Source organism: Hypanus sabinus, assembly GCF_030144855.1.
Source record: "Hypanus sabinus isolate sHypSab1 chromosome 24 unlocalized genomic scaffold, sHypSab1.hap1 SUPER_24_unloc_4, whole genome shotgun sequence".
Lineage (NCBI taxonomy): Eukaryota > Metazoa > Chordata > Chondrichthyes > Myliobatiformes > Dasyatidae > Hypanus > Hypanus sabinus.
In genome coordinates, this window is record NW_026778947.1 from 1,149,137 (window position 1) to 1,221,225 (window position 72,089).

A 72,089-nucleotide genomic window follows, 5' to 3' on the forward strand; every position below is an offset into this window, starting at 1 on the left:
CACAGAACGGCTCTCCCTCCTCACCGTCCCTCCCACAGAAAGACACTCCCTCCTCACCGTCCCTCCCACAGAACGGCTCTCCCTCCTCACCGCCCCTCCCACAGAACGACACTCCCTCCTCACCACCCCCTCCCACAGAGCGGCGCTCCCTCCTCACCGACCCTCCCACAGAACGGCTCTCCCTCCTCACCGCCCCTCCCACAGAACGGCTCTCCCTCCTCACCGCCCCTCCCACAGATCATCATCACTCCCTCCTCACCGCCCCTCCCACAGTGCGGCTCTCCCTCCTCACCGCCCCTCCCACAGAACGGCTCTCCCTCCTCACCGACCCTCCCACAGTGCCACTCCCTCCTCACCGACCCTCCCACAGAACGGCTCTCCCTCCTCACCGACCCTCCCACAGTGCCACTCCCTCCTCACCGACCCTCCCACAGAACGGCTCTCCCTCCTCACCGCCCCTCCCACAGCACGGCTCTCCCTCCTCACCGACCCTCCCACAGTGCGGCACCCCCTCCTCACCGACCCTCCCACAGTGCCACTCCCTCCTCACCGTCCCTCCCACAGATCATCATCACTCCCTCCTCACCGCCCCTCCCACAGCACGGCTCTCCCTCCTCACCGCCCCTCCCACAGAACAGCTCTCCCTCCTCACCGCCCCTCCCACAGAACGGCTCTCCCTCCTCACCGCCCCTCCCACAGAACGGCTCTCCCTCATCACGGACCCTCACAGTGCCACTCCCTCCTCACCGTCCCTCCCACAGAACGGCTCTCCCTCCTCACCGTCCCTCCCACAGAACGGCTCTCCCTCCTCACCGCCCCTCCCACAGAACGGCTCTCCCTCCTCACCGCCCCTCCCACAGAACGGCTCTCCCTCCTCACCGACACTCCCACAGAACGGCTCTCCCTCCTCACCGACCCTCCCACAGTGCCACTCCCTCCTCACCGCCCCTCCCACAGTGCGGCTCTCCCTCCTCACCGCCCCTCCCACAGAACGGCTCTCCCTCCTCACCGCCCCTCCCACAGTGCGGCTCTCCCTCCTCACCGCCCCTCCCACAGAACGGCTCTCCCTCCTCACCGCCCCTCCCACAGTGCGGCTCTCCCTCCTCACCGCCCCTCCCACAGAACGGCTCTCCCTCCTCACCGCCCCTCCCACAGCACGGCTCTCCCTCCTCACCGCCCCTCCCACAGAACGGCTCTCCCTCCTCACCGACCCTCCCACAGAACGGCTCTCCCTCCTCACCGACCCTCCCACAGTGCCACTCCCTCCTCACCGCCCCTCCCACAGTGCGGCTCTCCCTCCGCCCCTCCCACAGAACGGCTCTCCCTCCTCACCGCCCCTCCCACAGTGCGGCTCTCCCTCCTCACCGCCCCTCCCACAGAACGGCTCTCCCTCCTCACCGCCCCTCCCACAGAACGGCTCTCCCTCCTCACCGACCCTCCCACAGTGCCACTCCCTCCTCACCGCCCCTCCCACAGTGCGGCTCTCCCTCCTCACCGCCCCTCCCACAGAACGGCTCTCCCTCCTCACCGCCCCTCCCACAGTGCGGCTCTCCCTCCTCACCGACCCTCCCACAGTGCCACTCCCTCCTCACCGCCCCTCCCACAGTGCGGCTCTCCCTCCTCACCGCCCCTCCCACAGAACGGCTCTCCCTCCTCACCGTCCCTCCCACAGAACGGCTCTCCCTCCTCACCGACCCTCCCACAGTGCGGCTCTCCCTCCTCACCGTCCCTCCCACAGTGCGGCTCTCCCTCCTCACCGTCCCTCCCACAGTGCGGCTCTCCCTCCTCACCGTCCCTCCCACAGAGCGGCTCTCCCTCCTCACCGACCCTCCCACAGTGCCACTCCCTCCTCACCGTCCCTCCCACAGTGCGGCTCTCCCTCTTCACCGTCCCTCCCACAGTGCGGCTCTCCCTCTTCACCGTCCCTCCCACAGTGCGGCACCCCCTCCTCACCGACCCTCCCACAGTGCCACTCCCTCCTCACCGTCCCTCCCACAGTACGGCTCTCCCTCCTCACCGTCCCTCCCACAGTACGGCTCTCCCTCCTCACCGTCCCTCCCACAGTGCGGCTCTCCCTCCTCACCGTCCCTCCCACAGTGCGGCTCTCCCTCCTCACCGACCCTCCCACAGTGCCACTCCCTCCTCACCGTCCCTCCCACAGTGCGGCTCTCCCTCCTCACCGTCCCTCCCACAGTGCGGCACCCCCTCCTCACCGACCCTCCCACAGTGCGGCTCTCCCTCCTCACCGTCCCTCCCACAGTGCGGCTCTCCCTCCTCACCGTCCCTCCCACAGTGCGGCACCCCCTCCTCACCGACCCTCCCACAGTGCCACTCCCTCCTCACCGTCCCTCCCACAGTACGGCTCTCCCTCCTCACCGTCCCTCCCACAGTACGGCTCTCCCTCCTCACCGTCCCTCCCACAGTACGGCTCTCCCTCCTCACCGTCCCTCCCACAGTGCGGCTCTCCCTCCTCACCGTCCCTCCCACAGTGCGGCACTCCCTCCTCACCGTCCCTCCCACAGTGCGGCTCTCCCTCCTCACCGTCCCTCCCACAGTGCGGCACCCCCTCCTCACCGACCCTCCCACAGTGCCACTCCCTCCTCACCGTCCCTCCCACAGTACGGCTCTCCCTCCTCACCGTCCCTCCCACAGTACGGCTCTCCCTCCTCACCGTCCCTCCCACAGTACGGCTCTCCCTCCTCACCGTCCCTCCCACAGTACGGCTCTCCCTCCTCACCGTCCCTCCCACAGTGCGGCTCTCCCTCCTCACCGTCCCTCCCACAGTGCGGCACTCCCTCCTCACCGTCCCTCCCACAGTACGGCTCTCCCTCCTCACCGTCCCTCCCACAGTACGGCTCTCCCTCCTCACCGTCCCTCCCACAGTGCGGCACTCCCTCCTCACCGTCCCTCCCACAGTGCGGCACTCCCTCCTCACCGTCCCTCCCACAGTACAGCTCTCCCTCCTCACCGTCTCTCCCACAGTACGGCTCTCCCTCCTCACCGACCCTCCCACAGAACGGCACCCCCTCCTCACCGACCCTCCCACAGTGCCACTCCCTCCTCACCGTCCCTCCCACAGTATGGCTCTCCCTCCTCACCGTCCCTCCCACAGAACGGCTCTCCCTCCTCACCGTCCCTCCCAGTGCGGCACTCCCTCCTCACCGACCCTCTCACAGAACGACACTCCCTCCTCACCGCCCCTCCCACAGCACGGCTCTCCCTCCTCACCGTCCCTCCCACAGAACGGCTCTCCCTCCTCACCGACCCTCCCACAGAACGGCTCTCCCTCCTCACCGTCCCTCCCACAGAACGACACTCCCTCCTCACCGCCCCTCCCACAGCACGGCTCTCCCTCCTCACCGTCCCTCCCACAGTGCCACTCCCTCCTCACCGTCCCTCCCACAGTGCCACTCCCTCCTCACCGTCCCTCCCACTGTGCCACTCCCTCCTCACCGTCCCTCCCACTGTGCCACTCCCTCCTCACCGTCCCTCCCACAGTACGGCTCTCCCTCCTCACCATCCCTCCCACAGTACGGCTCTCCCTCCTCAGCGACCCTCCCACAGAACGGCTCTCCCTCCTCACCGACCCTCCCACAGAATGGTAGTCCCTCCTCACCACCCATCCCACAGTGCGGTAGACCCTCCTCACCACCCATCCCACAGTGCGGTAGTCCCTCCTCACCGACCCTCCCACGGAACGGCACCCCCTCTTCAGCGCCAAAGGAACAATTTAAGCTTTTGTGAGAAAGGAGTACGGGGTTGGGACAGGACGCCGAGTGGAATGGTGAGAGGGGACAGGCTGTGTACTTGCTTCGATTGTGGCTGTGCATTTCAAAGTATGAAGGTCAGAGACCGTGGTCCTTGCTGAGTGCTGGGCATCTGGTTTATTTGCAACATAAGCTTGAGCTGGGAATCAAGGCTTGACGTGTGAGTGCGCGGACCCCAAGGGGCTCAGAATGGGCTGCGGCTGTGACCCTTCGGGAGTGGATTTGGCAAAGGCAATGTAACGTTAGCAGGGGAGGGAGGAATACAGGCTACTCAGCTCTACTTCCTCACCCCCCCCCCACCATCAGTCCCACATTCCAGGCCTCACCTCTCCCCTCTCAATCTCCCTGATACCCCCTTTGAGAGTCCTTGTTGAATCTGCTTCTGGGTAGCGAGTCCTGGATGGCAGAAACTAATAACTTGCTTCAGTCTGTGCACTCTGCCTAGCCCCTCGCCGCCAGGAAGGGCCTTCCACCAAGAACATAACACAAACAACAGCACAGGCACAGGCCCTTCGGCCCACAATGCGCTGAACCAGTAATCAGATGCCCAACAAAATTAACACCCTCTGTCCAAAAGACACAGGAGCACAATTAGGCCAGCTGGCCCATCAAGTCTGCTCCACTATTCAATCGCGGCTGATTCTTTTTTCTATCTCCTCCTCAACCCTAGTTCCTGGCCTTCTCCCTGTAACCTTTGATGCAGTGTCCAATCAAGAACCTAGCCATCTCTGCCAACAACCTGGGCTCCACAGCTGCATGTGGCAACAAATTCCACAAATTCACCACCCTTTGGCTGAAAGGGTACCCCTCCATCCTGAGGCTCCGATCTTATCCTAGGGTTGCCCACCATGGGAAACATCCTTTCCACATCCACTCTGTCTAGGCCTTTTAACATTTGAGAGGTTTCAATGAGATCCTCCTGCATCTTTCTGAATTCCAGCGAGTACAGATCCAGAGCAATCAAACGTTCCTTGTACGATAACCCTTTCATTTCCTGGAGTCACCTTGTGAACCTCCTCTGGACCCTCTCCAATGCCAGCACATCTTTTCTAAGAAGAGGGGCCCAAAACTGCTCACGATACTCGAAGTGAGGCCTCACCAGTGCCTTATAAAGCCTCAGCATCACATCCTGCTCTTGTATTCTAGCCCTCTTGAAATGGATGCTAACATTGCATTTGCCTTCCTCACCATCGACTCAACTTACAAGTTAACTTTTAGGGTGTTCTGCACAAGGACTCCCAAGTCCCTCTGCATCTCAGATTCCTCGATTTTTCTCCCCATTTAGAAAATAGTCCGCACATTTATTTCTACTACCAAAGTGCGTGACCATGCATTTTTCGACTTTGTATTTCATTTGCCACTTCCTTGCCCACTCTCCTAACCCAAGTCCTTCTGCATTCTACCCGTTTCCTCAACACTACCTGCCCATCACCTATCTTCAAGTCATCCGCAAATTTGGCAACAAAGCCATCTATTCCATCACCTAAATCATTTACATATAGCATAAAAGAAGTGGTCCCAACAATGATCCCTGCGGAATACCATTAGTCACTGGCAGCCAACCAGAAAAGGATCCTTTTATTCCCACTCGCTGCCTCCTACCAATCAGCCAATGCTCTAACCATGCCAGTAACTTTCCTGTAAAACCATGGGCTCTTAACACAGTAAGTGTTGGCACATGGCCTAGCGGATAAGGCATCAGTCTAGTGAGCCAAAACTGTTACGAAGGATGAACAGCTCTGATGGGCAAAAGGGTGCAGAGTTGCCCATGTTCCCCCCCCCCCCAGGAGATTCGCAAACCGTTACTGTTGTTATGCTGCTAATGAGAGAGAAAGAGAGGTAAGGGAAAACATGCTGGAATTGGAATATCTGCTACAGATAAGAGAGAGATGAATCCTGGGAGAGAGACTTGTTGTACCACCATATTATGACTTCTGAAAGACTTATGGCTTCTGAGAGGATTGTTTACCTTTTACTATTCTGTTCATTAAAATTCCTCAGTGGACAGCCGGAGTGGGCTGGTTTGATGGACTAAGCCATTCAAAATTGATTGACACCTGAGACCCCATGAGTAGGGATAAAAGTGAAGTCTGGGGAGACACCCCTCAGACACACCAAGAGACACACTAGTGAGCACTGCTTAAGTGTTGGAACCCACGAGAAGGTGTGGGGCATCGGAGACTGAACAAAGGATCGGTCAGTTTAACTCACAGTATTATAGCAGGGCCGGTGGGGGCTTGTGTGTGTGTGCGCCCTTGCCTGGGTGATGAGTTCACCACAGAAGAACAGTCTAGCTAAAGGACAGAGGGGTCATACCTGAATGGCTGCAACACATCGACGGATTAAGAACGTAAAGGAAGGTTTGCCTGTCTGTAGCCATTACTGCTCGCTTGCTCTCTCTCTCTCTCTCTCTCTCCAACAGTTACAACACAATGACCAACATCTACCCCAGCCTGTATGAACTGAACTGAACTTTATATTCACATATGACAATTCATTATCCCCTAGACATCGATAGAGCTTGTTTATTATTGATTATTATTATACCCACACTTTTAGGTTTAGTATTGCTAACGTGTATTATCTGTATATTTGCATTGTTGATATTGATTTGTATATTTTACTAATAAACACTGTTTGAAAATAGTACCACCAGACTCCAACGGATACTTCTTTCTCTGCTGGTTAGACACCCAGTTACGGGATACATAACAAGTCTTAGCTGAGGTAGTGTGTTGTGTCCTTGAGCAAGGCCCTTAACAACACATTGCTCTGTGATGACACTGGTGCCAAGCTGCATGGGTCCTAGTGCCCTTCCCTTAGACAACATCGGTGGCGTGGAGAGGGGAAGGCTTGCAGCTTGGGCAACTGCCGGTCTCCCATACAACCCTGCCCAGGCCTGCGCCCTGGAAACTCCAGGTGCAGATCCATGGTCTCATGAGACTAACGGATGCTTATGCCTATAACTTGTGGCACCTTGTCAAAGGCCTTCTGAAATCCAATATTCAACATTCACAGCATCTCCTTTATCTCTCCTACTTGAAATCTCCTCAAAGAATTCCAGGCAGGATTTTCCCTGAAGGAAACCATGCTGACTTTGTACTATCTTACCCTGTGTCACTTCATCCTTAACAACTGACTCTAACATCTTCCCAACCACTGAGGTCAGGTTAACTTCCTTACTGCTGCCTTTCTCCTTTCTTAAAGAGTGCAGAAACAATTGCAATTCTAGCTCTCTGGCACCATGCTAGAATGCAATGATTTTAGAAAGATCATTTCTAATGCCACCACAATCTCTAACACTACCTCTTTCAGAATCCTAGGGTGCAGTTCCTCTGCTCCAGATGACTCATGCAGCTTTAGGTCTTTCAGCTTTTTGAGTACCTTCTCTCTTGTAATGGTAAGTGCACCCACTTCTCTTCCTTCACTCATATGACATCAGGCACACTGCTAGTGTCTTCCACAGTGAAGGGTGGCGCAAAATATTTAGTTCATCAGACATCTCCTTGTCCCCCGTTCTTATTTCTTCTGCCTCATTTTCTAGTGGTTCTATATCCACTCTCATTTCTTTTATTTTCAACATACTTGATAAAACTTTTACTATCCATTTTGATATTATTTGCTAGCTTGCTTTCATATTTCATCTTTCATATTTCATATTTTAGTTGCTCTCTGTAGGTTTTAAAAAACTTCCCAATCCTCTGTCTTCCCACTAATTTTTGCTTTGTTGTGCCCTTTCTTTTGCTTTTATAATTGCTTTGACTTCCTTTGTCAGCCACGATTGTACTATTTTACCATTTGAACATTTCTTTATTTTTGGAATACACATGTCCTGCACCTACCTCATTTTTCCCAGAAATGCACGCCATTGGTGCTGGGCTGATTTCGCTGCCAGCAGCTCCTTCCAATTTACTTTGGCCAACTCCCCCCTCATACTCCTGTAATTTCCCTTACTCCACTGAAGTACTGCTACATCAGACATTACTTTGGACAACTCCCCCCTCATACCCCTGTAATTTCCCTTACTCCACTGAAATACTGCTACATCAGACACTACTTTCTCCCTATCAAATTTCAAGTTGAACACAATCCTATCGTGATCATTGGTTCATAAGGGTTCTTTAACCTTAAGCTCCCTAATCTCCTCCGGTTCATTACATAACACCCAGTCCAATATAGCTGATCCCTGGTAGGCTCAACAACAAGCTGCTCTAAAAACCCATTTCTTAGGCATTCAGCAAACTCACTCTCTTGAGATCCATTACCAACCTGATTTTCCCAATCGACCTGCATGTCTACCATAACATTGCCCTTTGACTCGTCTTTTGTATTTTCTGTTGTAACCTGTCATCCACATCCCAGCCACTGTTAGGAGGATGTATATAACTGCCATCAACATCCTTTTACCTTTGCAGTTTCTTAACTCAACCCACAAGGACTCAACATCTTCCGATCCTATATCACATCTTTCTACTGATTGGATGCCATTCTGTACCAGTAGAGCCACACCACCCCCTCTGCCTACCTTCCTATCCCTCTGATATAACGTGTAACTTGGACATTCAGCTCTCAACTACAACCATCCTTCAGCCACGATTCAGTGACGGCCACAACATCATCAGTAATATTGCAACAAGATCATCCACCTTATTTCTTATACTACACGTATTTAAATACAACACCTCGAGTACCATATTTGGTATCCTTCCTGTTTCTGCATCCCTAATGTTTTGATACTCAGCCTGTTGGCTGCAACTAAGTCCCATCACCTGTCTGCCTCTTTCTGACAATCTGACTGCACACTACCTTTACTTTTTTTACCATCAGTCCTATCCTGAGTCCTGTCACTCTGGTTCTTAGATCCCTGTTAAGTTAGTTCAAACCCTCCCCAAAAGCTCAAACAAACCTGCCCGTGAGAATATTGGTCCCCTCGGGTTCAGGTGCAATCCATCACTTTTGAACAGGTCATACCTCCCCCAGAAGAGATCCCAATTACCCAAGAACCTGAAGCCCTGTCCCCTGCACCAGCTTCTCAGCCCCACATTTATCTGCCAAATCTTCCTATTTCTACCTTCACTAGCGCGTGGCACAGGAACAATCCAGAAATTACTACCCAGGAGTCCTGCTTCTCAGCTTTCTACCTAACTCTCTAAATTCTCTATTCAGGACCTCACTGCTTTTCCCTCCTATGCCATTGGTACCAATGTGTACCAAGTCATCTGGCTGCTCCCCCCCCCCACCTCTCCGAAATGTTGTGGATGTGATCTGAGACATCCCTGACCCTGGCATCTGGGAGGCAACTTGCCTTCCAGGCATTCACATTCACGTCCACAGAATCTGCTGTCTGTTCCCCTCACTATCGAGGCCCCTATCACTCCCGCTCCCAACTTCTCTCTCTATCCCTCCTGCACCACAGACCCACACTCAGTGGCTGTAACCCGGTCGCCGTGGCATTTTCCCGGGAGGTCATCCCCCACAAAAGTATCCAAAGCGGTCTACTTGTTTTTGAGGGAATGGCCACAGGGGTGCTCTGCTCTAACTGTCTATTTCCATTTCTCCTGACAGTCACCCAGCTACTCACCTCCTGCAAATTCAGGGTGACTACAAGCTGAAGATCATCCAGCTGCTGCTCCAGATCCCTAACACGGTCTTCAAGGAGCTGCAGCCAGATGCACTTCACACAGATGTAGTTCCCCAGGAGACTCTGGATCTCCCAATTCCAACATCCATATGTCCGTATCCCTCCATTCCCTGCACATCCATGTGTCTGTCTAAGAACCTCTATCGTATCTGCCCACACAAGATCACAGGAGCAGAATTAGGCCATTTGACCCATTAAATCTGCTCTGCCATTCCAACACAGCTAATTCATTATCCCTCTCCTGCCTTTTCCCGTAACATTTGACATCCTGACTAATCAAGAACCTATCAACCTCTGCTTTTAATACACAAATAACTTGGCCTCCACAGCCACTTGTGGCAATTAATTCCACAGATTCGGTACCCTCTAACTAAAGAACTTCCTCCTCTTTTCTTCTAAATGGTTGTCCCTCTATTTTGAGGCAGTGCCCTCTGATCCTAGACTCCTGCACTCCTGCATTCTTTCTATTAAATGGGTTTTAATGAGATAGCCTCTCATTATTCTAAACTCCAGTGAGTAGAGGCCCAGTCATCACACACTCCTGACACATTAACCCTTTCATTCTCATGAAGCTCCTCTCCAATGCCAGCACACCCTTTCACAGATAAAGTGCCCAAAACTCCAAGTGTGACCATAGAACCTCAGCATTACATCCTTGGTTTTATATTCTGGTCCTCTCAAAATGAATGCTAACATTGTATTTGCCTTCCTCACCACCAACTCAACCTGCAAATTAACCTTCAGGGAATCCTGCACAAGGACTCCCAAGTCCCTTTGCACCTCGGATTTCTGTATTTTCTACCTGTTTACAAAATAGGCAAGTCCTATATTCCTTCTAACAAAGTGCATGATCATATGGTTCCCTGCACTGTATTCCATCAGCCACTTCTTTGCCCCTGGCTGCTCTCTGTGTAAAAATGTCTTGCCCCTCACATCTCCTTTGAACTTATTCCCTCTCACCTTAATTGCATGCCTGCTGGTGTTAGAGATTTCAACCCTGGGAAAAAGATACCGTCTGTTCACTCTGTTGTAATTTTATAAACCTCTATCAGATCTCCCCTCAGCCTCCGCTGCTCTAGAGAAAACCACCCAAGTTTGTCTAACCTCTTTGTATAGCTCATACCTTCTAAACCAGGTAGCATGCTGGTGAAAATCGTCTGCACCCTCTGCAAAGCCTCCACGTCCCTTGTGCAATGGCTTGACCAAATCTGTATGTGCCACAAGCAGAGTTTTATAAAGCTGCAAACTCCTGAACTCAGTTCCTCTATGAATAAAGGCAGTGTGCCGTTTAGCTTCTTTACCAGCCTATAATCACTTCCAGGGAGCTATGATCTCTCTGGACATCAACACTGTTGAGGGTCCTGCCACTAACTGTGCACTGTCTCCTCTGCAACACTTCACATTTGGTGGGTGAGACATGCTTGCCTGGCACCTGAAGTCATATCTGGTGAACTGGACAGGTGAGAATGACAGAGAGATCCAACAGTCAGGAAGGCAGTTCTGTAATGCTCCATGGAGAGTGAAGGGCATAATGAGGCACTGAAGAAGTCATGGTCACCCACCACAACCAAGGAAGACCCCAGATGTGATGACTATTTGTACCACTGGACTGGATATCCGAGTTGAGAAAGTGGAACTGCCCCAGGGCAACGGCTTTTTCACTTCAAAAATTTACCTGCAGAGGTTTCACTGCCATTGTCAGATACAACGGATAACCACCAAAGCCATCTAGTCACTTTCAGAGAGCTGTGGACTTGGACCCAGAGATCCCTCTGATCATCAACACCGTTTAGGGTCTTCCCATTAACCGTCTCTTCACTTTTGATCTCCCAAAGTGTAACACCTCACATTTGTCTGTGTTAAACTCCACCTGCCATTTCTCCCCCCATATCTGCAACTGATCAATATTCTTTACCAGTCTTCTATGCTGTTCACAACGCCACCTATCGTAATATCATTTGCAAACTTACAAACTTGTCTACGCTGTCTTCCAGACCACACACAACAGGCGACCCAGCACAGATCTTTGAGGAGCATCTCCAGTCATGGACCTCCAGCCAGACTAAATCCCATCAACCAGCACCCTTTGTTTTCCATGGTCAAGCTAATTCTGAATTCAGACAGTCATGTTACCCTGGATACTCTGCATCTATTCACCCAAAGTCCTGGTGGTACTGACACCTTGACTTATGTCCCCTTAACTTGCCCTGCTCCAGCCCCCCTGCTCTCTCCAGGACAGGCAGACCCCTGTTGCCTCTCTAGGTTGGTGACATGAGGGGGAGAAAGCATACTGAAGACCTGGGAGGGACGGAACGGATGCTTGAGGTCTGTAATTCCCTGTGGGGTGTGGCAGGAAGGGAACACACGTGGGGTTGCATGGGACACCAGGGTATCGATGATGCTAGCTCACAGACAAGGGGAATGGAGGTCACCGTGTAGGGAGGAAATGCCCCCCTGACATGTCCTGATTGGCCAGCCTCCTCTCTCTTGGCAAGCTCCCTGTCCAACACTCCCACTGCCCCTGGCACCACATTCCCACCCAGCAGGTCTTCTGTAAACAAAATGAGAGACAATTTGAATTCCAGTTCACAACAGCCAATATTTTTCTCTCTGCGCCTCGTTACAGTCCTGCCTACCACTTCCTTTCCCCCCTTGCCTTCTCTCAGTTCTCTATCTCTATTCCCCTCATCCCAGTCTCCATCTCTTCCTCCTTCTGTATCCCTGTCCTCCTCTCCTTCTCCGTGTCCTGCTTTCTCTCTCTCTCTCCCCCTCTCTCATTCTATGTCTCTCTCTCTCCCCCATCCCTATCTCTTTTTCTCTGTCCCACTCTCCCACTCTCTGCCGGTATTTCTCTTCCATCTGGCTCCATCCCTCCCCTCTCATACTTTTCTTTTGTCTCTCTTTCTCCTCATCTCTCTCTCCACTCATCTTTCTTTCCCTCCACTCACCCTTTCTCCCTCTGTCTGTCCATTTCTCCCCCTCTGTCTCTCCTGGTCACGCACTCTCTCGTTCTCTCTCTGGTTTTCGTTCTTTCTCTCTCCCCCCCCACTCTTCTTCATCCTCCTGTCTCTCTCTCCGTCTCCCATCTCCAATTTCTTTGTCCCTCTCTCTGTTCCCTCCAACAGCAACACCCACTCTCCCCTAAGCTTCAAGTGAGTCCATGGATCGATGGAGACCAGTTCACAGCACAGTGTTGGAGGAGCAGCCTGCACCAAGTGATGAGCGGAATTCCTGAAGCTGGGAGATTCCGTGAAGGTGAACGAGCGCTGCCGCTACCACAAGAACATGGAAAATCTGGTGCGAATGGAACTGTGGTAGAGAATACAACAATGGCGTTAGCAGGACGGCCACAAGCTTACAGTGTACATGTTTTAGTTTAGTGTAAAACACATAGGGAACAGAGTGGGACAGAGACAGACAGGGTGCCTTACACCTTACACACAGGGAGCACTGTAGCAAGACGGATGGGGTACGTTACGCACAGGGAGAACTGGAGCAAGCCAGACGGGGTGAGTTACCCACAGGGAGGACTGTATGGGGACAGACAGGGTGAGTTAAACAGACTGTGGCAAGCTGGATAGGGTGTGTTGCATACAGGGAGGACTGTAGTGAACTGATATGGTGTGTTACACATGGGGAAGACTGTGCAGGGACAGATGGGGGTATTACCTATTGGAACAGTCAGTACATTACACATGCTGGCAACTTGTTTTCAGGGGACAGAGTGTGGTAAATACAGGGGACAAGATTATAATGATCAAATAGCATCTTACATGCTGGGAACTGATTTATAGGAGACATTTGGCATGTTACACACAGTGCACTGGTTTATAGGAACGACAGTGTCTTACCACTGGTACAAATTTACAGGGTCACACAGTGTGTTATACACTTGAGTCTAGTATGCAGGGAACAGAAAGTGTGCTCTACATGAGGCATGAGTTTACAGGGATCAAACTTTGTTCTGTACGCTGAGCACTAATTTAATGGACACTAATACCTAACGCCACATTTTTATTTTACTTTATTTAGAGATACAGTGTGAAACAGGCCCTTCCAGCCCAACAAGCCTTGTTTAAAGGGGTAGGCAGTGGGCTACATGTTGGGTATCAGTTTACAGACTGGAACACGCTGGCCACTTATTTAGAGGCAACTGACAGTGTGTTATCCACAGGTCACTAGTCAACAGAGACAGAATGTGTGACACATTAGGCACCAGTTTACAGAGGCCCTGTAGCTTGTTACACCAGACATCCCACCTCTCCCGGAAGTTCCAGGAGTCTCCCGCATATTGATATCAGCTCCCTGATGCCCAGCAATCCGAGAGAGGGAGAGGGAGAGAGAGAGATGGCAGAGTGTTCTAAAAAAGCATACTTCACTCCAGACTACACTAAAGTGTACCCCTGCCTAATACGGGTCAAAAATAATGAGTGTTGCTCGCTGCCCTGTTTGCAACAGTGACTTTTCTATTGCCCATGGTGGGTTAAAATGTAGAAGACATGTTGAGGTGAGTTTAACAGGTGTCATTCATTCATTAGCATAGCTAACGTTATTTAAACTAGCTAGCTAGCTGCTAATGAGCTACTCTATTGCAGGCATCCCACCTCTCCAGGGAGTCTCCCACAAATTGATGGTGCTACCTCCATGAAGTGAGTTTTTGCTGGGTGGGATGTCTGTTACACGTGGGGAACTACACTCAATAACCACTTTATTAGGCTCCTCCTGTACCTAATAAAGTGGCCATCTGCTGTTGCAGCTCATCTACTTAATGTTTCAATCTGTTATGTGTTCAGAAATGCTCTTCTGCACACCACTGCTTTAAGTTCAAGATCAAGTCCAAGCCAGTAACCATCTAAGTTGCTTTCCTTGTCATTGCAAGAACTTTTTGGACATTGTTAACGTGGGATGCTGCAAGTTCGATTCACTGATTTGGGGGAGCTGTGTGGCTTCAGTCGTAGTGAGGACTAGGCCTCAGGGGCAGTGTTGCCCGTTCACAGACGTGTCTAAAGCCAGTGCACTCCACCAGGGCAGTGTGGAGCGGCATCCGGGCCGGAGTCAGTGCTGCCCTCCAGTGTTCACTCGGCAGAAGACAAGCTTATTGTAGTTGACTGCAGATTTCTGTGGCATTCATGGACTCAGGATCTGGACTATGTTTTGTGTGGCTGCATTTTACTGATATTCTACATGTGCTTGCTGTCTCGTATGTGCTATGTGTGCTTTGTGCTGTGTGTGACTGTTGGTAGTGTGTCTTGCACCATGGTCCCGGAGTAATGCTGTCTCATCTGGCTGTATTCATTAGTACCCATGTATGGTTGAATGAGAATTAAACTCGAATTGAATTGAATTATTGTCAGTCAACTGTACGCATGTAAACCACTGAATGAAACGTTCCTTCAGGCCAAGGTGCACAACACAGCACGTATAATCACATGCATAACATATGAAGTAATACTAGCACAAATAAATTAACAAATAATAAGGTGCATTTACGACACAAAAAAGTGGACAGTATGGCACTACCAGCGCTTCATACATTACGAGACCTGGGTGGTGGCCGGGAATTCAATCGTCTTACCATCTGGGGGAAGATGCTGTTTCTCATCCTAACAGTTCTTGTCATAATGCTCCTGCCCGGCGGTAGGGGATCAAAGAGATTGTTGGACGGATGGGAGGGATCGTTCACAATGCTAAGGGTCCCTGATAAATATCTCCAGTGGGTGGAAGGGAGACCTCAATCACCCCCTCAGTAGTCCTCACAATCCTTGGAAGTGAAGATGCTGCTGTGCTTTCTTGACTAAAGAGGTGATTTTGAGGGCCCACGTGAGATCATCCATTCTGTGCTCTCCCAGAAACTTGGTGCTCCCAACTCTCTCCACGGAGGAACCGTGTATGTACAGTGAAGAGTGGTCAGACTGCACCTTCCTAAAACATGGTTATTTAAATTATTGTTGCCCTCCTGTCAGCTTGAATCAGTCAGGCCATTCTCCTCAGACCTCTCTCATTAACAAGGCGTTTTCACCCACAGAACTACCGCTGTCTGGATGTTTGATTGTTTTTCGCACCACCATCTGTAAACTCTAGAGATTGTTGTGCTTGAAAATCCCAGGAGATCAGCAATTTCTGAGGTACTCAAGCCACTCTGGCAAGCACTAATATTAACTTCATGGTCAAAGTAACTTAAATCACATATCTTCCCCATTTTGATGTTTGTTCTGAAGAACAACTTGGTTTGGCCAAATACTAAAGTGTGCTCAGGGAGATCTTTAGCCTCTCGCTTCAGGAGTGTGTGGTATCCACCTGCTTCAAGCAGGCTTCAATTATTCCCGTGCCCAAGAAGGGCTTGGTGACCTGCCTCACCCAGTAGCCCTTACATCCATGATGATGAAGTGTTCTGAGAGGATAGCGATGAAACATATCAAATCGACTTTGATCCACTCCGGTTTGCCTACCAGTGCAGATGCCATTTCATTGTCTCTTCACTCAACCCTGAAACATCTGGACAGCAAAGATGCCTACATACACCAGGATGCTCTTTATCAACACCAGCTCAGCATTTAATACCATCATCCCCTGAAAACTCATCGAAGAGCTCCAAGACCTTAGCAGCAATACCTCCTCGTGCAATTGGATTCTGGATTTCCTCACTTCCAGACCCCAGTTAGTTCAGATTAGTTTACATCTCCATCAGCACAGGGGAGCCAGAAGGCTGTGTGCTTAACCTCCTGCTCTACACCTATGACTGTGTGCCTAAGCACAGCTCCAGTGCCATTGTGGGATCTACTGATTTTTCCATCCCCAGGTTCTTTTAGGAGTCCAAGGATGAGTAAAAACTTGTTGCTTCACAATTGTTCATTTCAAAGTTTAAACAAAAGAACAGATAAAACTAAAAGAATACAAAGAGAAAAACAAGAAAAAAGATTGTCATTTTTCAGAGTCTGACACTTATATACTCAGATCAGCCAAATTCCTGAGGTGAGTTAAAAGTCATGTGCCTATGCTGAAGGAGATAAACCATATGTAACTGTTGTACCGCTTTTCCATCAGTAGGTAGAGACAGACACCAAATATTGTGAAAAATATACCAGTTAAATAGGTTAGTAAGCGGCAATGGCTAAAAAATTTATTAATTCAACTAATATCTTATTAAAGCTTAAAAAATTGATTCCAACACCAGATTCAAGTTTGCTGATGATACCAGTGTTGTGGACTGAATCAAAGGTGGTCGTAACAACAATCTCTCACTCTATGTCAGCAACACCAAGGAGCTGATTATTGACATCAGGAATAGGGAACCAGAGGTCCTCAAGCCAGTCCTTCTCAGAGGATCAGAGGTAGAGAGGGTAAGCAACATTGAATTTCTCTGCGTTATTATTTTAGAGCCTGTCCTGGGCCCAGCACATAAGTGCAATTATGAAGAAAGCATGGTCGCGCCTCTACTTCCTTAGGAGTTTGTGGAGATTCAGCGTGACATCTAAAACTTTGACAAACTTCTATAGATGAGTGGTGACTGGCTGCATCACAAGCTGGTAAACAATGACCTATGCCCTTAAATAGAAAATCCTACAAAAAGGAGTGGATATGGCCTAGTTCATCATGGGTAAAGCCCTCCCCATCACTGAGCCAATCTACATGAAACGCTGTTACAGGAAAACAGCATCCATCATCAGCGACTCTCACTGCCCAGGTCATGCACTCTTCTTACTGCTGCCATCAGGAAGAAGGTACAGGAGCTTCAGGATTCACCAAAACGAGGTTCAGGAACAGTTATTGCCCCTCAACCAAAGTGGGGGATAACTTCACTTGCCCCAATTGTGACCTGTTCCCACTACCTATGGACTCGTTTTCAAGGACTCTTCATGTTCTCAATGTTTATTTATTTATTATTATTATTTCTTTTTGTATTTGCACAGCTTATTGTCTTCTGCACTCTGGTTGAATGTCCTAGTGAATGTCTTTCACTGATCTATCGATTTGTTGCATATGCCCACAAGAAAACAAATCTCAGAGTTGTATTGCTGACATATATGTACTTTGAAAATAAACGTTTTCGGAATTTTGAACTGAACCTCTGCACCATGTCTGCATGCTTTTATGCATCAAGTTGTTGCCACATAATTGGCTGAAAAGATATTCACATTAATGAGCAGGTGTACAGATATACCAAATGAGTGTACAAGGATCAGAGGCTGGACACAAGTCCCCAGGAGGTGTAAGTGCAGATGCTGGACACGTCCACAGGAGGTGTAAATGCAGATGCTGGACACAAGTCCACAGGGACAGATCCTGCGTGACACACTGGGGAATAGGTTATGGTGGGACTGACCATGTGTGACAAGCTGGGCATTAGTTTATGGGGACAGAGCCAGTGCAACATGCTGGGCACTAGTTTACGGGCACTGACCATGTGTGACATGCTGGGCGCTAGTTTACGGTGACATACCCTGTGTGACATGCTGGGCACTAGTTTATGGGGACAGAGTCTGTGTGACACGCTGGGCACTAGTTTACGGAAACAGACCCCGTGCGACACACTGGGCATCTTGCCCATCTCTATCAAGTCACCTCTCATCCTCCTTCTCTCCAAACTGAAAAGTCTTCGCTCACTCAAACTTCCCTCGTAAGACATGCTCTCTAATCCGGGCAGCATCCTGAAAAATCTCCTCTGTAAAGCTTCCACAAGCTTTCATAATGAGGTGAACAGGACTGAACACAATACTGCCACGTGTGGTCTAACCAGTGTTTTCTAGAGCTTTACTATTATTTTTTTGCTGTGAGCATTGAATAAAATGGCTGTCCCCTTGCAATTTGATTTCCTCATTGACTTCTGATCAATATCACCTTCAGATCCAATGTACTTACCCAGATATCGCACTTGCCGGGGAAGAGACGCTCAGGGACGCGAGCAGCATAGACGGCAACACCCACGATGTACAGGAAAGCCATGAGGAACAGCCAGCCCAGCTGTCCAACCGTCGCTGCTTTGATGAAGCCCTCGACAAACATGAAGTGAAGTGTGGGGACTAGTCCGCTCAGACCAAGACCCAGGAACACGCCTGTGGGAGTGAGAAGAGCTGTCAGCTCCTTTTCTCCCCATCCATCCTTCCCCTTTCCCCCCAAACCTTCTCCTCTCCCCATTTTCCTGCAACTCTCACCACCCCTTTCCCCCCCAATCCTTCCATTCTCTCTTCTTCCAACTCCCCAGACTCCTCAACCTCTGTCCCCTAACCTTCCTCCCTCCTCACCCTCCCTCCCCACATCACACACAGCTGCCCTGAGCCCAGCACTCACCCGCGCGCACGGCCCTGTACTGAGGGGTGGCAAAGCGGTCCCACTGAGATACCACGATGGCAGTGATGCCCAGCACACAGACGGTGATTAGGTAGATGAGCCGGGGCTGGGGGGAGCAGTAGAAGGAGTAGTATAACCAGGGTACGAAGCTGCCCATGATCAGCAACGCGATGCCTGAGTAATCCAACCTGCCAGCACAGCAAGGCCGAGTGAGTGGCGTGGTGAGCGTTATTCTGTATATAGACTGCCCCGAACCCCCGGATTAGATCCACACCTGGGGATCTTTTACTCTACATATAAAGACCCCTGGATTACACTCGCCCCATCACTGAACTGTTCCCACAACCTATGGACTCACCCTTCATCTCGTCTTCTCGATATTTATTTATTATTATTATTTCTTTTCTATTTGCAGAGTTTGCTGTCATTTGCACACGGGTTGTTTGTTCATCCTGTTCGATGCAGTCTTTCGTCGAACCTATTGCACTTCTTGGATATATTGTGTAAGCCCACAAGAAATTGAACATTAGGACAGCATACACAAAATGCTGGTGGAACACAGCAGGCCAGGCAGCATCTGTAAGGAGAAGCACTGTCAACGTTTCGGGCCGAGACCCTTCATCACGTTGACAGTGCTTCTCCCTATAGATGCTGCCTGTCCTGCTGTGTTCAATCAGCATTTTGTGTGTGTTGTTTGAATTTCCAGCATCTGCAGATTTCCTCATGTTTGCTAATGAATGTTAGGGGTATTTTATGCATAAACCCCTCTAAACTTTAGATGCCACCCTGTGTACCTCAGTGACCCCCACAGTGCCAGCCGGAACCATTTGCGGACTCACTTGGAGAAGGTGCGTGAAACTGTCTCGGAGTGGCAGTAGACGGTGTGGAAGAGCCAGGAGAAGCAGAGGCACAGGATGGCGCCCAGAAAGAACATGCCGAAGACCACCTTCTCCTGCACAGGGGCCACAAAGTTGACGTTGGGCTGCAACATGTATCCCACTCCGAAGAAAAGGAAGAACAGGAAGCCTGAGGAAGAGAGAAAGAGGGCGAGGCCGAGTTAACGGAGCAGAACGGTGCCTCCCCGAGTCCGGCACACCCTGGCGGTGGGAGCGACTCTCAGGTACCTAGTAGGTGGGTCCAGATGTTCCCCGTCTCAGTGTGCAGCCTGAAGATGCTGTAGAAACAGGCACGGAATGAGGGCATCGGCGGCCGATGACCATGGAGCAGGAAATCATTGTCTTGCAGCCAGTCGGGCAGGACATCGTGTGGGATCACATGCCACCTGCCCTCCCAAACCTGCAGAGAGCGGGGGGGGGGAACAGGGGGGAGTGGGTGGGAGAGAGGGTAGGGGAGGGAGGGGGTGTGGTAGCAGAGATAGGTTGGGTGGTGGTGGCGGAGTTAGGGGAGGGGGAGGGGGGAGGAGAGGGATGGAAGGGGAGCGTTGGGGAGGGGTGAGAAAGAGAACAGGGAGTAAGTACCATCTCATTTGATTAAGTGGCACAATTATACCACCTCTGGTCACCGAACCACTGCTTCCCCTCCTCAACCCACTGTCCAAACTCCCTGGGTTCACCCCTCCCTGTCCCTCCCCACATACGTTCTCTCCTCCGCATCCACATTCTATACCCTCCTCTGTCCCACTCCCTACATACAGTCACGATGAAGGGACTCGTGCTCATTTCCATCTGTAGATGCTGCCTGGCCTGCTGAGATCCTCCAGTTTTTTGCGTGTGATCCAACAACTGGTAGAAATCTGCTTGTATCTCCACAGTATATTTGACATCAATTTTGATAAAAGTCACGGTGGTCTTACCTTGAAGACAAACTCCTCCATCTTCTCCATGGCGTGGTGAGCCTGCTGAGGCAGGGTCAGGACTTGTAGATGGTCCATCCCCTCCTCCTCCACCCCTTGTTCCGGCATGATCCAATCCGTCGTGCTGCCTGCAGAGGAGTCAGGGAGCCCTGTCACACATTGGGAGAGCTGCCTTGAGACATGCGTCACTAAGGAACCTTGTCAGCCAAGATACGCCCTCTTGCTACAAGCGTCAAAAGGGAAAATCCACATTCAGCAATTCATGAACAGCCTCTTCCCCTCTACCACCAGATTTCTGAACAGACAATGAATCTCATTATTCCTTTTTTAAAACTTTTTTTGTAATTTATAGTAATTTTACAGTACTGTCTTAGTTACGTGCAAAAGGCACATATAGCTAGGGTGCCTACAACTTTTGCACTTTACTGTGGTAATTTTATGTATTGCACTGGTACACTGCCACAAAAAAAACAGATTTCATAACATATATGAGTGATGGTAAACCTGATTCTGATCTGGGTCACTATTGTGTACTGAGAGTGGGAAGGCGGCTGAGTGAAGGGAGTGGAAAACACCAGAGTAACAATCAATAAACCAAATAGTCTTCCCTGGTGTCTCAGGGCTGGGTATGTCTGCACATGCACTACCCACCCCACACTCTCTTTCTCTGCCACCCCTCCCGCAGCGCTCCACCCTCACCATGCCCAACATCCTTTGTTCCTACCACTCACTCTCCACTCCACATTGACAAATACAGTACTGTGTAAAAAGTCTTAGGCACCCTAGCTATATATTGTATATGTGTCTTTTGCGTTGTATCTCGCGACACTGTAATGCTGCCATCAGGGAACAACTACAGGAGCCTCAGGACTCTCACTGCCAGGTTCATGAACAGTTATTACCCCTGAAACGTCAGCCTCTTGAACGAGTGGGGATAACGTCCCTCACCCGTCACCGAACCGTTCCCTCAACATATGGATTCACTTTCAAGGAGCCTTCATCTCATGTTCTTAATATTTATTTATTATGATAATTTCCTTTCCATTTGCACAGCTTGTTGTCTTTTTCACATTGATTGTAGGTCCGTCCTTTGATTCTATTACGGTTTTTGAATTTACTGAGAATGCCCACAAGAAAATGAATCTCAGGGTTGTACATGGTGAAATATATGTACTTTGGGTGATAATAAATCTGATTTTGACCCCACCACTGAAAAGTTCCACTCTCACGCCAGTACTGGTCAGGAATTTCACCGGGTGAGAGGGGACTGCCATTCAGCCCATCACAACCCAACCTAACCCCATCTTCCAGCACTAGGTGTACCGTTCCCCAGGTCTTCAGGAAGACACACAGATGCTGAGATCCTTCCTCTGTTATACACTAAAGATCTAGATGTGGTTGACATAAGTTGAATTTTTGATAATATTGGAATCTGAATTCATGTACGAACAATGAATTGAATTGTAAACAAGAGAGATTCAGCAGATGCTGGAAATCCAAATCAACACACACAAAATGCTGGAGGAACTCAACAGGTCAGGCAGCATCTATGGAAACTGCATTGTTTGTTATTGTCACACATGCACCGAGGTATAGTGAAAAACTGCATGCCATCCGTACAGAGCTTTTCATTACAACTGTGCATTGAGGTTGTACAGAATGCAGAATAAAGTGTTAGAGTTACAGAGAAAGTGCTTTGCAGGCAGATTGTGAGGTCAAGAGTCCATCTTATCATACTAGGAAACCATTCAATAATCTGACAGCTGTCCTTGAGCCTGGTGGTACATGCTTTCAGGGGAGGGGAGGGGAGGGGAGGAGAGAGTGTCTGGGGTGGGTGGGGATCTTTGATTATATGGGCAGCTTTATGAGGCAGTAAGAGGCATAGACGACGTCCACAGAGGGGAGGCTGTCAGAATCAGGATTATTGTCACTGACAGTCATGAACTTGGTTGTTTTGCAGTAGCAGTACAATGCAAAACCACAATTACAAGTTACAATAAGAAATATAAAACAAGTAAGTAGTGTGAAAAGAGAGAAATGTATTGTGACAGTATTTGTTGCCTCACAGCCCATTCACAGATCTGATGGTTGAGGAGAAGAAGCAGTTCGAGCTCCTGTACCTCCTCCCTGGTGATGGGAACGTCCTTAATAATGATGCCACCTTCGTGAAGCATGGCCTTTTGAAGATATCTGTAATGGTGGGAGGTCTGTTCCCATGATGGAGCTGAGTGAATGTGCAATCCTCTTCAGCTTTGGCCAATCCTCTGCATTGGAGCCTCCGTAACACAGTGACGCAAACAGTCAGGATGCTCTCCAAGGTTCAGCTGTAGAAATTTTCTAGACTCTTTGGTGACATATCAAAACTCCTCTCTTAACGTAACTACTAGCAGACCTTCGTAATTGCATCAATCTGTTGGGCCCAGGATAGATCTTCACAGATGGTGAAGCCAGGAACTTGAAGCTGATCACTCTTCCCACTGCTTATCCCTCGACGGTTAGTGTGTGTTCTTGCAAATTCCTCTTTCTGAAGTCCACAATCAAGTCCTTGGTCTTACTGACGTTGAGTGCAATACCACAACTTGCTCCTGTAGGCCCCCTCATCACTATCTGACATTCTGTCAACAATAGCTGACACCTTGATTCATTTATAAACGCTGCTTGAGCTGTGCTGAGCCACACAGTCGTGGATGTAGAGGGAGTCGAGCAGTGGGCTAAGCACGCATCCTTGAGGGGCAACGGTGTTGACTGTCAGTGAGATTTTATTTCCAATCCACACTGTGATCTCCCGGTGAGGATCCACAGCTGCAGAGGGAGGTAGAGGCCAGGTTCTGAAGCTTTTGATTAGTATTGAGGGGATGATGGATGATTGTATTGAACAACTCAGTCTAATGTAGATCACAAACTAGAGAAAATCTGCAGATACTGGAAATCAAGCTAGCCACACAAAATGCTGGAGGAACTCAGCAGCCCAGGCAACATCTATGGAGAAGAGTGAACAGTCAATGTTTCAGGCCGAGACCCTTCATCAGGACTGGAGAAAAAGAGATGAGAAGTCAGAGTAAGAAGGTGTCGGGGGGGGGGGGGGGGTGTAGGAGACGAGGAAGTACAAGGGTGTAGATGCTATGTGAAACCAGGAGAAGGGTAGGGGTGAAGTAAAGATCTGGGAAGTTGATTGTTTAAAGAGGTAAAGGGCTGGAGGAGTGGGAAATCTGATAGGAGAAGACAGAAGACCATGGAAGAAAGGGAAGGGGGAGGAGAACCACAGGGAGGAGATGGACAGGTATGGAGATACGATGAGAGAGGGAAATGGGAATGTGGAATGGAAAATGGAAGGGGGGGGGGCAAATTAGCAGAAGTTTGAGAAATCGAGTTCATGCCAGCAGGTTGGCGGCTAGCCAGACAGAATATAAAGAGTTGTTCCTCACACCTGAATGTGGCCTCATTGCGGCAGCGGAGGAGGCAATGGAGTGACATGCCGGAACGGGAATAGGAATTGTAATGGGTGGCTACCGGGAGATACTGCTTTTTTCTTTGGCATGGCCGAAATGTTTTTCCAATCTACGTTGGGTCTTACCAATATACAAGAGGCCACACCAGGAGCACCAGATATAGAAGATGACCCCAACAGATGAAGTGTCACCTCACTGGAATGATGGTTTAGAGTGCTGAATGGTAGTGAGGGAGGAGCTGTAGGGGCAGGTGTGGCACTTGTTCTGCTTGTAAGGGTAAGTACCAGGAGGGAGATCAGTGGGGAAGGACAAATGGACAAGGGAGCAGTAAGTAGGGATGAGGGGGTAGGGAAAGATGTGTTTGGTGGTGGGATCCCGTTGGAGATGGCAGAAAGTCGGCAGATATAAAGAATCATGTGCTGGACATGGAGGCTAGGTATTGCCGTTGTCCAAGTGGTACAAGGCTGAGTGAAAAGCCAGTGAGATTGCATCCTCTGTAGAACTGTCGTAGCAGTAGCAAATTGCAGCAGGTCCAGGTCTTTGCTTGGGTAGGATTCTAATTTGCTCAGGTTGCTTCTAGCAATGACCAACCTCTCAAAGCACCTTATCACAGTAGATGTGATGCTCCTGGGTGGTAGTTGCTGAGGAAACTCACCCTACTCTTCTTGGGCACCAATATGATTGATTGCTGTGTCCACAACTGTCTGCAATGCCCTTCTGTCTCAGGCAGAGCAGTTGCTGTACCCAGCATTAAGCTACCAGATGTTATTGATCAGCCAGTAAGATGGACAGAGCAATGGCAATGGAATGTAGGCAGGGAAATTGATTAAAAACACGAGTAAGTCTCTAAATGCTGGAAATCCAAAGTAACAACAGAAGATCCTGGAGGAACTCACCAGGTCAGGTAGAAGTTAGGGAAATTAATAGATAGTTGACATTTCCGCTTGAAACCCTGGTTCAGGATTGAGAAGGAAGTGGAAGGATGCTAGAATAAAAAAGTTGTGGGGGGAATGGAGAAAGAGACTAGCTGGAAGGTGATAGGTGAAGCCAGGTGGGTGGGAAAGGTAAGGGTGGAGAAGAAGGAATCTGATGGGAGAGGAGGATGGACCACAGGAGAAGGTGGAGGGGGGGACGGACCCTGGGGGAAGTAATAGGCAGGTGAGAAGAGATAGAAAGTTGGAGAGGGGAATAAAGTAAGGGGAGGTGGGAGAAGCAAAATTTGGAGAAATTGATGTTCAAGCCACCAGGCTGGAGGCTACCCAGACAGAATGTAAGGAGTTGCTCCTCCAACTTGTGAGTGACCTGATCTTGGCACGAGCAGCCATGGACCGACACGTCAGAACAGCAACGAGAATGGGAATTAAAACGTTCGGCTACAGGGAGCCGCTTGTGCTGGATGGTTCAGAGATACTCGATGAAGTGTTTGCATATCCACCCCATCTACACCCCTCATGATCTTACACACATCAGTCTCCTTTGCTCCAATGCATAACATTCTAGCCGGTCCAACTTCTCCCTATAACTCAGTCCCTCAAGTCCTGGCAACGTCCTTGTAAATCTCCTCTGCACTCTTTCCAGCTTAATTGCGCATTTACTCTAGCAGAGCAACTAGAACTGTACAAGTTATTCCAAGGCAGCCTGACCAGCGTCTTCTACAACTGCAACTTCACATCCCAACTTCAGTGCCCTGACTAATGAAGGCCAGTGTGCCCAAGCCTTCTTCAACCGGCCTGTCCACCTCACTTTCAGGGATATTATGAGAGGATAAATCATGGGAAATGTTCCTGATGTGTCTAAAGCTCGAGGGAATACAGAACTGTACAAAAGTCTCAGGCACATACAGATAGCCAGGGTGCCTGAGACTTGTACACTGTACTATATTTGGCAAGGTGGAGTGGAGATTGAGTTGTAAATGTAGCAGGAGCGAAGAATAATGGGAATGGTGAGGGTGGAGCGCCGCAGGAAGGGGGTGGGACAGGTGGCAGAGGAGTGCCGGGGAGGTGGTTGGTGAGGGTGCAGATGCACCCAGCCCTGAGACACCAGGCAAGGTCATTTGATTCCAATCAATTGGTTTATTGATTATTACAGAATGTCTCTCTGGTGCCTGCCACTCCCTCTCTCCCCCTTTCCCCTTCTCCAACCATGATTTCCCTCTTTTTGCTCCTTTCCTACTCTCAGTCCACAATATGAGAATCAGGTTTATCATTCCTCACGTCCTGTTTTGTGGCATAACAGTGCAATATATAAAATTACTGCAGTGCTGTGCATGAACAGCATAGGTGGGATCCTTCATAACGTCTCTGGCCCTTTTCTAGCACCTTTCTGCTCGTGTGCTTGATGGCAGGTAGGCCGGTGCTGGTGATGCACTGAAGTTTTGACTACACGTCGTAGAGTTTTCCTGTCCACTACAGTGCAGGTTCTGTACCATGCAATGATGCAGCATGTTAGGATGCTCTCTCCTTCACATCTGCCGAAGGTTGTGAGCATAGCTCTCTACAAGCATCTATGACAATAAACTTGACTCTGGCGACGTACATCTCTCTGTGGGGAATGGATGTTTCCCCCACTGTGCCACATTGAGATCTTTTCCTGACCGAGAATCACTGGACCAGATGGTCTTGCAGTGACACGAGGTTTCCCTGACTGCCCCAAAACCGAGAAGACAAACTCATCACTGTCGAGTCACGTACGGGCAAAGCAGTTTCCTGTCACTTAAGGACATAGAGGAACTGGATCATCCTGTCACAACAATCCAATCGTTTTGCATTTACACATGTTAAAATTACAGACTTGATTAGTTTAGGGACTCCATGGTAGTGCTGCAATCAGCCTTACAGCGCCAGCGATCACTTCTCAGGGGTCCCGCCGCAGTCTCCTGTGACAGTGAGAGTTTCCACCGGGTGCTCCGGTTTCCTCTCTCATTCCAAAGACGTTCAGGTTAGTGAGTCGTGGGCATACTATGCGGCTGTTGGAAATGGGGCGACACTTATGGGCTCTCCCTAGCACATCCTTGGACGGTGTTGGTGAGTAATAGAAAACGAAGCATTCCACGTACGTCTCGATGTACATGTGACAAATAAGACTAATACAATCTCTTATAAAAATTTAAATCCCCCATTTTAGCTCAGAGGTATCTAAGTGGACGTAGGTAGCTACTGGAAAGATCGGGGGATCTGGCACAAAGCAGGAGTTAATGTCTGGGGGTAGATCAGGCAGGGTCACTTTGAATGGTGGGACACACACACACAATACCGGTGGAACCCAGCAGGTCAGTCAGGTCTATAGAGGAGAATAAACAGTCAATACTTCAGGCCAAGGCCCTTCATCAGGACCGTGTCTGCAGAATCTCAAGTCGCTAATCCAGTTGTTAATAAATTCAACGGTCTAGACGCCAGTTACTAAGTTTCTTACAGCAGCCTATTTAGAATCACTGGGGCTGCCCCAAGACCCATCGGTAAACCCGAGCTGAGGGAAAAGACCATCACCTGTCTGGAAGACTGGGTGGGAGAATGACGACCCTCCTGTCAAGAGCCACGGAGGCTGCAGCATAGAGACTGGCCTTTGGAGAGGAGTGAACATCACAAATAGCCTGTCCGGCTACAACAATGGACAAGAAACCTCACCAGTGCCTCTACTCGCTCAGGGTTACAGGTAAGTCTGCATCGACCCTCACCAATTGTATCGATTCACCAGAGAAAGTATCCCATCCAGATGCATCGTGGTTTGGTACGGCAACTGAGGCCACAGGAAACCTCAGAGTGTTGTGCACACAGCTCAGCTCCTCACAGAAACCAGCCTCACCTCCACAGAATGCCTGTGGAGGGGAACTAAGAGTTGACATTTCAGTCCCTTCATCAGGGCTGGAAAGGAAGGAGGCAGAAGCCAGAATAAGCGGCTGGGGGGCAGGAGGAGGCATAGATAGCTGGTTGTTGATAGGTGACACCAGGTGAGGGGTAAGGATGAAGTTGGATGACGAAGAAGGAATCTCCCCTCCATGGACTCTGCCTGTGCTCCTCACTAATGCAGTGAAGATTCCAACCAACCCAAACACCTCCCATCGAGCAGAAAACGCAAGTCTGAAAGCACATACCACTGTTATCAGACTCGAACAGTCCTCTAGTACAATAAAATGGACTCTTAACCTTCCAATGTACCTTGTTCAATTCTCTCACCTCGTCTGTCTGCACTGCAGTTTTGAACCGTAACACTTTATTCTGCAATGTGCCGTCATCTTACCTCAACACACTAATGCAAAACAACATCATCTTTAAGGATGGCATGCAAAGTTTTTCCATTTGCACGTGACAATAATAAATCAAGAAATGTCGTGAGATGCTTTGCTCCCATCATACCCCCAGGCTCCAAAATCCCCATGTCCCACTAAAATCAGAATCAGGCTTAATATAATTGGCATATTTTGTAAAGTTTGATGTTTTATGGCAGCAGTACATTGCAATTGTTATGTGCCACGTCGTATGACGTGGGTGATGGTGGTCTTTCATAACCATGATTGTTCTTTGCAAATATTTCTACAAAAGTGGCCTTCTTCTGGGCAGTGACTTTACAAGACGGGTGACCCCAGCCATTATCAATACTCTTCAGAGATTGTCTGCCTGGTGTCAGTGGTCGCATAAGCAGGACTTGTGGGGTGCATCAGCTGCTCATGTGACTATCCACAATCCTGATCGAGGGCTAAGCAGGTGCCACACCTTCCCCGAGGGTGACCTTACGCCTCCTTTGGTAGATTTCCACCCTGCCACCCCATCTTCCAATACATAATTAAAAATACTAGAAACTACACTAAGTACAAACAGTCTTTGGCACATATACATACATAGCTGGGCTGCCTATGACTTTTGCGCAGTACTCCAGTAATTTTATGCATTGCACTGTACTGCTGCTGCTAAAAAGAAATTTCATGACATGTGAGTGGTGATATTTGGGTCTCTATTGTGGGAAGGGGGCAGAGACCCGGGAATCATGGTTGGGAAAAAGGGAGGGAGTGGGATACACCAGAGACATTCTGTAGCGATCAATAAACCAACTGTTTCGAATCAAATTACCTTGCCTGGTGTCTCAGGGTTGACTGTGTCTACACCCGTGACACCTCCCATCCCTGACTCTCTCTCTGCCACCTGACCCACATGCATCCCGCGGCGCTCCACCCTCACCATTCCCAACATCCTTTACTACCGCCAGATTCAGAAACTAGCTGTCTGTTCACATTGACAAATACAGTACTGTGCAAAGGTCTCAGTCACACAAGCTGTATATATGTGCACAGTACTGTATAAAATCATCTCAATTAAAGAGGTAAATCAAAAAGAGAATACCAAGGTAGTATTCATTTCATTGTCCATTCAGAAATCTGATGGCAGAGGGGAAGAATCGAGTGTGTCTCTGTAGGCTCCTGTATCTCCTTGATGGTAGCAACGAGAAGAGGGTGTTTCCTGGGTGATAAAGTCCTTAATGACAGATACCACATTGTTCCTTGAAGATGGCCTGGATGCTGGTGAGGCTACCAGACCGTGATGCAGACCATTAGAATGCTCTCCACAGTATATCTGTGGAAGTGTCTGTTGACATACCAATTCTCCTCAAAGTCCTAATGAAACATACCCACTGTCACGCCTTCATTGTAGCTGCATCAATATGTTAGGCCAAGAATAGATCTTCAGAGATGTTGACACCCAGGAACATAAAATTGCTAACCCTCTCCACTGCTGATTCCTTGTGTTACCATTTCAGAATCCACAATCAATTCTTTGGTCTTACTGATGCTGAGTGGAAGGTTGTTGCTGCAATACTACTCAACCAGCTGATTTATTTCACTCCTGTTTGAGATGCTATCTCGTCTGTCATCATCAATTTTAGCCACAGTCTTGGGTGCAGAAGGAGGAGAGCAGTGGGCTAAGCACATATCCCTGAGATGCACCAGTGTTGATTATCAGTGAAGAGGAGATGTTATTTCTGATCTGCACAGACTGAGGTTTTCAGGAAGTCAATGATCCAGTTGCAGAGGGAAGCACAAGGGCCCAGGTTTTGGAGTTTTTTGATTAAAATTTATTGTGTTACACTCTGAGTTGCAGTCATTGAGCAGCAGCCTAATGTATTAGTACTGTCCAGGTGATACAAGGCCGAGTGGAGAGTGAGTGAGCTTGCATCCCTATTGCAGCAATAAGCAAACTGCTGTGGGTCTAGGTCCAGGAAATGATTCTAGCAATGACCAACCTCTCAAAGCATTTCACACAGTAGATGTGAGTGCACTAGACGATAGCCATTGAGGCAGCTCACCCTGCTCTTCCTGGGCACTGGCTTTGAAGGAACTTGAAAATGCTCAGTCTTTCCACTTCTGATCCCTCGATGAGACTGTTGAGTGTTTCCACAACTTCCCATTCCTGAAGTCCACCAGAGATTTTACTGATGTTGAGCGCAGGGCTGGTGCTGTGACACCAACTAGTTGATCTGTCTCTATTATGTACGCCTTCTCATTACCATCTGAAATTCTGCCCCTGGCCAATTTATAGATGGTGATTGAACTGTGCCCACTCACATGGTCGTGGGTGTAGAAAGAGTAGAGGACTAGGCTAAGCACACATCCTTGAGAGGTGAGAGATGTTATTTCTAATTCGCACAGACTCCTGGTGAGGAAGTCAGGAATACAGTTGCAGAAGAGGATACAGTGCCCCAGGTTTTGGAATTTGCAGATTAGAGCTAAGGGCTTGATTTTATCTGCTGAGTGACCTTCCCACCATCACGTTCCACCTCAGGGCAACGTGGAGGTGCTGAGCAGTGTAATCAACAGGCACGAATAGCGCACCCTGATGATTGTGGGAGATTTCAACCAGACCCGCTTGAAGAAGTCTTTGAACAACTACGACCAATCTTTAGCCCATACCCCTCTAAACCTTTCCCATCCATATACCTGTCCAATTATATTTTAAAAATCGTTATATCTTATCAGATAAACTCTGCTCTAAATCCTCTATATCTTGCAAGAGATGGACAAATACAGTGAATAGAGCTCGCTATCTATTGGGTAGCACACCTATCAATCTTCCTCAGGTCCCACCCGCAGATCAAGACCCTCGTCTTCGATTGGTTCCAATTCGCAGCCAATCATCCCAAAGAGCCCTCTTAACTGCCGCCAACACTGTGAGGAGAGGGTCAATAACGGAGCCGTAACCGGAGAGACAAGCCCCACCGTGCATGATCTGAACGGTCCGAAGGGGACCGCTACAAGCACGCACCTTCTCCGACACCAGAGCAGCTCAGACCGGTACGGCAAGCAACGAGCGGGACATTCGTTCAGAGGCCGATGGGGAACCGCTTCCGAATGGCATCAGGCGCTGTGCCCAGAGGGCGGACAATGGCAGCAGAGACGGACAGCTACATCGGCCAATCGGGAGAAGGCGGAGGCGGAATCGATGCTCCCAGTGGCCAAGGTGTCAAATTGACGTCGCCCTCTGTAAAAGAAGATCAATAAAGGACGGGATGTCATTTCATTGACAGTTACTTCAACCAATAGAAATTTAGAAAGGCGGGCTCCCAATTGCAGAGGAGTCAGATTGGTCAGTGGCGAACCAATCGCCATAGTCTAGAGGTTTTCTTGCGCGTGAATTCAAATGTTGTCCGTTTGGCAGTTGGGGTCGCCACCGCAATCCCGACTCCACAACCGAACCAACATCTTTATTTATGGGAGTCTTCCACAGAAACCTTGGTCGGTTGACTTAAAAGGTGCAGCCCTGATCCGTGGTGCCTTCTGAAAGAAAATGTCTCTCTCAGGTTTGGGATAGTCCGTCTACCCGGCCAAGCCGGTGTCGATCTTCTCGGCTGGGCCCCCCACCCCACACGCGCACCAATGTCCGCCCCGGAGCCGGGGAGCAGAGCCTGTGGCCGACTCACTGGCTGGGCGGCGTGCGGGGTGGGAAGTGTCACAGAAAATAGAGAAAACCCTCCCAACCCAACATTCCTGCCCCTCCCGCGGCACCTTCGAGACCATCACTCGCCAATTCCTCCGTCTCAACTGTTCTTCCACAGATGCTGCCTGACTCGCTCAGCTGCTCCACTATTTCTGTTGGTAATTTCTAAGCTCCTTCCTATAGGCCGCCACAGCCATCAATATCCTGGAGTACCGCCCACCTCCCACGGGCGCTTCGCTTCCATTGGTTCGGACCCACCGTCAATCCCAAAGCCCTCGCCTCGTCGCGAGCAGCGAAGCGTCGTGTTCATGGCGCGTGGACGGAAGGGAGCGCGCGCTCATTCGGCGTGTCCGTGCACGAGGGAATGTCCGTGAGTCGGGGTTGTGGGCGGCGCGTGTCCGTGAGTCGGGGTTGTGGGGGGCGCGTGTCCGTGAGTCGGGGTTGTGGGCGGCGCGTGTCCGTGAGTCGGGGTTGTGGGCGGCGCGTGTCCGTGAGTCGGAGTTGTGGGCGGCGCGTGTCCGTGAGTCGGGGTTGTGGGTGAGGAGGAGGGATGCGCGTGTCCGTGAGTCGGGGTTGTGGGCGGCGCGTGTCCGTGAGTCGGGGTTGTGGGCGGCGCGTGTCCGTGAGTCGGGGTTGTGGGTGAGGAGGAGGGATGCGCGTGTCCGTGAGTCGGGGTTGTGGGCGGCGCGTGTCCGTGAGTCGGGGTTGTGGGTGAGGAGGAGGGATGCGCGTGTCCGTGAGTCGGGGTTGTGGGCGGCGCGTGTCCGTGAGTCGGGATTGGAAGAGTTAACGCGCGTGTCCGTGAGTCGGGGTTGTGGGGGTGAGCGAGTCCGTGAGTCGGGGTTGTGGGTGAGGAGGAGGGATGCGCGTGTCCGTGAGTCGGGGTTGTGGGCGGCGCGTGTCCGTGAGTCGGGGTTGTGGGGGGCGCGTGTCCGTGAGTCGGGATTGGAAGAGTTAACGCGCGTGTCCGTGAGTCGGGGTTGTGGGGGTGAGCGAGTCCGTGAGTCGGGGTTGTGGGTGAGGAGGAGGGATGCGCGTGTCCGTGAGTCGGGGTTGTGGGTGAGGAGGAGGGATGCGCGTGTCCGTGAGTCGGGGTTGTGGGTGAGGAGGAGGGATGCGCGTGTCCGTGAGTCGGGGTTGTGGGGGGCGCGTGTCCGTGAGTCGGGATTGGAAGAGTTAACGCGCGTGTCCGTGAGTCGGGGTTGTGGGGGTGAGCGAGTCCGTGAGTCGGGGTTGTGGGTGAGGAGGAGGGATGCGCGTGTCCGTGAGTCGGGGTTGTGGGTGAGGAGGAGGGATGCGCGTGTCCGTGAGTCGGGGTTGTGGGTGAGGAGGAGGGATGCGCGTGTCCGTGAGTCGGGGTTGTGGGGGGTGAGCGAGTCCGTGAGTCGGGGTTGTGGGTGAGGAGGAGGGATGCGCGTGTCCGTGAGTTGGGGTTGTGGGGGGGGCGTGCCCGTGATCCGGGATTGGAAGTTAACGCGCGTGCCCGTGATCCGGGATTGGAAGAGTTAACGCGCGTGTCCGTGAGACGGAGTTGTGGGGGCGCGTGCCCGTGACCCGGGATTGGAAGAGTTAACGCGCGTGTCCGTGAGACGGAGTTGTGGGGGCGCGTGCCCGTGACCCGGGATTGGAAGAGCGAACACGCGTGATCGTGAGTTGCGCGTTCCCGAACGCCAGCATCCTCCACCCAGCGTGGACAGACAGGGAGCCGGGAGGGGCGAACCAGGGTGGTGGGTCAGGACCTCGAGTTCCTTTGGTGGGAGGGGTGTTTGGAAATAAGGAGGGTAAACACGGTTATAGCGGGTGAAGGGACAGCCAGCAAGGTAGAACATCCGTTAGAGAGAGACCGGGTTTCATCAGTTCCTCCCTGGTTGACTGGGTGCTAGAGGATTCGAGATGACCTGTGGCAAGGCGACCGCAAATTTTTGGCACCAACCCAATTGGACTGGAGACTGAGTAGATCGATGGGTTGCTACGCCGGTAGATAGCGGGGTTTACTGAGTTAAGTTCAGTGGGGATAAAGGGAGTTTTGACAAAATTAATATTTAAACGACACAAATATGAAAAGTTTAGGGGAATATTGGGGTTGAAGATTTATTTTCACGCGGGGGTGGTGAAGAGTTAATGGTGTATTGATAAAAGTTGGTGAGGGCCCATAAGACCATAATACACAGAACCAGAATTAGGTCATTCGTCCCATCGAGTCTGCTCCGCCATTCCATCATGGCCGATCCCAGATCCCACTCAACCCCATTCACCTGTCTTCTCACCATATCCATTAATGCCCTGACCGATCAGGAAAATATCAACTTGTGCCTTAGATAGACCCACGGACTTGGCCTCCACCACAGTCTGTGGCAGAGCATTTCACAGATTCACAAATCTCTGGCTGAAGAAAAAAACCTTAGCTCTGGATACCCCCACCATAGGAAACATCCTCTCCATATCCACACTATCTAGTCCTTTCAACATTCAGTAGATTTCAATGAGATCCCCATGCATTCTTCTAAATTCCAGTGAGTACAGGCCCAAAGCTGCCAAACACTCCTCATATGTTAACCCCTTCATTTCTGGAATTAACCTCATGAACCTCCCCTGAGCTCTCTCCAAGGACAACCTATAATTTCTGAGATGTGGAGTCCAAAACTGTTGACAATACTCTCGGGTGTGGCCGTACCAGTGTCTTATAAAGGCTCAGCATTTTCTCCGTGTTTTTATATTCTATTCCCCTTGAAATAAATGTCAACATTGCATTTGCTTTCTTTACCACAGACTCAACCTGTAAATTAACCTTCTGGGAGTCTTGCATAAGTGCTCCTAAGTCCATCTGCACCTCTGATGTTTGAATTTTCTTGTCATTTAGATTATAGTCTGCAGTATTGTTCCTTTTACCAAAATGCATTATTGTTTATTTCCCAACATGATTCCATCTGCTACTGTTTTTGCCCATACTCCCAATTTGTCCATCCTGTTGCAATCATATTGTTTCCTCAGCACTACCTACCCCTCCACCAGCTTTGTATCATCTGTAAACTTTGCCACAAATCATCAATTCCATTATCCAAATCTTTGATTAACAATGTGAAAAGTAGCAATTCTAGTACTGACCTGAGGAACATCACTAGTCACTGGCAGCTTACCATAAATGGTCCCTTTTATTCCCACTAGCTGCCTCCTGCCTGTCAGCCATTCCTCTATGCATGCCATTATCTTTCCTGTAATGCCGTAGCATTTTATCTTGTTTAGCAGCCTCATGTGTGACTCCTTATTAAATGCCTTCTGAAAATCCAAATAAATTACATCCACTGCCTCTCCTTTGTCCACCCTGCTTGATACTTCCTCAGAGAATTCCATCTATTCCAGATGACTTATCCATCTTAAGACCTTTTAGTTTGACTAGCACTTTTTCCTTTGTAATAGCAGTGACACTCACTCCTACTCCGACACTCACAGTCCTCTGGCACACTGCTAGTGTCTTCCTCAGTGAAGACTGATGCAGAGTACTGATTAAGTTCATCTGCCATTTCTTTGTCCCCCATTACTATCTCATCAGCATTATTTTCCAGTAATCCAATATCAACTCTCACCTCCCTTTTACTTTTTGTATAACTGACAAAAGAACTTTTGGTATCCTGCTTTATATTGGCTACTTGCTCTCATATTTCATCTTTTCATTATAGCTTTGTTAGTTGCCTTTTATTGGATTTTAAAAGCTTCCCAATCATCCAACTTCCCACTCACATTTGCTTCCTTTCCTTGGCTTTTATGCAGTCCTTGTCAGCCATGGTTGCCTACCCCTACCGTTTGAGAACTTCTTCCTCTGCAGGTCATATCTGTCCTGCATCTTGTGAGCTATTCTGTAGAAACATCAGTCATCTCTGCCTGCCATCATCCCCACCAGTATCCTCCTCCAATCGACCTGGGCAAGCTCCTTTCTCATGCCTCTGTGATTTCCTTTATTCTATTGCGATACTGATACATGTCACTTATGCATTTCCCTCTCAATGCAGTATGAATGCAATCATATTGTGATCACTGTGTCCTAAACATTCCTTTACACTAAGCCCCTTAGTAAGATCTGGGTTATTACTCAATACCCAATCTAAGATAGCCTTACCCTGAGTATGTTCAAGCACAGGGTGCTCTTAAAAAGCCATCTCATAGGCATTCAACAAGTTCCCTCTCTTGTGATCCATTGTTGACCTGATTTTCCCAGTTTCCTTGCATATTGAAGTTCCCCTTGCAATTATGACATTACCCTCATTTTGTGACAGCTCCCTTTGCAATCTCAACCTCACATCTTGGCTACTATTTGGAGAACTATATGTGATTCCCAGAATGACTTTTTTTTACCCTTGCAGTTTCTTAACTCCACCCATAATGATTCAACATTCTCCGATCTTATGTCACCTCTTTCTAAAGATGTAATTCCATCTCTTACCAACAGAGCCGCACCATCGTCTATGCCTTCCTGCCTGTCCTTTCCATACAAAATACATCCTTAGATGGGTCAATAGGGATGTGCTAAATTTCTTTAACCTTTGGGGGAAGTAAAGGAGTTGTTGAGCTATCTTGGACGTGGTGTCTCCGTGCTTAGACCAGAACAAGTTATTGCTGATAGTCACTCCTAGGAATAGTTAAGCTGTCATGTAAAATGCTAGAGGAACTCAGCAGGGTAAGCAGCATCTATGGAGAGGAATAAACCGTTAATGTTTTGCAGAAAACTTTCATAAATCTTGGTTCTTTATTCCACTCTGTAGATGCTGCCTGACCTGCTGAGCTTCTCCAGCACCCTGTGTGTGTTCCTCTGGATTTCCAGCATCTACAGAATCTCTATCTTCATTGTCTGAAGTTCTCTGAGAGCCTATATCCATGCTGCAGCCTCTGTGTCTGTCTACAGTTTAAATGTGAGAGGTTTTCTCCTCCTACCCCTTCAGGCAATAGTTCCAGGTGGGGTGGGAGTAAAGACTTTATAAAGACACTCGTAACCGCACAGAATTATTCAGTCTTCACCAACCAGAAGCCCTGGATGAACCAAGAGATCAGCAGGACTAGTGACCTAATAAAATACAAGAGGTCCAGTTATAACCTCCAGAAAGCCATCTGACATTCAAAGTGGCAATTTCTGACCAACTGGAATCACTGAAGGATGCTTGACAGCTGTGGCAGGGCTTGAATGCTATTATGTCCCGCAAAATAAAACCAAGTGACATACAAGGTTTTGCTCTCATGAGCTCAAGTAAATATTTTAGTTTCAAAGTAAATATACATAAAGGTAAGTGTGGTCTATGGGTTGAGATGTCAGGTTGGAGAAATGCCAATTTCATTGTGGTATCAGGAGAGATCTGGCTAATATGGATTGGGATAGGCTGTTTTTGGCAAAGGTGTATTTGGTGAGTGGAGGCCTTCAGAAGCTAAATGTTTAAGAGCACAAAACTCATATGTGTCTCAGAATAAAAGGTAAAGATACTGTAACAGGTTTTGGGAACCTTGGTTTTAAGAGATATTGAGGCCCTCAAAGGAGGTATAGCAGGTAGGAAAAAATTATGTGCTTCTGGAGCATAAGAAATACAAGAAAACCCTTGAGAAAGAAATCAGGACGGCTAAAGGAGCCCTGAGGTTGCCCCAGCAGTCAAGCTAAGAGGGTGCTAAGGGATGTTAAGAGCAGAGGTTTGCAAGGGACAGAATTGGTCCTCTGAAAGACCATAATGGTAATCCATACGTGGATGGGGGAGATCTTAAATGAATTTTTTTTTGCTTCTGTGTTTACTCAGGAGACAGACACGGAGACTATAGAAGTGAAGCAAAGTGGCGTCAACTTCATGGACCCAGTACATATTACAAAGGAGAAGGAATTTGTTGTCTTTGGTTCTGGGCCGGAAAGCCTCATAGATACTGGTTGTGCAAAAGTTTGTTTGGCACATCCTCAGAAAGGATGTGCATGATTGGACTGCAGCCTGTGTGGAGTGCCAGCGAGCAAAATTAAACCATGTTCAGGCTCCATTGGCACCTTTTGAGGTCCTTGAGCGACAGTTTGTCCACGTCAATGAAAGAGGACTTTGTTGGTCCTCCTCCCCACCCTACTGTGATTTCACACACCTTCTTACCATGGTGGACTGTACTACCAGGTGGCCAGATGTCACCCCCTTTGCACTAATGATGGCTGTAGATGTGGCTCAGGCATTCATCAATACCTGGGTTGCTGGGTTTGGCACCCTATCTGATATTTCCTCTGACCGCAATCCCCAGATGATTTCAGTCGTCTGGGATGAGGTGGTCCAGACCCTTGGCATTGGGCTACATCACACCATGACATATCACCCAGAGTCCAATGGCCTGTGTGAGGGGTTTCACTGCTCCTGAGTGTTGGCAGAACTGCTCCAAAAGAAGACCTGCAGTCATCTGTGGCAGAGTTCGTATAGGGACAGCCGTTACAAGTGCGAGGAGATTTCATTCCTGACCCTGATCAGCAGCATTCCACCCTCCTCAGTAAATTCAATTCCTTTTCACCTGACCTGGAGTACAGCGTTCCTTGGGTTCCTGTTGACTTGTGATCCATCTCGTTTGTTTACGTCAGCCATGATACACACCAGCATCTAAGTCCCCTTTACGATGACCCGTTGAGATAAGAGGGTTATACCTGAACGTATTTCAGTAAATCACCTTAAACCGGCTAAAAGGAGTATTCTGCTGCTCTGCCCTGGAGTCACAACGTGTCCTTGGGTATGTTGACATACCTCTGGATGAGCCAAAGGCACCTGCTGTTCCTACACCCGAAGAGCTGGTGGCTCGTCCAAACTCTAGGAAGGCTCACAATGCCAGTTTTAGTGAATTCTGGGGGAGGGATCGGGTAACATAATTGGGAGAAATATATATAATTCACAACCACGTCATTGTGTTGGGGTTTAGCTTTAAGAGACTGGTCTGACACGTTGACTATATTACATAAAGTTTTTTTAGTGAACTTCTGTGTCCAGTAAAATGTGCTGCCAGTTTCATTTATTTGTTTCATTTGCAAAAACCTGCAACGTCTGCTGTGATGAAGTGTTTTGAGAGGTTGGTCATGAAATATATTAACTCCTTAAGAAGTGACTTGGCTCTAATCCAATTTACCTACCATAACAGCAGGTCAAAAGCAGATGACATTTCATTTGCTCTTCACTCAGCCCTGGAACATCTGGGCAATGAAGATGCATAGGAACAGGGATGCTCTTCATTGACTACAGCTCGACATTTAATACTGTCATCCCCTTGAAGCTAGATAATAAGTTCCAAGACCTAGGTCTTGATACCTCCTTGTGCAAATGGATCCTTGCATTCGTGGCTTGTAGACGGCAGTCAGTTTGAATTGGCAATAACATCTCCGCAATTGCCATCAGTACAGATCCACTACAAGACTGTGCACTTAACCTGCTCCACTCGCTTTATAATTATGACTGTGAGGTTCCACAGCTCCAATGCCAAATTTAAGTTTGCTGTTGTTGGCTGAATCAAGAGTGGAGGGGCATTGAAAACCTGGTTGAGTGGTGCCACAACAACAACCTTTCAGACATTGTTAGCAAGACCAAGGAGCTGAATATTGACTTCAGGAGGAGGAAACTGGAGGACCATAGACCAATCCTCACTGGGGGATCAGAGGTGGAGAGGATCAGAACTTTAAATTCTTCAGTGAAATTGTTTTAGAGGGCCCAGCATGTAAGTGCCATTACGAAGAAAGCACAGCAGTGCATTTTTACTTTCTCAGAAATGATGTGTTGTCATTGTCATTGGAGAGAGTCCAGAGGAGGTTTACTAGGATGATTCCGGGAATGAAAGGGTTGATATATAAGGAGTGATTGGCAGCTTTGGGCCTGTACTCACTGGGAATGCAGGGAGATCTCATTGAAACCTACCAAATGTTGAAAGGACGAGGTAGGGTGAGTGTGGAGAGGAAATATAGAAAAACTACAGCACAATACAGGCCATTTGGCCCACAAAGCTATGTCGAACATGTCCTTACCTTAGAAATTACCTAGGATGTTTCCTGTGGTTGAGGTATCCAAAACGAGAAGGCACAGCCTCAATATTGAAGGGCGACTTTTTAGAACAGAGGTAAGGAGAATTTTTTTTAGTCAGAGCGTAATGCATCTATGGAATGCTTTGCCACAGACTGTGGTGGAGGCCAAGTCCATGAGTATATTTAAAGCAGAAATTGATAGTTTCCTGATTGATTACAGCATCAAGAATATGGCCAGGAGGAATGTGTGAGGGGTTGAGTGGGATCCAGGATCAGCCATGATGAACTGGCAGAGCAGACTTGATGGGCTGAATGGCCTAATTCTGCTCCTATGTCTTATGCTCAAAAGATTCAGCACAACATCTAATACCTTGAGAAACTTCTATAGATGTGTGGTTGAGAGTATATTGACTGGTTGCATCATTATCCAGTATGGAAATACCAATGCTATTTAATGGAAAAGCCTAGGCCATCATGTGCACCACTGTCATAAAGGCCTCCCCACCATTGAGCAGATTTTCACAGAGCACTGTCGCAGAAAAGCAGAACCCATCATTAAGGATCCCCACCACCCAGGTCACGTGCTTTTCTCGTTGTTGTTTTCAGGAAGAAGTTACAGGAGCCTCAGGACTCACACCATCAGGTTCAGAAACAGTTAACACCCCTCAATCATCAGGTTTTTTTTTTGAAAACTTTTTTTATTGCATTTTTAAATAGTTACAAAGTAAAGTATGAAAAAAAAATGTATATAACCCTTACCCCCTTCCCTTAACCCCTCCCCCCTTATTTGTAAATAAGGGCTCCAAATTTTCAGAAATGTTTCATATTTATCTCTTAAATTATAAGTAATTTTTTCTAATGGAATACAGCCATAGATTTCTTCCAAGAGTCTATACTTAAATATGTATCCGATTTCCAAGTAACTGCAATAGCTTTTTTGGCTACTGCCAGTGCAATTTTTATAAATTCTTTCTGATATTTATTTAGTTTGAGTTTCGGTTTTATCCCTTCAATATCACCTAGTAAAAGTAATATTGGATTATGAGGAAATTGTGTTCCTGTAATTTGTTCCAGTAAAAGTCTTAAATTTGTCCAAAAAGGTTGAATTTTAGAGCAAGACCATGTCGAATGTAAAAAAGTACCAGTTTCCTGGTTACATCGGAAACACTGATCCGATAAATTTGGATTTAATTTTTTTATTTTTTGTGGTGTAATATATAATTGATGTAGAAAATTATACTGCACTAATCTTAACCGAACATTTATTGTATTTGTCATACTATCAAGACATAGTCTTGACCAATTTGTTTCTTCAATTTTAATATTCAAATCACTTTCCCATTTTTGTCTTGACTTATGGACTCCTTGTTTAATTGCCTGTCTTTGAATCAAATTATACATACAAGATATAAATTTTTTAATATTTCCTTTTTGAATTAAAATTTCTATTTCATTAGATTTCGGCAATAACATTGTTTGACCTAATTTTTCTCTTAAATACGCCCTTAATTGAAAGTAACAAAATAAAGTGTTATTTGATATTTTATATTTATTCTTTAATTGATCAAATGACATTAATATACCTCCTTCAAAACAATTCCCTATATATCTAATCCCTTTTTGAATCCAATTATATAAAAGTTGATTGTCCATTGTGAAAGGAATAAGTCTATTTTGAATTAAAGATCTCTTTGCTAATAAAGATTTTTTTGTCTCATCATCAACATTTATCTTATTCCATAAGTCAATCAAATGTTTTAATATAAGAGATTCTTTCTTTTCCCGTATCCAGTTAGATTCCCATTTGTATATAAAATCTTCTGGTACGTTTTCTCCTATTTTATCTAATTCTATTCTAATCCATGCCGGTTTATCTTTCTCGAAAAAAGATGCAATTAAATCTAAGTTGATTTGCTTTATAATAATTCTTAAAATTTGTAAGTTGTAATCCTCCTAGATCAAATTTCCATGTCAATTTTTCCAACAATATTCTTGACATCTTACCTTTCCAGAGGAATTTCCTCACATATTTGTTTAACTCTTGAAAAAACTTCTGGGGTAATTGTATTGGTAATGATTGAAATAAATATTGTAGTCTAGGGAATATGGGAGTTCTGTGGGGAGGGATGTGTGGACCAGGTAGTCACGGAGGGTATGATCCCTGCGAGAAGCTGAGAGGGTTAGAGAGGAAAAGATGTGCTTGGTGGTGGGGTCCTGTTGAAGGTGGCGTAAGTTGCTGAGGATAACATGCTGGATCCAGAGGTTGGTGGGGTGGTAAGTGAGGACAAGAGGAATCCTATCCCTGGGTGACGGGCGGAGCATAGGTGCTCGATGAAGCAGTCCCCCAATCTGCGTTGGGTCTCGCCGATGTAGACACTGCACCGGATGCAATAGACTACTCCAGCAGACTCGCAGGTGAAGTGTTGCCTCAACTGGGTCCCTGGTGACGGGAGGATGGGTTAAGGGCTGAAGTGTGGGAAGTGGAGGAGATGCAGGTGACGGCATCTTTGATGACGCCAGAAGGGAAACCACGATCTGTTTAAACTATCACTTTTACCTTCATCCCTTTCACAAGAATGGGGATTCCAGTCTTCTGTGTTTCTTCGACCAAACGATTGCTCCTTCCATTTTCCTACATTCATTGGCTCATCTTCAGGCACCAGATCCCTAAATCAGAGTACTCTTCTGCAGGCTCTGTGTTGCCCCCTTCCACTTCGCCGGCCTCCTCTTGGCTGTCCCTTTGGAGTTTTGTCTGCCACTTCCTCTTTTGCTTCCTCTTGAGCCAATTTCTTCCCCATGGATCTCTTTCTCTTGCTCGCCAGTTTTATTCCTTTGCTCACCAACCCCGGTTCTCCTTCCCATTTGGATGTTGGTGGAGTTACCCGACCCAACCCCCAGCCTCTCTTTGTCATTTTGCTCCTCTTGATTGCTGATAGTTCCTTTGTCCTTGCCTCCATTTTCCCTCCTCTCATCCTCTCGGTTCCAGTGTTCGTTCACTGGGCTTAGCTCTAGTTCAGGTGCCTCTGTTTTGATATGCCCAGAATCCAGTTGAGGACTTTGCCTTCGATCTGCCAGACCCTGTGACGAGATCCCCTGCTCGCTTCCTCCATCCCCTGATTCAATACGCCCGTCCTCCATATCCTGGCTTCTAACCTCCAGATCAACAGTGTTGATTCTCTTGACTGGTAGTCCAGAGCATGCAGCCCTGCCCCCTGGCTTCACTTCCTCAGTGTTCAGCTTCACTTCGCAATCTAGTGGCTGGGCTGTGCCGATCACAGGCTTGTCTGTCACAGCTTGGGGCCGCTTCTTGGCGAACTTCCTCCATGCCCACCGGCCGATGATGGTGGCAGCACCACCCATCGACAGGACAAGGACAACAAGCCCGTATGGTTTGCAGAATTCCATTGACATGGCAAATACATAGAAAAATGAAGGGTGATCTCATTGAAACCTACCAAATGTTGAAAGGACGAGGTAGGGTGAGAATGGAGAGGAAACAGAAAACCTACAGCATGATATAGGCCCTTCGAAATTACCTAAGATGTTTCCTGTGGTTGAGGTATCCAGAACTAGAAGGCACAGCCTCAATATTGAGGGGCAACTTTTAGAACAGAGGTAAGGAGGAATTTTTTTAGCCAGAGAGTAGTGAATCTATAAAATGCTTTGCCACAGACTGTGGTGGAGACCGTGGGTATATTTAAAGCAGAAATTGATAGTTTCCTGATTGATTATGGCATCAAAGGATATGGCAAGAAGGTTGAGTGGGATCCAGGATCAGCCATGCTGAAATGGCAGAGCAGACTTGATGGGCTGAATGGCCTAATTCTGCTCCTATATCTTATGCTCAAAAGATTCAGCACAACATCTAATACCTTGAGAAACTTCTATAGATGTGTGGTTGAGAGTATATTGACTGGTTGCCCAGTATGGAAATACCAATGCTATTTAATGGAAAAGCCGAGTCCATCATGTACACCACTGTCATAAAGGCCTCCCCACCATTGAGCACATTTTCACAGAGCACTGTCACAGAAAAGCAGAACCCATCATTAAGGATCCCCACCACCCAGGTCATGTGCTTTTCTCATTGTTGTTTTCAGGAAGAAGTTACAGGAGCCTCAGGACTCACCACCAGGTTCAGAAACAGTTAATACCCCTCAATCATCAGGCTGTTGAACCAGAGGGGATAACTTCACTCACCCCAACACTGAACTGTTCTCACATTCTTTCAAGGACTCTTCATTTCACGTTCTTGATATTGCTTATTTATTATTACGATTATTTGTTTTTCTCTCTTTTAGTATTTGAACAGTTATCTTTTGCACATTGGTTGTCCATCCTATTGGGTGCCGTCTTTCATTGATTCTATTGTTTGTTGAATTAACTGTGAATGCCCCCAAGAAATGAGGTTATACAAAAGGTTATATATGTGACATATCTGTACTTTGATAATAAATTTATTTTGACTTTGAAAGGATCGCACTGGAGAAGGTCCAAAGGAGGTTCATAAGAATGATTCTGGGAGTGAAAGGATTAGGTGTTTTCAAAGTCTCTAGGCCTTTACTCGCTGGAGTTCAGAAGAATGAGGAGTGATTTCATTGAAATCTATTGAATATTGAAAGGCAAAGATAGAATGGATGTGGACAGGATGTTTCCTATAGTGGGGGAAATCTAGGACCAGAGATGCAGCCTCAGAATTGAGGGATGTCATTTTAGAACAGGTTAGGATGAATTTCTTTAGCCAGTATGTCATCAATCTGCAGAATTCATCGCCACAAATGGCTGAGTAGGCCAAATCATTTAAAGCAGAAGTTGATAGGTTCTTAATTAGTTCAGGTGCCAGAGGTATTGGGGAGAAGCAGGGAGGATGGGATTGCGAGGGCTAATAAATCAGCCACGATGAAATGGTGGAGCAGACTTGATGGGCTGAATGGCCTAATTCTGCTCGTATGTTTTACTAGGGTGGCCTATCTTGTTCCTCTGTGTCACAGGCAGTAATGTGGCAAGAGCTGGGGGTGGGGAGGAGGGAGAGAGTTCCTGTAGGTAGCAGTGGGAGTGGACTGAGGCATTGGACATCCACACCCTGGTTCTCAGATCAAATACTCCAGTGTATTGTGGACCTAGCAGTTTTCCTGAACTGCAATTCGTGTGGGTCCAATAGCTCGACAGTCACAGCAATCAAACACTTCAATATTTATGTTCTTATCAGGGAGCCTGATATGCACCTGTGGGGAGGGTCACAGGGTCATTGATAGATACCCCCAGTTCTCTTTGTGATCTACTACACCCCTCCCCATCTTTGTCAACCATCCATCTCCTACACCCCTCCACATCACTGTGGCCTCCTTCCGTCCCATATCTCCCTATCTCTGCAGCCCCTTCCGTCTCCTACATCCCTCCCAGTATCTGTGAGACTCCTCCCTCCCCTACACTCTTCCCCGTCTCTGTGACTCCATCCCTCTCACACACCCATCCACATTTCTGTGACTCTCCCTTCCTACACCTCTTCCTGTCTCTGTGAGCCTCTCCCAGCCATCCCTGTCCTTGTAAAACCCACTGGCCCCTATACACTAGCCCTGCCCCTACTTCTACTCCCCTCACAGTTTCTGTGATCTCCTCTCTCTCCCACACCCTTCCCCTCCTCTGTGACCCTCCCTCTCTGCCTCCTCTAAACTACTTCCGGTATTGTAACACCCTCCAGCCCCTTCACTCCATCTTGTAAACCTCTCACTCCCTACACCCCTCCCAGTCACTGTAACACTCTCTATTGTGCAAATGTTACCTTGATCACTTACAGGGCTCCGAGCATATTGGCATTACGATACGATTTTGCTATTTTATCAACGGTGTGGTTTTAATATTGCTCTCCACATCAAACCTCACCTGGACAGGAGTAGCAACACAACGATTGTTGGGCATGTCTTATGTCTTCCCCAAGGAATGCCTGCCACAGGACTACATTGTCCAACCCCACTCAATACCTCCACCTCTCTTGCAACACTCCCCCCCCCATTTCTCCTTGTGCTTGCCGTCTGTCTCCCTCCCCTCACCCCATCTCTCCCATTTCTCACTCCGTCTCCTGAAATGCTAACATTGCATTTGCTTTCCTTACCACCAACTCAACCTCCAAGTTAAGACCATAAGTCATAGGAACACAGTTAGGCCATTTGGCCCATTGAGTCGGCTCTGCCATTTCATCATTTCTGATCCAATTTTCCTCTCAACCCCACTCCTTCGTGTCCTGACCAGTCAAGAAGCTACCAACCTGCACCACTCTCTGGCTAAAGATATTCCTCCTTTTCTGCATTCTGAAAGGATGTCCCTCTACTCTGTCCTCTGGTATTAGACTCTCCCACCTCTCCACATCCACACTATCAAGCCTTTCACCATTTGACAGGTTTCAGTGAGGTTACCCCTCATTCTTCTGAATTCAGGCCCAGAGCCATCAAACACCATTCATATGTCAAGCCTGGAATCATTCTCGCAAACCTCCTTTGAACCCTCTCCAGTTTCAGCACATCGCTTCTAAAATAAGGCGTCCAAAACTGCTCATAACACTCCAAGTGAGGCCTCACCAGTGGTTTACATCCTTGCTTTTATATTCTAGTCGTCTTGAAATAAATGCTAATATTGCATTTACCTTTCACACCACAGACTCAACCTGCAAATTAACATTTAAGGAATCCTGCACAAGTGTTTTCTTGTATTTTCTCTTCATTTAGGAAATAGTCAACCCTTTCATTTCTTCTACCAAGAGGCTTTAGCTCTTCGAGGCTTCTGCGAGGAGAAGATTCATTTAGAGGAAGCAAAGGAAAGAAAAGCTCAGGTTTTTTAGTTCTTTTACATCTTCTCATCTAGGGACAGTAAGGATGGCAGACAGGATAGTGAAATGCTCCTCTTGCAGGATGTGGGAAGGCAGTGTCCCTGATGACTACAACTGCAGCTTCTAACAAACCACTGGAACTGGATGAACTCCAGGAGGCTGAAGGGGTGGTAGATAGGATGAATAGAAAAGTAGCTACACCCAAAGTGCAGGACACAGGAGACTTGGGTGACAGCCGGGAAGGGGAAAGAGGTTAAGGAGCCAGTGCAGAGTACCCCTGTGGGCATCTCTTCAACCACAGGTATATTTCTTTAGATACTGTGAGGGGGGATATCCTAACACAGCAGAGTCACAGTAGTCAGGTCTCTGGCACTGAGTCTGCCTCTGAGACTCTGATGGGAAGGGGGCAAAGAGACACGCTGTGGTGATAGGAGATTCGTTAGTTAGGAGAGCGGACATAAGGTTCTGTGGGTGAGAATAAGTTTCTTGGATGGTATGTTGCCTCCTGGGTGCCAGTGTCTGGCATATCCTGGATTGAGTCCTCAGCATTCTTATGTGAGATGGAAACAGCCAGAAGTTTTGATCCATGTAGGTACAAATAATAGACAATAGACAGTAGGTGCAGGAGTAGGCCATTTGGCCCTTCTAGCCAGCACCGCCGTTCACTGTGACCGTAGCTGATCATACACAATCAGTACCCCATTCCTGCCCTCTCCCCATATCCCTTGACCCCGCTATCTATAAGAGCTCCATCTAACTCTCTCTTGAATGCATCCAGAGACATGGCCTCCACTGCCTTCTTGGGCAGAGCATTCAACATATCCACCACTCTCTGGGTGAAAAAGTTTTTCTGCATCTCTGTTCTAAGTGGCCTTTATTCTTAAACTGTGGCCTCTAGTTCTGGTCTCACCCATCAGCGGGAACATGCTTCCTGCCTCCAGCGTGACCAATCCCTTAATAATCTTATATGTTTCAATCAGATCCCCTCTTATCCTTCTAAATTCCAGTGTATACAAGCCCAGTTGCTCCAATCTTTCAACATATGACAATCCCACCATTCCGGGAATTAACCTTGTGAACCTACACTGCACTCCCTCAATAGCAAGAATGTCCTTCGTCAAATTTGGAGACCAAAACTGCACACAATACTCCAGGTGGGGTCTCACCAGGGCCCTGTACAGCTGCAGAAGGACCTATATACTCCTATACTCAATTCCTCTTGTTATAAAAGCCAGCATGCCATTAGCTTTCTTCACTGCCTGCTGTACCTGCATGCTTGCTTTCATTGACTGATGTACAAGAACACCTAGATTTCATTTTACTTCCCCTTTTCCTAACTTGACTCCATTCAGATAGTAATCTGCCTTCCTGTTCTTGCCACCAAAGTGGATAACCTCACATTTATCCACATTAAACTGCATCTGCCATACATTTGCCCACTCACCCAACCTGTCTAAGTCACCCTGCATTCTCATAACATCCTCCTGACATTTCACACTGCCACCCAGCTTTGTGTCATCAGCAAATTTGCTAATGTTACTTTTAATCCATTCATCTAAATCATTAATGTATATTGTAAACAGCTGCGGTCCCAACACAGAACCTTGCGGTACCCCACTGGTCACAGCCTGCCATTCCGAAAGGGATCCGTTAATCACTACTCTTTGTTTCCTTTGTTACAAACCCCGTAACTGGGTCACTTACCAGCAAAGACAGAGAGGTCTGTTGAAGCCTGATAATACGATTTTTAACAGTATTTATTAATAAAAATACACAAAAATAATATCAATGCAAACATACAGATAATATACATCGTCAATACTAAATCTAAAAGTGCGGGTATAATAATAATCAGTAAGAAATTTTTGTATTCTGCATGCATTCTGATACCACACCTTTAGTCCCTTTTCGATTTTGTCCACCTTTTACCTTGCAACTCATCCTGTTGACTGCAATTTTGCCCTATCAATAGCCTCTCCTTCACAACACATTGCCTCTGTTTGTAAACCAGCTACCTCATCCTCAGCACAATTACCTGTCTTTCCTATGACACTTCTTGCATTGAAATTCAGGCAACATAGGACACTAGTCACATCTTTTGATTCCTAACTTTGTCTGAGGTCTTATCAACATCTGCCTCTACAACCTCTCCATTAACTGTTTTGGCATCCCCCCACAACTCTAGTTTAACCCCACCATGCAGCACCAACAAACCTTCCCGCTAGGATTTTAGTCTGCCTCCAGTTCAGGTGCAAACCGTTCCTTCTGATTCGACTTCCCTTCCCTGGAAGAGAACCCAGTGATCGAAAAATCATGGCCTCCCTCCTACCCCCAACTCCTTAGGCATGTATTAATCTATATAATCTTCCTAGTTCTGGCCTCACTAGCATGATACAAGTAGCAATCCTGAGATCAGTCCTGGAGGTCCTGCCCATTAATTTAGCACCAAACACCCAAAACTCTCTATGCAGAACCTCATCACTCATCCTACCCATGTCATTAGAGGTGGCTCTAGAAATCGTAGACGCATTGGTAATCATTTTCCAATGTTCTATTGATTTAGGAACAGTTTCTGCTGATTGGAGGGTGACTAATGTTAAATAATACCACAGTTAAATAGGATCGAGATCCAGTGCACGTCCAGGGGGAAATCACTTAACATCGGGATGTCGTGAGACAGTGGAGGAGTTGAATCGGGAGAGAGAATTGTCACTAACTCGGCTCTGACGTCCCCATGTTCTGCCAGCTCCGCATCCTAGCCCAAGCGAATGGGAAGCAGAGCAGACATCAGGCGGGGGAAGACAGAGGAGACACTTGGGTAATGTTTCCCAGATCAGTCCTTGCTCTGGATCATGTGGGAAGTTTCAATGGAAGGTGAAGGGCTAAAGGATGGGCACCAAGGGGCAGAGGGATTTGTTGCTTGGGGGAAAGGGGTGGTCACTCAGTCTGGGGCACAGAGATGGAGGGGCCCTTAGGGTCATCGAAACGGTCCATGGTCTTGAGGCTGGTCACCATGTGCAGGCCATGCGTCAAGGTAGAAACCATCAGAAGGCTTGTGAGGAGACCCATCCAGACAGCTGGTGTGAAGAAACCAGTCACTGGCGTAGGAGAATCGCAGGCCCTTCACCCCGAATGCCTGGATCTGCAAGGAGCGCGAGATATGGGTCAGCAGCACAACAAACCCACACAATGTCCGAGAGTGCAACTATCTATCTATCCCATTCTCCTGGCTGCAATCTAATCCAGGGGTTCAGGGGTTTATATATAGAATAACAGATCCTCAGGAAATGATTACATGCTGGGATCCAATCTAGGGATTAAGGGGTTTATGTATATGGAATAACAGATCCCCAAGTGCGGGTTACAGGCTGCGATCTAATCCAGTGGTTCCGGGGATTTATATGTAGAATAACCGATCCCCAAGTGTGGGTTACAGGCTGGGTTCTAATCCAGAAGTTCTGGGGATTTATATGTAGAATAACCGATCCCCAAGTGTGGGTTACAGGCTGGGTTCTAATCCAGAAGTTCTGGGGATTTATATGTAGAATAACAGATCCCCGAGAGTGGGTTACAGGCTGGGATCTAATCCAGTGGTTCTGGGGATTTATATGTAGAATAACAGATCCCCGAGAGTGGGTTACAGGCTGGGATCTAATCCAGAGGTTCGGGGGTTTACATATAGAATAACCTGGGAGTGGGTTACACACTGGGATGTAATCCCAAGGAACTGGCGAGCGGGATCAGGAGTAGCTGGGATCTTTAAGCGGGATCGGGGGGAGGTTTGTATGCAAGTCCATCACTCACAGAACAAGCATCCTCCGCCTGTACCTGGAAATCGTAGATCTGGAGCCTCCAAGTCTGGGAGGTGGAGCTGGAGCGGAGGACAGAGCCGGAGGCCGGATCGTTGGAGACGTAGCCGCAGCGGTAGGAGTAGGCAGCTGGAGCATAGACATCAGTGACATTGAATGTGATGGCGTCCTTGTCCGAGGAGACCTCCACCTGGTCCAAGGTAAACCAGGGCTTGGCTGACACTCTGTATGACTAGTTGCTCATTTTAAAGCTGCAGGGAGTCAGAGCAGAATAATATTGTGGCTCATCATCACTCGCAATAGTCCTGAAACACTTTGTGGCAGCGAGACTTAATAATTACAATAAATTAAAATAAATACATGGAGCAAAAGAGGAATGAGGTTGCAGTTCATGGATCGTTTAGAAATATGATGGCGGAGGGAATAAGCTGTAGTTGAAAATTTGAGGGTGTGCCTTCACCTCTGTTCCTGTACCTCTTCGATGGCAATAATGTGAGAGGGGCACGTCCTGGATGGTGAGGGTCACCTTCTTGAGGGACCTCTGCGAAAATGTCCTCGATGAGGAGGAAGCTCGTGCCCATGATAGTGTAGGCTGAGTAAGGAAAGGGGGCAGGGCTCTCCCCAAGATGGGAAAGTATGTGAAAGAGGGGGTGGGAGGAGAGTGAAAGAGGGAGGAGGCAGTAAGGGATGGGAGGCAGGAGAGAGGGGGACTGGGGGAGTTGGGTGGGAGAAGAGATAGGGAGGGAGAGGGAAACCCGGGGAACGGTGCAGAGCGATAGGCAGAGGGAGGGAGGGAGGGAGATGGACTGAGACAGAGGGTGTGATAGAGACGAAGAGAACGGGGCCCACAAGCAGGACATGTGAATGAGGTGACATTGGGGTGTTCGGGTTTAGGGAGGGCCAGGAAGTGGAATCGCTGTCTGGGACGGACCCCAAAGACATAATCTTGGTACTTAAGTGATCTTCACCGCCCCGAGCTTCTCCACATTGCTGTACTCGAGGACAAGTCTGCGGAGTCGGAGGTGGGGAACAGGAACAGAGCGTTAGTGACCATCCCCACTCAGCACCAGGGAGTCAATCGACCCTCTGCCTAGAGCCACCAGACGGTGGCTGGGGCAGCAGTCCATTCCGAGGCTTGCGGCATCGTCAGAGACTGAGTACTGCCTCCTCCCCAATCCTTAACCCGAAGCCCCAGCACCCCACCCATGCACAGTAGGATCCCATGGATACCAGTGAGGAGCAGCTAAGGAAGTGGGCAGGGTACACACACACAACCTCACCTCAGAAATGGACTGACCCCTTCCTCGCCCCACACTATCCCACCTCTGTCCCATCCACTCCCCACCCGACTCTCCATCTCTCCCACCCTCCAAAATGGTCTCTCCCCTGCTCCAATCCATCATACCCCTCCCCTATTGACACACACTCAGCCGTAGAACATTCCCCCATCACACTTTCCTTTGCGGCATCCCTCCACCCACCTCTCGGCGCTCGTGAACCGACGGATGGACATGGAGGCATTAGTCCCAAACCCTCTTCCCTTCCCTCCACCCCTTTCATTCCTCCTCTCCTCCCTCCCCGTCTGTACAGCCTCAGCCTTGCCCTTCCTCCTCCCTTTGCTCACATGGCCTCTCAGTCAGCAGCTGGCTCAGGCGGTGCGGCAGACAGACACCGACACGTTGGCCCCTCCCTCCCTCCCTCCTACTCGCAGCTTCCCACACCGACTCGGTTTCTCCTCCTCCTCCTCCTCCTCCTCCCCTTCACCAGGCCACTCACTCGGCGCTGTGGTTGGCGCAGGCAGAGCGGTGTAGCGACACCGTGGCGGTGCTCCCGAATGTGCGGTTGGTGAGGTCGACCTGCTCCTTGCCCCGGGTCAGCCACAGCTGAGACGCCCACAGCAGGATGCAGGGGGCGCCACTCACCCTCGTCCTGCAGCCCCAGCAGGTGGCAGCCAGGGGCTGGGGGTGCGGGGGGCAGGTGGAACAGGCTGGACCACCTGCGGATATAGGGGAGAGGGAATGGTGTGAGAACCCTGGGCACCCAGACACCATTCAACACACCGACCCATCCACTCCACTCCCCCTCCCACATCACCACCCCCAGACTGTATTTCCCCCCTTCACCAACTCTCTGTCCACACCCCCATTTCCCCTCTCACATTCCTCCCCATCATCCCCTCTTACCACACACTCCTTATCCCTTATCTGCATCTCCCCTCCACCCCACCTCTCCCCTACAACAACTTACCCGGGAGGGCCTGGAGGCAGTGAGGATGGCAGTGAATGGGACCCCATCCTCCTTTAGGACGTCCAGCACCTTCCCCACAATGTCATCTGTGGGGTACAGCAAATGGTAGTGTCACTCAGGGGCAGGGGGAGAGAGGGGAGACAGCACAGAGAGAGACTGACATGACAAGATTCCATCCAGCACAGAAACTGGCCCTTTGGCCCATCCAGTACATGCCAACCCACCACATACAGTATCCCATTCCGATCCCTAACTCAGTCAACACACTAGAGGGACAATTAAACCCGCATGTCGTTGGGTGTGCGGAGAGAAGGTCATGTGTGTCACAGAGAGCGTGCGAACTCCACACGGTTAGATCAAATCTGGGGCAGTGCTACCCTCCCCCCCCCCACCCTGAGAAAGCACACACAAAGGGGGGGGAAAGGACAAAAATCAAACACAAGAAATTCTGCAGATGCTGGAAATCCAGACACACACAAAATGTCGAAGGACCCCACCAGGTCAAGCTGCATCTATGGAGGGGAATAAACAGTCGACGTTTCAGGCCGACATGTCAGGCAGAGGGCATGGTTTGAGAATAAGGGGTTGGTCATTTAGGACAGAGTTAAGGAAAAACTTCTTCTCCCAGAGAGATGTGGGGGTCTGGAATGCACTGCCTCGGAAGGCAGTGGAGGCCAATTCTCTGGATGCTTTCAAAAAGGAGCTAGATAGGTATGGATAGGGGAATCAAGGGATATGGGGACAAGGCAGGAACTGGGTATTGATAGTAGATGATCAGCCATGATCTCAGAATGGCGGTGCAGGCTCGTAGGGCCGAATGGTCTACTTCTGCACCTTTTGTCTATTGTCTTCATCGGGACTAGAAAAGAAGGGGGCAGAAGCCAGAAGAAGGTGGGAGGGAGGGGGAGAAGCACAAGGAAACAAACACCGTTGGCAGCGAGGGCCACCTTTGGACGAATGAAGGAGGATGAAAACAAAGTGGACAATAAGCAGGTGGGGTACAGACACACCCTCAGGTTCAACCCAAATCGCCACAGCAGCCCAAGGGCTTGCAGTTATTTTGCACACCTCTATCAAATCTCTCCTCAAAATCCTATGAACTACGAAATAAAGTCCTAACCTATTCATTGTTCCCCACAGCGCAGGTCCTCAAAGTCCTGGCCACATCCTTGTAAATCTTCCCTGCACCCTTTCAGTTCTGTTTACATCTTTCCTGTACGTAAGTAACCAAAACTGCAAACTAGACCTCACCAACGTCTGACACAATTTCAACATAAAATCCCAACTCCTGTGCTCAGTACTTTGATTTATGAAGGCCAATGTGCCAAAGTCTTTCTTTATGAACTTATCTACCTGTGACGCTAATTTCAAGAAATTATGGATTTGTGTTCTCGGATCCTTTGTTCTCTGGCTCTGTGTAAGACTCCCAAAGTGTAACAACTTACAGTTGTCTGCACCAAATACCTTTAGCCATCTTCTACCACTCTCTAGCTTCTCCCACAAAACCAACATCTAATCCAATTCACTACCTCATCTTAAATACCAATACTTAGCCATGCATGAGGTGCCGGAGGGTTGGAGGATAGCAAATGTGATTACTACCAAAATCAGGGGCATAGATAGAGTGGATGGCCAGAGTCTTTTTCCCAGAGTGGAAATGGCTGATACTAGGGGTTATAATTTTATTTGAGCCCCACTGAGACAATACTCAACCCACACCAGAAGGATGAAGAGAATGGTCTAATAGAAAGCACAAAATGGGCGGGGGGGGGGGTGGAAGGATGGGTTCTTTGGTACCAAGCAGAGGAGGTTCACAAGAATGATTCTGGGAATGAAAGGGTTAATGTAGGAGGAGCATTTGATGGCTCTGGGCCTGTAGTCACTGGGGTTTAAACTCAAATCAACAGTTCATTTTCCAAACCAGTGGAGTTTTTCTTTGTCCTCATTTTCTCAAATGAATTTTACGTGAGGGGGAATCGCATTGAAAGTAGAAATAGAAAGAGTGGATGTGGAGAGGATGTTTCCCATAGTTGGAAACTATAGGACCAGAGGATACAACTCAGAATAGAGGGATGTCCCTTCAGAACAGAGATGAGGAGGAATTTATTTACTGAGGTACACCACAGAGAAGGACCTTCGAGCAGTGCTGTCGAGCAATCCCCCAACTGAATCACAGGACAATTTACAATATAACCATATAACAATTACAGCATGGAAACAGGCCATCTCAGCCCTTCCGAACGCTTACTCTCACCTAGTCCCACTGACCTGCACTCAGCCCACAACCCTCTATTCATTACCTGTCCATTTTTAAAAAATGATGAATATCGAACCTGCCTCTACCACTTCTACTGGAAGCTTGTTCCACACAGCTACCACTCTTGTGTTACCCCTAAACTTTTGCCCCTTAACTCTGAACTCATGTCCTCTTGTTTGAATCTCCCCTACTCTCAATGGAAAAAGCCTATCCATGCCAACTCTATCTATCCCCCTCATAATTTTAAATACCTCTATCAAGTCCCCCCTCAACCTTCTACACTGCAAAGAATAAAGACCTAACTTGTTCAACCTTTCTGTGTAATTTAGGTGCTGAAACCCAGGTAACATTCTAGTGACTCTCCTCTGTACTCTCTGTATTTTGTTGACAGCTTTCCTGTAATTCGGTGACCAGAACTGTACACAATACTCCAAATTTGGCCTCATCAATGCCTTGTACAATTTTAACATTACATCCCAACTCCTATACTCAATGCTCTGATTTATAAAGGCCAGCATACCAAAAGCTTTCTTCACCACCCTATCCCCATGAGCTTCCACCTTCAGGGAACTATGCACCATTATTCCTAGATCACTCTGTTCTTTTGCATTCCTCAGTGCAATATTCCTCATTCCTCTATTGCATTCCTCATTACTCCATTTACCATATATGTCCTATTTTGATTAGTCCTACCAAAGTGTAGTACCTCACACTTATCAGCATTAAACTCCATCTGCCATCGTTCAGCCCACTCTTCTAACTGGCCTAAATCTCTCTGCAAACTTTGAAAACCTATTTCATTATCCACAAAACCACCTATCTTAGTATCATCTGCATACTTACTAGTTCAATTTACCACATTATCCAGATCATTCATGTATATGACAAACAATATTGGACCCACTACAGATCCCTGAGGCACACCACTAGTCACCGGCCTCCAACCTGACAGTTATCCACTACTACTCTCTGGCATCCCCCATCCAGCCACTGTTGATTCCATTCTATTACTTCAATATTAATACCTAACGATTGAACCTTCCTAACTAATCTTCTGTGTGGAACCTTGTCAAAGGCCTTACTGAAGTCCATATAGTCAACATCCACTGCTTTATCCTCATCAACTTTCCTAGTAACCTCTTCAAAAAATTCAATAAGATTTGCCAAACATGACCTTCCTCGCACAAATCCATGTTCCTAATCAGACTCTGTCTATCCAAATAATGATATATACCATCTCTAAGAATACTTTCCATTAATTTACCCACCACTGATGTCAAACTGTCAGACCTATAATTGCTAGGTTTACTATTAGAACCCTTTTTAAACAATGGAACCTCATGAGCAATACGCCAATCCTCTGGCACCATCTCCGTTTCTAATGACATTTGAAATATTTCTGTCAGAACCCCTGCTATTTCTACACTAACCTCCCTCAAGGTCCTAGGGAATATCCTGTCAGGACCCGGAGACTTATCCACTTTTATATTCTTTAAAAGCGCTAGTACTTCCTCTTCTTTAATCATCATAGTTTCCATAACTACCCTACTTGTTTCCCCTACCTTACGCAATTCAATATCCTTCTCCTTAGTGAATACCGAAGAAAAGAAATTGTTCAAAATCTCCCTTATCTCTTTTGGCTCCGCATATAGCTGTCCACTCTGATTCTCTAAGGGACCAATTTTATCCCTCACTATCCTTTTGCTATTAATATAACTGTAGAAACCCTTTGGATTTATTTTCACCTTACTTGCCAAAGCAACCTCATATCTTCTTTTAGTTTTTCTAATTTCTTTCTTAAGATTATTTTTACATTCTTTATATTCCTCGAGCACCTCATTTACTCCATGCTGCCTATATTTACTGTAGATCTCTCTCTTTTTCCGACCAAGTTTTCAATTTCCCTTGAAAACCATGGCTCTCTCAAACTTTAAACCTTTCCTTTCAACCTAACAGGAACATAAATATTCTGCACCCTCAAAATTTCACCTTTAAATAACCTCAATTTTTCTATTACATCCTTCCCATAAAACAAATTGTCCCAATCCACTCCTTCTAAATCCTTTTGCATCTTCTCAAAGTTAGCCTTTCTCCAATCAAAAATCTCAACCCTGGGTCCAGTCCTATCCTTCTCCATAATTATATTGAAATTAATGGTATTGTGATCACTGGACCCGAAGTGCTCCCCAACACATACCTGACCTATCTCATTCCCTAACAGGAGATCCAACACTGCCCCTTCTCTAGTTGGTACCTCTATGTATTGCTGTAAAAAACTATCCTGCACACATTTTACAAACTCCAAATCGTCCAGCCCTTTTACAGAATGGGCTTCCCGGTCTATGTGTGGAAAATTAAGATTTCCCACAATCACAACCTTGTACTTACTACAAATATCTGTTATCTCCTTACAAATTTGCACCTCCAATTCTCGCTCCCCATTAGGTGGTCTATAATACACCCCTACAAGTGTTACTACACCTTTCCCAAATAGCCTCTCTAGATGAGCCCTCTAATCTATCCTGCCAGAGCACCACTGTAATATTTTCTCAGGCAAGCAATGCAACGCCTCCCCTTCTTGTCCCTCCGATTCTATCACACTTGAAGCAACGAAATCCAGGAATATTTAGTTGCCAATCACACCCCTCCCGCAACCATGTTTCACTAATAGCTACAACATCATATTTCCAGGTATCAATCCATGCTCTAATCTCATCCACCTCTCTTACAATGCTCCTAGTATTAAAATAAATAGATTTAAGAAATTCTCCACCTCTTACTCTCTGTTTATCCCCAATGGTGCAAACAACGTTACTATCTTCTTTTTCTTCCTTCTCCCCTACAGCTTCAGTCTGAGCACTCCCCTTCTCTATTACCTGCCTATTCTCCCTTTCTTTATTTGTGAACTAACCTCCTCTCCCCTAGTCTCTTCAAATTGATTCCCACCCCCCAACCATTCTAGTTTAAAGTGTCCCCAGTAGCCTTAGCAAATCTCCCTGCCAGGATATTGGTCCCCCTAGGATTCAAGTATAACCCAACCTTTTTGTACAGGTCCCACCTGCCCCAAAAGAGGTCCCAATGATCCAGAAACATGAATCCCTGCCCCTTGCTCCAATCCCTCAGCCACGCATTTATCCTCCACCTCATTCCATTCCTACTCTCACTGTCGCGTAGCACAGGCAGTAATCCCGAGATTACTACCTTTGTGGTCCTACTTCTCAACTCTCTTCCCAACTCCCTATATTCTCCTTTCAGGACCTCTTCCCTTTTCCTATCTATGTCATTGGTACCTATATGTACCACGATCTCTGGCTCCTTACCCTCCCACTTCAGGATATCTTGTACATGATCAGAAATCAGACCCTGGCACCAGGGAGGCAAACTGCCGTCCGGGTCTCCTGACTGCGTCCACAGAATCGCCTATCTGACCCCTAACTATCGAGTCCCTATTACTACTGCCTTCCTCTTCCTTTCCCTACCCTTCTGAGTTACAGGGCCAGATTCTGTGCCGGAGGCATGGCCACTGTTGCTTCCCCCAGGTAGGCTGTCCTCCCAACAGTACTCAAACAGGAGTACTTATTGTCAAGGGGTACAGCCACAGGAGTACTCTCTAGTACCTGACTCTTCCCCTTCCCTTTCTTAACCCTTCTCTGCCTCACATGACTCTGGTGTGACCACTTGCCTGTAACTCCTCTCTATCAACTCCTCACTCTCCCTGACCAGACGTAGGTCATCGAGCTGCAGCTCCAGTTCCCTAACATGGTTCCTCAGGAGCTGCAGCTCGGCGCACCGGGACCGGGAGGCTTGGAGGCTCCAGGACCTCCCACGTCCGACACCGAGAACAACAAGCTGCTCTCACACTCATAATTCCCCCTTTTCTCAAATAACAGGAAAAACTGAAACCTAAACCTACCTTGCCTCACCCGTTTCCGCCTAAGCCCGTTGAGCCAAAGCCCTTAAGCCTTCACTCTGCTCCCGGCTCACTCTGTTCAAATGACCAATTAACCTACCAATTGGACTGGCAAGGGACGACGGGCAGAACATCTTAATATCTTATAGGAGGTGCTGCAGATGGCTTCCACCCCTTTCCTTTTCAGTCCTGATGAGGGTTCTCGGTCTGAAACATCAGCTGGTTAAAACTCTCTGTGTATGCTGCCTGACCTGCTGAGTGCATCCAGCATTTGGTATGACTCTCTTATAAAGCCATATGGAACAGTACCACTCGAGGGTCGAACCCATCCAGAAGCATGCAGGAAGAACTGGTGGGAGTGGACTGCCAAGGTGAAACAGAAACTGGGACTGTGGGGAGGGCGCTCCCTTCCGATAACGGGCAAGAAACTGGTCATCAGGTGCGAGGTGCTCTCAGGGCTGCTGTACTTGGCGCAGGTGTGGCTTGTCCCCCGCTTCTGCAGCTCAGAAGTCACCAGAGCTGTCTTCAAATTCGTCTGGGGATCAAGGATGGAGTGGGTCAGACAGGCCACCATGCACAAGTCCCTGGACAATGACAGCAAGAACGAACCCAATGTCGCCCTCACCCTGATGGCCAGCTTCATGTGGATCCGCTGTGTGCCCAGGTTCTACCTGTCGCCCTGCCTACGAAGGATGGGTCTGACCCCTTTCCCGCACAACACCCCTGTCAGCTGGTCGTTGCTGCCACACCTGTCCTTCGCGGAAAGAGGGAATACCATCAATGATGGTATTCACACCCCGTGGAGCCCAACGGTCTCAAAACTCGCCGTGGACTGCGCGTGTTCCTTTTCAATATTCACCCGAGCACGAACATACTCCCTAAACATTGCCAGGCAGTCTGTCCGGGGAGATCCTCCCGCCACCCGTTTCCAAGACTCTCGGATGCCTGTTTTCGCCAGCCCCAGGAGCAAGTTAGCAAGGACATCCTCATCCCTCCTTGCCCCCTTCCTTACTGGATGGGTGGGTAAATAGGGTGGGGCTAAAATGCAACCAGAAAGCTTCTCGCAAAAAGCCCACGCAAATACACAAAAAGGGGCTGCAGCCTCACACGCTCCTGGTACATGTGGTACACAAGTTCCTCCAGCCCACAGAAATGACATGCGGTTGAGAGATCTGTGTACAAACTAAAGAACTTATTGCAGGGCACCGCTCTATGCAGCACCCTCCAGCCGAGATCCCCCAGGTGCATGGGAAGAACTCCCTCGTAAAGGGACTTCCAGTGGGGACTCTCCTCGCCTCCAGGTGGAAAGACGGACCGCCATGGTGTGTCTGGACGGTGGACAAGGGCAAGGGCAAGGAAGTGGAGGGTGAAGATCTTGGTTGGTGCAGCTGTAACGAAACCCAGTTTCCCTCGGGATCAATAAAGTATGTCTGTCTGTCTGTCTGGAACAGCAGCCCATACAAATACCTCCTACTTGCATCCCTGAATGGGATTGTGGGTGTTGAGGAGAGACGGCTCAAGTTGTGTGGACTCGGCTCTCGGATAAAGTGGGGCCTGGGCCCGACAAGCAGCTCGACCTGAGTCAGTCCACACACCTGAGCCGCACCGACAGCCACTGAGGTAGGGCAAGGGTCGGCCAGGACCCCAACCTCTGCCTGAGGAGGGGATTCCTGGCCTGAGGCGACCATGTTCCAGACTCTCAGTAGGTCCTGATAGAAGCCAGGCAGACTCCACAAAGCAGCACAGCAGGTGCACAACAGGTGGTAGCCGCATGTCTTCGTGAAGACAGCAGCCCCTCTGGAGGAAGGGCCAACATGTTCCACCTGGGAGGGTGCTCGGCGTACAGGAATCTCTGTAGAGACATGAGGGGGAGAGCCTCCAGTCACGTACGTACACACACCAGCAGGTCATTGGGATTTGTCATCATGAGGAATACGTCATCAGCGTAGTCTGAGAGGACTACCTCCATGCCTGGTTCACGCAGAACCAGACCTGTCAGCCTTTGCCGAAGAAGGCTCAGGAATGGCTCGACACAGATCGCATACAATTGACCGGACATGGGGCACCCCTGACGTACTCCTCTCCTGAAGGAATGGGCGCTGCCAGTGATCCATTGATCTTAACAAGGCACTCTGCGGCAGAGTATAGGAGCCAAACTCGGGCCATGAAGTGTGGTCCGAGCCCAAAAGCCTGCAGAGTGCCCACCAGGAAACTGTGGTCTACCCAGTCAAATGCTTTCTCCTGGTCAAGAGAGAGAAATGCTGTCGGGGACTCAGTCTCCTGCTGCAGGTGGATCAGGTCCCGTACTGGGTGGACATTGTCCTGGATGGAGCGGCCCGGGTCTGTGTAAGATTGGTCAGGATGAATCACCTGTCTCATTACTGAACCAAGACAGTTGGCCATTGCCCGGGCAAAGATCTTGTAGTCCGCACATAAGGGGGAGACCAGGCGCCAGTTCCTTAGCTGATAGAGGTCTCCCTTCTTGAGCAGTAGGACCACGACAACTCTCCGCCATGAGGGAGGCATTTCTCCAGTGGCTAGGCTCTCCCCTAGAACAAGGCCGTAATCACCCCCCAGGACATCCCAAAAAGTCTGATAAAACTCCACACTCAGACCATCTAAGCCAGGGGACTTACCCCTCCGGAGTTGCTGAAGGGCAGTAGACAGCTCCTCCCGAGTCAGGGGAGCGTACAGATGCGCTGCGACCTCTGGGCTGACCTTAGGCAAACCAGACCTCACTGCACACCTCTGTATTTGATAAATCTGTTGAGAATAAGGACCGATAGAATGAGCGGTAATATTCGTTCTGCAACGCCGACGCAGCAAGTCAGAATGGTTATGGTACAAACGTTCAACCCCTATGTACTAGTCGTTGACGTTCTCACATTTCCTTGCACGATATGTGAAGAATGTGGGCAAGTGTGAGAATGTCAACGACAGTCTGGGAACATGGACAAGTAAAAACCAGGTCAGGGTGAAGCTGAGGGTGGACGCTGGCCGCTGTGTCATGCACTCTCAGTCTTTGCAATCGGAGGGAACCGGGGCTTGCTGGTTTACGCCGGGCAACCCAAGGTGTGCCACAACTGCGGTAAGACAGGGCACATCTCAGTCCAAGGAGAGCATCAAGAGGTTCTTCATCCGCAAGGGTATCTAGAATGCAAGGCAGGGGCAGAGGGAACTGTGAAAATTCCAGACTGAGTTACAGCAACTCCTCCTTCTGCAGTGGAAGGGGGTGGATGTCAGGGAGTAGTTACGGGAGGTGAAGGGCCGGCAAGCCCAGCACTTCGCCGCCGAATCCTCCAAGATCATCTTCCGATCAGGGGTCCGAACCGTGGAGCAAGATGAAATGTGCTCACGCTTCTTCTTCCAGAAGGTGCACAGGGGGATCTGTGATCAACAACCTTATAGAAGAGGACGGCTCAGTCGAGTCCTCGCAGACAGACAGACTAAGGATCTGCAGCTCCCTCTATGCCGGTCTGTACGATGAAGAGGCCACAGACTCCACAGCCTCCCGCATCTTCCTGTCGTCTATCACGCAGGTCTTAGATGACGGAAAGCGGGAGAGTCTGGATCAGCCACTGACCCTGGACGAGCTGACAGGCTCCGTCCGTTCCTTTGGGTCAAATCGGACTCCCAGAGGCGACGATTTACCGGTTGAGTTGTATTCGGCTCTGTGGAACCGGATGGGCCCTGAGCTGCTGGAAGTGGACAACGCCATTAATCTGGCCGGCTGCATGTCAGAGTCCATGAGGAAGGGCATCATCACCCTCATCTACAAGCAGGGGGAGAAGGAGGACATTAGAAATTGGAGGCCCATTTCTCTCCTGAATGTGGATTACAAGATCTTGTCCGAGACTATGGCCAACAGGGTCATGTCTGCTCTGGGACAGGTGATCCACCCGGACCGAAGGACACCATCGCCTACGTACAGGACGGGGTTGGACACCTGCCTGGTCAGGTTGGTCCAGGAGAAGGCCTTCAACAGGATACTGCACAAGAACATGGCAAGTTCATAGAAGAATGCAGAGAGATTGCATTGAAACCTACCAAATGTTGAAAGGACAAGGTAGGGTGAGTGTGGAGAGGAAACATACAGGCTGATTGATTATGGCATCAAAGGATATGGCAAGAAGGTTGAGTGGGATCCAGGATCAGCCATGTTGAAATGGCAGAGCAGACTTGATGGGCTGAATGGCCTAATTCTGCTCCTGTTTCTTATGCTCAGGAGATTCAGCACGACATCTAATACCTTGTATAGATGTGTGGTTGAGAGTATATTGACTGGTTGCATCATGGCCCAGTATGGAAATACCAATGCTATCTAATGGAAAAGCCGAGTCCATCATGTACACCACTGTCATAAAGGCCTCCCCACCATTGAGCACATTTTCACAGAGCACTGTCACAGAAAAGCAGAACCCATCATTAAGGATCCCCACCACCCAGGTCATGTGCTTTTCTCATTGTTGTTTTCAGGAAGAAGTTACAGGAGCCTCAGGACTCACACCACCAGGTTCAGAAACAGTTAATACCCCTCAATCATCAGGCTGTTGAACCAGAGGGGATAACTTCACTCACCCCAACACTGAACTGTTCTCACATTCTTTCAAGGACTCTTCATTTCACGTTCTTGATATTTATTGCTTATTTATTTATTATGATTATTTGTTTTTCTCTCTTTTAGTATTTACACAGTCACTTTTTGCACATTGGTTGTCTGTCCATCCTATTGGGTGCCGTCTTTCATGGATTCTACTGTTTCTTGAATTAACTGTGAATGCCCCCAAGAAATGAATCTCAGGGCTGTATATGTGACACATCTGTACTTTGATAATAAATTTAATTTGACTTTGAAAGGATGTGCTGGCATAGAAGGTCCAAAGGGGGTTCATAAGAATGATTCCTGAAGTGAAAGGATTAACGACTGTGTGTGCTCCTGGGTGGTAGTTGCTGAGGAAACTCACCCTACTCTTCTTGGGCACCAGTATGATTGATTGCTGTGTCCACAACTGTCTGCAATGCCCTTCTGTCTCAGGCAGAGCAGTTGCTGTACCCAGTATTAAGCTACCAGATGTTATTGATCAGCCAGTAAGATGGACAGAGCAATGGCAATGGAATGTAGGCAGGGAAATTGATTAAAAACACGAGTAAGTCTCTAAATGCTGGAAATCCAAAGTAACAACAGAAGATCCTGGAGGAACTCATCAGGTCAGGTAGAAGTTAGGGAAATTAATAGATAGTTGACATTTCCGCTTGAAACCCTGGTTCAGGATTGAGAAGGAAGTGGAAGGATGCTAGAATAAAAAAGTTGTGGGGGGAATGGAGAAAGAGACTAGCTGGAAGGTGATAGGTGAAGCCAGGTGGGTGGGAAAGGTAAGGGTGGAGAAGAAGGAATCTGATGGGAGAGGAGGATGGACCACAGGAGAAGGTGGAGGGGGGGACGGACCCTGGGGGAAGTAATAGGCGGGTGAGAAGAGATAGAAAGTTGGAGAGGGGAATAAAGTAAGGGGAGGTGGGAGAAGCAAAATTTGGAGAAATTGATGTTCAAGCCACCAGGCTGGAGGCTACCCAGACAGAATGTAAGGAGTTGCTCCTCCAACTTGTGAGTGACCTGATCTTGGCACGAGCAGCCATGGACCGACACGTCAGAACAGCAACCAGAATGGGAATTAAAACGTTCGGCTACAGGGAGCCGCTTGTGCTGGATGGTTCAGAGGTATTCGATGAAGTGTTTGCATATCCACCCCATCTACACCCCTCATGATCTTACACACATCAGTCTCCTATGCTCCAATGCATAACATTCTAGCCGGTCCAACTTCTCCCTATAACTCAGTCCCTCAAGTCCTGGCAACGTCCTTGTAAATCTCCTCTGCACTCTTTCCAGCTTAATTGCGCATTTACTCTAGCAGAGCAACTAGTACTGAACAAGTTATTCCAAGGCCAGCGTCTTCTACAACTGCAACTTCACATCCCAACTTCAGTGTCCTGACTAATGAAGGCCAGTGTGCCCAAGCCTTCTTCAACCGGCCTGTCCACCTCACTTTCAGGGATATTATGAGAGAGGAAATGTTCCTGATGTGTCTGAAGCTTGAGGGAAGAACAACGAAAGCAAGAAAGCAAAAGGGAGAGCATATAATATGGCAAATATTATTGGGAAGTTTTCAAACCAACAGAAGTGAACAGAAACAATAAGGAAAACATATGAAATATGAAGGTAACATAACCAATAATGTAAAAGTGGATTTCAGAAGTTTATTTCCAGATATATAAAGAGTAAAAATAGACACAGGAGTGTATATTGTAGCATTGAAAAATTAACGTCTGAGAGGTGGTAACGGGAAAAAAGGAACAGCAACAAAGTGAATAAGAATTTTACACCATAGGACATTGGAGCATAATTAAAGGTTTAGCCCATCAAGTTTACTCGGCCATTCAATCATGGCTGATCCTTTTTTCCCCTCTTCAGCCCCGCTGTAACTTTTGATGCCAATCAAGAACCTATCCGGCTCTGACTTAAATACACCCAATGACCTGGCTACCTGTGGTAATAAATTCCACAAATTCACCACTCTTTGGCTAACAAATTTTTTTTAAATGGACGCCCCCTATCCTGAGGCTGTACCCTCTTGTCCTAGACTCCCCGACCATGGGAAACAGCCCTTCCACATCTACTCTGTCTAGGCCTTTCAATGCTCAAAAGGTTTCAATGAGAACCCCTCGTCATTCTGAATATCAGTGAGTGCAGACCTAGAGCCATTCAAATGTTCCTCGTGTGATAACTTACAATTCAGCAACAATGAATATAGAATTGAGACAGGGTTTCTTATAAATAAAACTTTTATTAAACATCGTTCAAAAAAACCTCAAAAGTAAACAGACGACTAACTTAACCGGAATGCGAACACAGTCCTTAAGAGTAGTAAATGCAGAAGTCCAAATGATTTACCCAGTCAGTTAGGAGAGACTTCCCTTGAAGTAATAAATTCTCTTACCACGTGATATTACTGCTGATCCCAGCCAAAGTATGCCTTGCCCGAAGGATTTACGATGAAGGAAAGAAAACGGCTTAAAGGCGCTGACCTTTCCTTGGAGAAACCCTGCTCCATTCCTTTCTGCTCTTTAGCAGGGACTATCTTAGATTGCAGGTTACTAATTCCTTCCGAATGAGGATCAATTAAGGTCGGGCAAAACACACAAAATGTTGGTGGACGCAGCAGGCCAGGCAGTATCTATAGGGAGAAGCACTGTTGGTGTTTTGGGATTTGAAAGTAGGAGGGGGAGGGGAAATGTGAAAAAAAGGGGGAAATTTGCATTTTCCCTTCCCCCTCCTACTTTCAAATCTCTTACTATCTTTCCTTTCAGTTAATCCTGACGAAGGGTCTTGGCCTGAAACGTCGACAGCGCTTCTCCCTATAGATGCTGCCTGGCCTGCTGCGTCCACCAGCATTTTGCGTGTGTTGCTTGAATTTCCAGCATCTGCAGATTTCCTCGTGCTTATCAAATAATGTTGAACCTGTTTTACCACCAACAACACCAACTTTTCTCAATCCTTCAGGTTTTCCGTACTTCAATAAATTCTTCACTCTCCGACTGGACTTTAATTGGCAGCGATTTTCAGAACTGCGGGCACAACGAATCTTACAGTAGAAATTAAAACTCCACTTTTAAACGAAGCTGCGTCATAAAATCAAATACGCAGCAGAACGGAGTCACTGACGAATTAAGCCACGAACTGACTTGCGTCACAGATGCGTTCTCTTTTTATACCCTGTTGAAAGAGGCCATCACATGACCCCTCACTGGTGGGAAAATTACATCACTCCACCATCGCAAGACCATTACATCATGCCCAGCACAGCCTCAATTACATCATGGTCATGTGACAGTCACAAGCTACCACAGGGTATGTAACAATAACTCTTTCATTACCAGAATCATCCTTGTGAACCTCCTCCGGACCCACTCCAATGCCAGCACATCTTTTCTAAGACGAGGAGCCCAAACTGTTCACAATACTCAAGGTGAGGCCTCACCAGTGCCTTATAAAGCCTCAGCATCACATCCTTGTTCATGTTCTCTAAACCTCTTGTAATGCTAACATTGTGTCTGCCTTCCGCACCACTGACTCTGACCTGCAAGTTAACCTTTAGGATGTTCTGCACAAGGAATCCCAAGTCCCTTTGCATCTCAGATTTATGGATTTTCTCCAGATTTAGAAAATAAACTGCCCATTTATTTCAACTACAAATATGCTTGACAATATACTTCATTTGCCACTCTCTTGCCCTAATCTCCTAATCTGTCTAAATCCTCTAATGCCTATCTGCTTCCTCAATACTACCTGCCCTTCCTCCAATCTTTGTATCATCTGCAAACTTGGTAACAAAGCCATCTACGTATTCCATCATCTAAATAATTGACTTACAACATAAAAAAGTGCTCCCAACACCAACCCTTGTGGAACACCACTGATCACTGGCAGCCGACCAGAAAAGGATCCTTTGTTCCCACTTGCTGCCTCCTGCCAATCAGCCAATGCTCTAACCATGCCAGTAACTATAACCTATAATACCATAGGCTCTTAATTGTCAAAGGCCTTCTGAAAGTCCAAACATACAACATCCACCGCATCCCATATAACAATTACAGCATGGAAACAGGCCACTCTGCCCTTCTAGTCCGTGCTGAACGCTTACTCTCACCTAGTCCCACTGACCCACACTCAGCCCATAACCCTCCATTACTTTCCTGTCCATATACCTATCCAATTTTACTTTAAATGACAATACCGAACCTGCCTCTACCACTTCTACTGAAAGCTCGTTCCACACAGCTACCACTCTCTGAGTAAAGAAATTCCCCCTCATGTTACCCTTAAACTTTTGCCCCTTAATTCTCAAATCATGTCCTCTTGTTTGAATCTCCCCTACTCTCAATGGAAAAAGCCTATCCACATCAACTCTATCTATCCCCCTCATCATTTTAAATACCTCTATCAAGTCCCCCCTCAACCTTCTACGCTCCAAAGAATAAAGAGCTAACTTGTTCAATCTTTCGCTGTAACTTAGGTGCTGAAACCCAGGTAACATTCTAGTAAATCTTCTCTGTACTCTCTCTATCTTGTTGACATCTTTCCTATAATTTGGTGACCAGAACTGTACACAATACCTTGCCTTTTACAATTTTAACAATACATCCCAACTCCTATACTCAGTGCTCTGATTTATAAAGGCCAGCATTCCAAATGCTTTCTTCACCACCCTATCCACGTGAGATTCCACCTTCAGGGAACTATGCACCATTATTCCTAGATCACTCTGTTCTAGATCATTCTTCAATGCCCTACCATTTAACCATGTATGTCCTGTTTTGATTAGTCCTACCAAAATGTAACACATCACACATCAGGGTTAAACTCCATCTGCCATCGTTCAGCCCACTCTTCTAACTGGCCTAAATCTCTCTGCAAGCTTTGAAAACCTACTTCATTATCCACAACGCTACCTATCTTAGTATCATCTGCATACTTACTAATCCAATTTACCACCCCATCATCTAGATCATTGATGTATATGACAAACAACATTGGACCCAGTACAGATCCCTGAGGCACACCACTAGTCACCGGCCTCCAACCTGACAAACAGTTATCCACCACTACTCTCTGGCATCTCCCAACCAGCCACTGTTGAATCCATTTTACCATTTCAATATTAATACCCAATGATTGAATCTTCCTAACTAAACCTGTGAGGAACCTTGTCAAAGGACTTACTGAAGTCCATATAGACAACATCCACTGCTTTACCCTCGTCAACTTTTCTCATAATCTCTTTAAAGAATTCAATAAGATTTGTCAAACATGACCTTCTACGCACAAATCCATGTTGACTGTTCCTAATCAGACCCTGTCTATCCAGATAATTATATATATATCATCTCTCAGAATACTTTCCATTAATTTACCTACCACTGACATCAAACTGACAGGCCTATAATTGCTAGGTTTACTCTTAGAACCCTTTTTAAACAATGGAACCACAATGAGCAATACGCCAATCCTCCGGCACTATCCCCGTTTCTAATGAAATTTGAAATATTTCTGTCAGAGCCCCTCCTATTTCTACACTAACCTCCCTCAAGGTCCTAGGGAATATCCCGTCAGGACCCGGAGACATATCCACTTTTATATTCTTTAAAAGCACCAGTACTTGCTCTTCTTTAATCATCATTGTTTCCATAACTACCCTACTTGTTTCCCTTACCTTATGCAATTCAATAACCTTCTCCTTAGTGAATACCGAAGAAAAGAAATTGTTTAAAATCTCCCCCATCTCTTTTGGCTCCGCACATAGCTGTCCACTCTGATTCTCTAAGGGACCAATTTTATCCCTCAATATCCTTTTGCTATTAATATAACTGTAGAAACCCTTTGGATTTATTTTCACCTTACTTGCCAAAGCAACCTCGTATCATCTTTTAGCTTTTCTAATTTCTTTCTTAAGATTCTTCTTACATTCCTTATATTCCTCGAGAACCTCATTTACTCCATGCTGCCTATATTTATTGTAGATATCTCTCTTTTTCCTAACCAAGTTTCCAATATCCCTTGAAAACCATGGCTCTCTCAAACTCTTAACCTTTCCTTTCAACCTAACAGGAACATAAAGATTCTGTACCCTCAAAATTTCACCTTTAAATGACCGCCATTTCTCTATTACATCCTTCCCATAAAACGAATTGTCCCAATCCACTCCTTCTAAATCCTTTCACATCTCCTCAAAGTTAGCCTTTCTCCAATCAAAAATCTCAACCCTGGGTCCAGTCCTGTCCTTCTCCATAATTATATTGAAACTAATGGCATTGTGATCACTGGACCCGAAGTTCTCCCCAACACATACCTCCGTCACCTGACCTATCTCACTCCCTAACAGGAGATCCTACACCGCCCCTTCTCTAGTCGGTACCTCTATGTATTGCTGCAAAAAACTATCCTGCACACATTTTACAAATTCCAACCCATCCATCTCAGCCTGAAACGTCGACAGTGCTTCTCCCTATAGATGCTGCCTGGCCTGCTGTGTTCTACCAGCATTTTGTGTGTGTTATTGTTTGAATTTCCAGCATCTGCAGATTTCCTTGTGTTTGCTCATCCCTTTTATAGTATGGGCTTCCCAATCTATGTGTTAAAAATTAAAATCTCCCACAATCACAACCCTGTGCTTACTATAAATACCTGCTATCTCCTTGCAAATTTGCTCCTCCAATTCTCGCTCCCCAGTAGGTGGTCTATAATACACCCCAGTAAGTGTTACTACACCTTTCCCATTCCCCAATTCCACCGAAGTAGGCTCCCTAGATGAGCCCTCTAATCTATCTTGCCAGAGCACCACTGCAATATTTTCTCTGACAAGCAACACAACACCTCCCCCTCTTGTCCCTCCGATTCTATCATACCTGAAGCAATGAAATCCAGGAATATTTAGTTGCCAATCACACCCCTCCTGCAACCATGTTTCACTAATAGCTACAACATCATATTTCCAACATCCATGCTCTAAGCTCATCCACCTTTCTTACAATGCTCCAAGCATTACTACCAAAATCAGGGGCATAGATAGAGTGGATGGCCAGAGTCTTTTTCCCAGAGTGGAAATGGCTGATACTAGGGGTTATAATTTTATTTGAGCCCCACTGAGACAATACTCAACCCACACCAGAAGGATGAAGAGAATGGTCTAATAGAAAGCACAAAATGGGCGGGGGGGGGGGGGGTGGAAGGATGGGTTCTTTGGTACCAAGCAGAGGAGGTTCACAAGAATGATTCTGGGAATGAAAGGGTTAATGTAGGAGGAGCATTTGATGGCTCTGGGCCTGTAGTCACTGGGGTTTAAACTCAAATCAACAGTTCATTTTCCAAACCAGTGGAGTTTTTCTTTGTCCTCATTTTCTCAAATGAATTTTACGTGAGGGGGAATCGCATTGAAAGTAGAAATAGAAAGAGTGGATGTGGAGAGGATGTTTCCTATAGTTGGAAACTGTAGGACCAGAGGATACAACTCAGAATAGAGGGATGTCCCTTCAGAACAGAGATGAGGAGGAATTTATTTACTGAGGTACACCACAGAGAAGGACCTTCGAGCAGTGCTGTCGAGCAATCCCCCAACTGAATCACAGGACAATTTACAATATAACCATATAACAATTACAGCATGGAAACAGGCCATCTCAGCCCTTCCGAACGCTTACTCTCACCTAGTCCCACTGACCTGCACTCAGCCCACAACCCTCTATTCATTACCTGTCCATTTTTAAAAAATGACGAATATCGAACCTGCCTCTACCACTTCTACTGGAAGCTTGTTCCACACAGCTACCACTCTTGTGTTACCCCTAAACTTTTGCCCCTTAACTCTGAACTCATGTCCTCTTGTTTGAATCTCCCCTACTCTCAATGGAAAAAGCCTATCCATGCCAACTCTATCTATCCCCCTCATAATTTTAAATACCTCTATCAAGTCCCCCCTCAACCTTCTACACTGCAAAGAATAAAGACCTAACTTGTTCAACCTTTCTGTGTAATTTAGGTGCTGAAACCCAGGTAACATTCTAGTGACTCTCCTCTGTACTCTCTGTATTTTGTTGACAGCTTTCCTGTAATTCGGTGACCAGAACTGTACACAATACTCCAAATTTGGCCTCATCAATGCCTTGTACAATTTTAACATTACATCCCAACTCCTATACTCAATGCTCTGATTTATAAAGGCCAGCATACCAAAAGCTTTCTTCACCACCCTATCCCCATGAGCTTCCACCTTCAGGGAACTATGCACCATTATTCCTAGATCACTCTGTTCTTTTGCATTCCTCAGTGCAATATTCCTCATTCCTCTATTGCATTCCTCATTACTCCATTTACCATATATGTCCTATTTTGATTAGTCCTACCAAAGTGTAGTACCTCACACTTATCAGCATTAAACTCCATCTGCCATCGTTCAGCCCACTCTTCTAACTGGCCTAAATCTCTCTGCAAACTTTGAAAACCTATTTCATTATCCACAAAACCACCTATCTTAGTATCATCTGCATACTTACTAGTTCAATTTACCACATTATCCAGATCATTCATGTATATGACAAACAATATTGGACCCACTACAG

General features: G+C 47.8%; 1 protein-coding gene across 1 annotated transcript; it reads right to left on the bottom strand.

Annotated features, from left to right (window-relative positions):
• Positions 1-11,896: 11,896 nt before the first annotated feature.
• On the bottom strand, positions 11,897-32,233 carry LOC132385511 (adiponectin receptor protein 1-like). The gene is made up of 7 exons (XM_059957640.1): positions 31,209-32,233; positions 20,510-20,658; positions 19,821-19,992; positions 19,536-19,722; positions 18,697-18,884; positions 18,268-18,461; positions 11,897-12,717 (listed from the first exon to the last, which is right to left on the bottom strand). Exons 2-7 carry the CDS (start codon positions 20,615-20,617, stop codon positions 12,589-12,591), a joined length of 978 nt encoding a protein of 325 aa, XP_059813623.1. The 5' UTR covers positions 20,618-20,658; positions 31,209-32,233; the 3' UTR covers positions 11,897-12,588.
• Between the last annotated feature and the right edge of the window lie 39,856 nt (positions 32,234-72,089).

What these genes read in the sequence shown, in the direction of transcription:
- LOC132385511 (XM_059957640.1), bottom strand. Translation starts at nt 20,617, where the DNA reads ATGCCGGAACAAGGGGTGGAGGAGGAGGGGATGGACCATCTACAAGTC. An exon ending in CATCTGGACCCACCTACTAG is followed by an intron (nt 19,723 to 19,820) that starts GTACCTGAGAGT and finishes TCTCTTCCTCAG; the next exon opens with GCTTCCTGTTCTTCCTTTTC. An exon ending in GTACAGGGCCGTGCGCGCGG is followed by an intron (nt 18,462 to 18,696) that starts GTGAGTGCTGGG and finishes TCACTCCCACAG; the next exon opens with GCGTGTTCCTGGGTCTTGGT.